At 43.0% G+C, this 71855-nt stretch overlaps 2 protein-coding genes and 2 pseudogenes across 5 annotated transcripts in view; 2 read left to right on the forward strand and 2 right to left on the reverse strand.

Annotated features, from left to right (window-relative positions):
* Positions 1-5268: 5268 nt before the first annotated feature.
* Positions 5269-10333, reverse strand: LOC102964788 (GTPase IMAP family member 1-like). 4 transcript variants are annotated; one of them, XM_042975205.1, is made up of 4 exons: positions 10220-10333; positions 9990-10038; positions 7622-7670; positions 5269-6380 (listed from the first exon to the last, which is right to left on the reverse strand). In XM_042975205.1, the coding sequence occupies exons 2-4, from the start codon at positions 9990-9992 to the stop codon at positions 5509-5511; spliced, it is 924 nt and encodes a 307-aa protein (XP_042831139.1). In that variant the 5' UTR covers positions 9993-10038; positions 10220-10333; the 3' UTR covers positions 5269-5508. The 4 variants fall into 4 exon arrangements, with proteins under 4 accessions (XP_042831139.1, XP_042831147.1, XP_042831142.1 ...); XM_042975213.1 differs by having other exon boundaries at positions 9795-10038; XM_042975208.1 differs by lacking the exon at positions 9990-10038.
* Positions 10334-28819: 18486 nt separating this feature from the next.
* LOC102964978 lies at positions 28820-29822 on the forward strand (annotated as a pseudogene).
* A 17416-nt stretch (positions 29823-47238) lies between these two features.
* Positions 47239-48248, forward strand: LOC102966087 (annotated as a pseudogene).
* A 20025-nt stretch (positions 48249-68273) lies between these two features.
* GIMAP6 (GTPase, IMAP family member 6) overlaps positions 68274-71855 on the reverse strand; it is a 7332-nt gene continuing 3750 nt past the window's right edge. Inside the window, exon 3 of the mRNA XM_042975224.1 lies at positions 68274-70188. Within this exon, the coding sequence (XP_042831158.1) occupies positions 69407-70188 (782 nt within the window). The 3' untranslated portion in view covers positions 68274-69406. The remainder of the gene's footprint in view (positions 70189-71855) is intronic.

Genomic DNA, 71855 nt, shown 5'->3' on the forward strand with positions numbered 1-71855 from the left:
CTCAAGGAAACAGAAACAGGTGGAAAGATATCAATATCTATACCTACCTATCTCTATCTATCTCTCTATCTCTCTATCTCTCTATCTATCTATGGATGTAGACATATATCTATAGATATTGGTATCTTTCCACATTTGCACTTTGTAACTGGCATGTAATCATATCCGACCTTATACTTCAACTAGCTCCCAGGAATATACACACAATAATGTGCAGTATTTATTATTGTGAATAATACCTGTGGAGTATGTATGAGTGTGAAATGTATCTGTTTATGAAATCTTTTTTTTTTTTTAATTCATGAGCATTTACTATTACTTAAAGTTTCCTCTTGGATTTGATGATTCTGTATCACAGTTTTATGGAATTTAACCTACAAAGTGGTTTCATCATATTATTTCATCATACACGAAAGCTATCAAGATGAACATTAATGTGATCATGTCAATAAAGAAATGGAACCCCTTTGGCCGCACCTCTTGGAGCAGGTGCATAAGGATGGCTCTGAGACAGACACAAGTCCGGTGCCACGTGCCACACCCTGCTCTCTCTGCTACTCCTTCTAACACGCCCTCGCGATGTCCCAAGTAGAGCTTTTTACCCGTGGATGTCGAAGCCTTCCTTTGATTCAAGCATACATTTCCGTATGCGAATTTAAAAGCCATAATACTTATATTTATTTTAACGTCCCTTTTCTATATGCAAACAAGACAGAAACAGACAACAATTGGAGGGTTTGTGTGGACACGTGTGCACAAGACAACGTGAAATGAAAGAATGACGGGTTGAAGTCAGCCCCACAGTGCGTGCTCATGCACACGCGGCCCTGGAGGCAGAGCTGAGGACAGCGGCCGTTCCCCCAACCCCAGCCCCCTCCCTTTCGCCCCGCGGGTCCCCGAGTTGCCGGGTTACTGAAGGGATTCCCCCCTCACTCAGAGCCCCCATGTGAGCCCCGCAGGGCTGCTGAGGAGGCTAAAGATGGAGATTAATGGCGGACTTCCGCCCAGCGGCACTTCACCGAGCCCAGCTCACTGCAAGGGCCACTAGAGCCCTCAGACCTCCTGACCCAGCTCACCACAACCCCGAAGTCCAACGTGCCACCTCCACTCTGGCGCCCTAGGAACTAGTGGCATCTAAGCACAGTCGCGCGGTGTCTTCTAATCCACGTGGAACTGGGATGGCCCTAGGGGTCCCCCCAACAACCACCTTCTCCACGTGGAGCTGCCCCCCACTTCCCGCCAACACCACCTTCCTTCCAGCCCCTGAACCCTGGGCCGGGTGAGTAGGTGCCTCCTGTTGCAACCACACCTCCGGACTAGAGCATGGCTGATTTGAAGAGAGGAGCCAACTTCCTTGAAAGTGTTTTGTCACATTCTGACAGAGTAATAAGGAAACCCTATGGGTTGGTTACACAACCTAAGGGTGGCATCTGATTTTCTAATGATGTGGCAATCAAGCACTTTCATGGGCTGGCCTTCCCCCATTGAACTCCATGGGACCACCATAGCAGTGGAATGTCGGGGTCTGAGGCTTTCCACCAGTGCACCTGTGGCTCCCTCTTTCTCCATTGTGTGAGACGACCTCTGGATTTTGTTTTGTTTAGTTTTGTTTGTTTTGTTTTTTTGCATAGTAATCCATTTGAGAAGCACAATGAAGACATTCCCCAAATTTCGACTTCACTTTGGAAAGACATCAGCCATAATAAATGCTAGAAACTTGGGAACTGTGTTATTTTCACTATAGTTATTTCTCTTTTTTGGCAGTAAATTATTGTAAAGGAAATAAACCGATGTTTCAGAAGTAAACATTAATATGTATGACCCTGACATCACTTTCACGGGTGATAATAAAACATCCAAGGGTCACAAAGGGCCAGATCTAGCTGGGTATGAGAGCTAGGACAGTATTAAGGAGGGTCAGTGTCTGCTTTGGTCTGAATGTTTGTGTCCCCCCGCAGGTTTCATATATTGAAAATTTCGTGCCCAAGATGGTTTTAGGAGCTGGGGCCTTAGGAAGGTGAGTCAGTCAAGAGGGTAGATCCCATATGAGTGAGAATTGTGCCCTTCTACAAGAGGCCCCAGAAAGCTGACTCATCCTTTCCACCATGTGAGGACACAGCCAGAAGTCAGCAGTCTGCAACCCAGAGAGGTCTCTCACCAGATCCTGACTGAAATCACATCTCCATCTTGGACCTCCAACCTCTAGAACCATGGGGAAAATTCTTCTGCTATTTACAAGTGGCCCAGTCTGTGCTTTTTTAAATTTTATTTTTTATTTTTTTAATATGAAATTTATTGTCAAATTGGTTTCCATACAACACCCGGTGCTCATCCCAACAGGTGCCCTCCCCAATGCCCATCACCCCCTGCGTCCCTCCCACCCACCATCAACCTTCAGTTTATTCTCAGTTTTTAAGAGTCTCTATTGGTTTGGCTCCCTCCCTCTCTAATGTTTGTTTTTTCCTTCCCCTCCCCCATGGTCATCTCTTAAGTTTCTCAGGGTCCAGATAAGAGTGAAAACATATGGTGTCTGTCTTTCTCTGTATGACTTATTTCACTTAGCATAACACTCTCCAGTGCCATCCGCGTTGCTACAAAAGGCCATATTTCATTCTTTCTCATTGCCAACTAGTGTTCCATTGTGTATATGAGCCACAATTTCTTTATCCATTCATCAGCTGATGGACATTTAGGCGCTTTCCATAATTTGGCTATTGTTGAAAGTGCTGCTATAAACATTGGGGTACAAGTGCCGCTATGCATCAGCACTCCTGTACCCCTTGGGTAAATTCCTAGCAGTGCTATTGCTGGGTCATAGGGTAGTTCTATTTTTAATTGTTTGAGGAACCTCCACAGTTTTCCGGAGCAGCTGCACCAGTTTGTGTTCCCACCAACAGTGCAAGAGGGGTCCCGTTTCTCCACATCCTCTCCAGCATCTATAGCCTCCTGATTTGTTCATTTAGCCATTCTGACTGGCGTGAGGTGGTATCTCAGGGTGGTTTTGATCTGTATTTCCCTGATGAGGAGTGATGTTGAGCATCTTTTCATGTGCCTGTTGGCCATCTGGATGTCTTCTTTAGAGAAGTGTCTGTTCATGTTTCCTGCCCATTTCTTCACTGGATTATTTGTTTTTCAGGTGTGGAGTTTGGTGAGTTCTTTATAGATTTTGGATACTGTCCATTTGTCTCATATGTCATTTGCAAACATTGTTTCCCATTCTGTTGGTTGCCTTTTCGTTTTGTTGCTTGTTTCCTTTGCAGTGCAGAAGCTTTTTATCTTCATGAGGCCCCAAAAGTTCATTTTTGCTTTTAATTCCCTTGCCTTTGGAGATGTGTCATGTAAGAAATTGTTGCGGCTGAGGTCAAAGAGGTTTTTCCTGCTTTCTCCTCTAGGGTTTGATGGTTTCCTGTCTCACATTCAGGTCCTTTATCGATTTTGAGTTTATTTTTGTGAATGGTGTACGAAAGTCGTCTCGTTTCATTCATCTGCATGTTGCTGTCCAGTTCTCCCAGCATCATTTGTTAAAGAGACTTTTTTCCATTGGATATCCTTTCCTGCTTTGTCAAAGATTAGTTGGCCATACTTTTGTGGGTCCAATTCTGGAGTGTCTATTCTATTCCATTGGTCTATGTGTCTATTTTTGTGTCAATACCATGCTGTCTTGATGATTACAGCTTTGTAGTAGAGGCTAAAGTCTGGGATTGTGATGCTTCCTGCTTTGGTCTTCGTCTTCAATATTACTTTGGCTATTCAGTGTCTTTTGTGGATCCATACAAATCTTAGGATTGCTTGTTCTAGCTTCAAGAAGAATGCTGGTGCAATTTTGATTGGGATTGCATTGAATGTGTAGATAACTTTGGGTAGTATTGACATTTTAACAATATTTATTCTTCCAATCCATGAGCATGGAATGTTTTTCCATTTCTTTATGTCTTCTTCAATTTCCTTCATAAGCTTTCTATAGTTTTCAGCATCCAGATCTTTTACATCTTTGGTTAAGTTTATTCCTAGGTATTTTATGCTTCTTGGTGCAATTGTGAATGGGATCAGTTTCTTTATTTGCCTTTCCGTGGCTCCATTATTGGTGTATAAGAACGCAACTGATTTCTGTACATTCATTTTGTATCTTGTGACTTTGCTGAATTCATGTATCAGCTCTAGCAGATTTTTGGTGGAATCTATCGGGTTTTCCATGTATAATATCATGTCATCTGCAAAAAGTGAAAGCTTGACTTCATTTTGCCAATTTTGATGCCTTTGATTTCCTTTTGTTGTCTGATTGCTGATGCTAGAACTTCCAACACCATGGTAAACACAGCGGTGAGTGTGGATATCCCTGTCGTGATACTGATCTCAAACCCTCAGAAACACAAGCAATTCTCAGGGAATACCATGAAAAATTATATGCCAACAAATTGGACAACCTGGAAGAAATGGACAAATTCCTAAGCACCCACACACTTCCAAAACTCAAACCTGGAAGAAATAAAGAGTTTGATCAGTTATCAAAAATCTCCCAACAAATAAGAGCCCTGTACCACATGGTTTCCCTGGGGAATTCTACCAGACATTTAAAGCAGAGATAATACCTATCCTTCTCAAGCTGTTCCAAAAAATAGAAGGGAAGGAAAACTTCTAGACTCATCCTATGAAGCCAGCATTACTTTGATTCCTAAACCAGACAGATACCCAGCAAAAAAAAGAGAACTACAGGCCAATATCCCTGATGAATATGGATGCAAAACTTCTCAGTAAGATACTAGCAAATCCAATTCAACAGAATATAAAAAGAATTATTTACCATGATCAAGTGGGATTCATTCCTGGGCTACAGGGCTGGTGCAACATATGCAAATCAATCAGTGTGACACATTACATTAATAAAAGAAAAGAAAAGAACCATGTGATCCTGTCAATCAATGCAGAAAAACCATTTCACAAAATTCAGCATCCTTTCTTAAAAAAAAAAAAAACCCTGGAGAAAGTTGGGATAGAATAAACATACTTAAACACCATAAAGGCCATTTATGAAAAGCCCACAGCTAATATCATCCTCAATGGGGAAAAACTGAGAGCTTTCCCGTTGTTTTTTTTTAATAGCAACTCAAGCGAACTAAGGCAGTGTCTACGTTTTGATAAATGCTCACACACGCACACAAATGTTTGTTTCCCTTTGCCATGAATCCACTTTCTATATAAAACACTACCAGTCAATGCACTATTTTTTCAAGAAGGAAAAATACATCCAAACTACTAAAATGAATTAAGGACATTTGAAAGTTCACCACATTTATTTGAATAGTGTACATATAATCAAAAGTGACATTTGAATGCTAAAAGTGAACTTGAGCCTTTGCAAAGTCGATACAGTGTCCAAGGCGTCCTGAGTCATTAAGACTCCCAGTCTGAAACTCCAGGTTTCCTTTGAAATTGGGTTTAAGTTCCCCTCAGCGCCTTGACCCAGCCCCTTTACCCTCCAGGCTCCCCGCATTTGGAAGGGCAGCTCCTTCAATCTGGGCCTGGAGCCCCCCGCTGGAGAAGCAGCAGGACAAGTAACAGTGCGCCCCCCAGCAGCAGGAGCGCCAGCGGCCACCCCCGCTTCGCGGCCTCCAGCCAGCGCCGCCCCCGCCCCCACTGCCGCCCCCACCCCCGCCCCAGACCGCGGGCCGCCAGCCCCGCGGCCACCAGGCAGAGCGTGTCCTCGGGACGCGCGTGGCGCCGGGCCCACGCCAGGCCGTACACGTCGTCGGTGAAGGGCGCGCCGTCGTGCTCCAGCGCCAGCCGCTCCACCAGCGCCAGCAGCTCGCCCACCTGCGCATCGCGCTCGGCGCCCGCCGCCCGGTTGTCCAGGGCGCACACGCGGCCGCCGCACTCGGCCACCAGGGCCCGCAGCGCGCGGTTGTCGGTGGCGCGCACGTAGTCGTGCAGCGAGCCCCCCTCCAGGTCCTCCCGGCGCGTGAAGACGAGCACGGCGCGCGCCAGGACGCCGGCGCCGAACAGCTCGCGGACGCCGCGCGCCGCCTCCTCGTCCTGGGCGGTGAAGCGGCCCAGCTGCGTGACCAGCAGCAGCGCGTGCGGCCCGGGCGCCGAGAGCAGGTAGCAGTTGGCCCGCTCGGTGCAGTCCGGGTCCGCGTGCCGGCCTTGGGCGGTGAAGAGGTCGGGGGTGTCGGTGACCTCCACGCGCCACCCGGCCCAGCTCCGGCTCCCCAGGGCGCAGCTTCTGGTCACCGGGGTGGCCGCGAGCCTGGACGGGAAGAGCCTGTGGCCCAGGATGCTGTTGCCCGTGGCGCTCTTGCCCACTCCGGTCCTGCCGGCCAGGATGAGCCTGAGCCTGCGCTCCTGCGCGAGCGGCTGCTGCTGGTCGTCCGGGTCCTGGGAACCTGTGAGGACAGAGTAGGCGTGGGCCGCCGGCCTGAGAGCTCGCGTCCCGCTCCACCGGGGCTCCGGGGTGCCTCCTGAACGGAGGAGGGCACCGACGCCTCCCGCTTCTGCTTGTCCAACAGGCCTTTCCCAGGCGCTCTGGTTAGAGCTTGTGCGGCTCCGGGGGCATCTTTAGCCACCTTTCTTCCATCTTTGGCTCCAGTGCGTGCACCTGCCCCCCAGTCCATGCTCCGGCACCGGGTGCACACTGCTCTGGAGGGTCCCCCTCGATGGTCGCAGGCCATGACTTCAGCTGACATTGCCTCTGGTCGTCCGCACTTTGCAGAGCTGCTCCGTGCTCGACGACTTCCCAGGCCTCTGCCAGACTTCTCCCAGGGGCCATCCCAGCGAGGAGATGCGGGAGGGCACAGAAGGCCTGGGAGTGAAGGGCTGTCTGGAGTCCCAGACACCCCGGGTTGGAATCACAGCCCCGCATGTGCCAGCTGTGGAACCTTGGGCGAGTTTAGACTAAGCGTTCAACGTCTTCTGCATATTGGGAGGGGTGACAGAGAGTTGTTTCTCCCAGGGTTGCTCAGAGCATTAGGTGACAGGATCTCTTTCTTTCTTCCCTTCCTCCACTTCCCCTCCTCCTCCCTCTTCTCTCTAGTAAACCTGCTTCCGGTAAGACACAGTTAACCCTCCATCCTTGTTCACTGACACAGTCTACCTGGTAAACTGTGTTCCCTCCAGTCCATGATCTCAACCCTCCACATCTTCCGTGGGGATCGGAGTAGATGTATTATCCTCAGTGTACCCTTTGGACCCAAGGCACAGTCTGGTCAAGGCACTTAATATCCTACAGTAGGTCAGGAGCAGAGGTCCAGCAAAAATGCAAAGCTGGGACTCTAGCTGTTTCACCCCAGCATGGGGACATGTCTGGGATTTGTCTCTGTTCCGTCTTTTTTTTTTTTTTAATGTTTATTTATTTTTGAGGGAGACAGAGACAGAATGCGAGTGGGTTGGGACAGAGAGAGAGGGAGACGAATCTGAAACAGGCTCCAGGCTCTGAGCTGTCAGCACAGAGCCCAACGTGGGGCTCGAACTCATGAGCTGCGAGATCATGACCTGAGCTGGAGTCAGACGCTCAACCGACTGAGCCACCCAGGTGCCCCTATGTGTCTGTTCAGTCTTGAGTTAGCCCATGGCCTTGTGACCCAGAGCTGACACCTAGGGGCAAGTACACACTGAGATCAGTTCTTACCGTAGGCATTCTCTTCATCTCTGGCCATCTTGCGTCCTCCCATGCCCACCTGAAAGAGTTCCAAACACAACCTGTTAGTTCCTTCATTCCTTCAATCATTCATTTGTTTATCGAATAGGTATAACTACCTAAGGTGGCTCAGGCAAGGTCCAAAGAGCTGGTGACATCCCAATGAAAGGTCATGCTTCCTGCCCTGCGCTGAACATCAATCAGAATTTGGGGAAGAAGCCTGGAAGGACCTGGTTGGTATTGGAACCAAACCGTGAGAACCTTTGGTGAGCCTCATTGGTTGAAAATTGGGAAAGATACCTATCTCCCGTGCTGATCTGAAGAACCTGTGTTCTGCTCTCCAAAGACCAAAGAATTCGGCTTGTGTCATTTGTGTAAATATGACCTGTGTGCTGGAGAGATGGGACACTCCCTTCCGGCTCCTGGTGTTCCTGCCCCGAATCTGAGGCCTCTCAAACTAAGCGATGACCCCAAGTCCGGCAGGATTTACTACAGATAGCCACTCAGTGATGCAGTCTGCTTGATCTCACGAGGACCTGGTCACAAGGGCGCAGCTCTGCTCTGTCTGCTTCGCCAGCCCTGTGTGCCACTCACTCCCCTTCTGGGTCAGCTGCTCCGCAGAGGACAGGTTTCAGGGCCTTTCCAGCCCACCTGTGCGCTCACCCCCATGACCACTCATTCTCTCCCACGTTTCTGTCTGAGTCCTGTCTGTGCTCCGCCATCCATTTCAAATGCTACTTCTTCATGGCAACACCTGGCTAATGCAGGTGACCGTGCTGTGTCCCATGGGCAACACACAAGGACAAGCAAAGGGAAGGGTTGATTGATAACTTGTCTCTGACCAGTTAGATGACAGGTTTGTCTTCTGCGTAGCGCCCCTTTCAGCTCCCCAAAGCCCTTGGTAAAGTTGATCCCACAGGCCTCAGGTGAGTAGTGATCTTGTGTGTAAAAATTAGCAAACTCCCATAACTGACTGCACAGCAGAACTGAAGAAACAGCCAGAAGATTCAGTGCAAAGAACAAGAATTTAGCTAAAGCAAGAAGTCCTTATCGATGAGGGAACTGACCAAGTGTGCTCTAGGAAATCCACTGGACTCCTGGCCCCTATGGGACTTCCCAAAGTTTTGCGATGGTTTGGGATGGGATTTAAAAAATTCTTCCAGAGTTTCTGAGAGCTGACATCTGGGGTTTAGAGGCTTGGAGTCATTGACTGATGTAGAACATGGAGACACCTAGCATGTTAAATGCGATTGGATATCATGTAGTCCCCTGCTTCCTGAACCTGCTGTCTTTGGGAAGTATCTATGGGAGTCTTTAAAATATATACTTGACATTTTGTTTCATAGATCTGCACTTTAATAAGAAAAAAGGGGGTGCCTTTGTGGCTCAGTCTGTTAAGTATCTGACTCTTAATTTGGGTTCAGCTCATGATCTCATGGTTTGTGGGTTTGAGTCCTTCATCAGGCTCTGTGCTGATAGCACAGAGCCTGCTTCGGATTCTCTCTCCTTCTTCTTCATGTGTGCCTCCCCTGCTCACATGTCTGTCTCAAAAACAAACAAACAAACAAATAAATAAATAATAAATAAACGTTAAAAAAACGGTATCTCTCATCCCTCTTCCTGAGGGATTTTTTTTTATAAAAAAATTTATTTTACTGTTTACTTATTTTTTTGAGAGATGGTGAGACAGAGCAAGAGCAGGGGAGGGTCAGAGAGAGAGACGGAGACGAAGAATCCAAAGCATGCTCCAGGCATTGAACTGACAGCACAGAATCCATCCAGCACAGAATCCATCCCAGGGCTCAAAGCTTAATGGACCAAGCCACCGAGGCACCCTCCTCAACCCCCTGAGTGATTCTAATGCATTGGGTCCCTGCTTTGAGTTTCTGAGCCATTCATCCTGTCTAAGCCCTTCCTTTATAGCCAGTGTGTGGGGATGAAGAGGGCTCCAGCGCACAGAGCCCTGGGCAGCTTGGGCGGGGGAAGGGATGTGCAAGGACACACAAGCACGTGTACTGCAGAGGTCTGAAGACCATGTTCATAACTCTTGCTGGCTCCTGCAAGTCACTGGGGGTGCACAGGGCTGAGGAAGTGGAGGGTGTGAGTGGGGTTTGGCTCACAGACACGATTTCCACTCTGCGATGTGTTCTGAGGTTAGACTCACTTGTTTTTCCTCAGAAATGTCTCTCTCCTTGGCTGCACATGCCCTCAGAGGGAGTATCTGCAGCCTTCTCCAGCGTGCTCAGCCCTGGCAGTGCTTCTAGCAAACACCTTTCTGACCCGGCGAGGAGCAGGGCAGGACGAAGTACGTAGTCCCAAGTAAAAGTGTGCGCACTCCACGGCTGGAGAAGATGCTTACCATTTCTTCTTCACTTGCTTGTTCTGAAACTCAGAGCTCCCTGAAAAGCCTGCAAGGGTGAAGTTATTCTTTCTAGATCCCGCTCCCCTTCCTGGGAGGTAGTAGAATGCAGGCGCCCACTCAGTGAGCTGCAACCAGGCCCTGAACTCCTTAGAGCCCCCCTGACCCCCCCCCACTTCATCCACTCCCCCCTGCCCCAGGTGGCTCCCTTCCTTCCCCTGTGTGCTCACCTTCGAGCCGAAGTGGTGACAGGCTCTGCTGTTGGCTGCAGAAACCCGGGACCTGGTGCTGTGCCTTGGGTTGTGAGTACAGAGGCTGTTCCTGCCAGCACAGCACAGGGAGGAAGTCTCAGAGCCCAGGGAGGGAGGTCCCAGTGGTGCCGATTTAAAGGGACAGGACATGGGCCAGGTGGGCCAGCGAGTGGTGCCTTTGCATTGTTTCCACTGAGCAACCCACCCCCTGCTTGGCACTGTGCTGATCCTTTCTGAAGGTCACTGTGGCAGCACATCTTGTTCCCGGGAGGGGTGTAACCTCAGTGAAGGGCAGTTTAGATTTCTGAGGCCTGTTCTCAGTTTTGGCCTCTGCCCAGTACTCTTATGTCCAATTGCCTTTTGCTTTTTGGGTGTTTTCCTAGAAAATGGCCTCTTGAGAGTCTCCTTCCCCAGGAATCAGGGAGGAATCCTTGACTGGACATCAGTGTGGACAAGGCCACCCATGTGGTCCTCTGCCATCTCCTCATTCCTAAAGAAAAAGAGGTCTTTTCAGCTATTAAAGATCAGACAGCAGGAAGAGGATGGAATTCATAGGAGACTTAGTCTAGCCTCAAGTTGGTATCTCTGACCCAAGTGTCTGTTTCTCCTCTCAGGAGGTCATGAGAGAGTAAAATAGCCAGACAATTTGTGGAGAGAAGGCTACAACAGCGTATGGTGCTATGTACCCTGGACCTGGTTTGTTCTGGAATCAACTCTGTGATCTTGCCTAACTCACTTACAGTTTCTGGAGTCACCTCTCCCCGTGTGTAGTGAGGACTTTCACTAAACCTGAACCTAATGCTCTGGGGCCTGATTTTTAGCCAGTCTTGCCAGTTCATTCTCTCTAGTGAAGATACCTAACCCATGGCCCTCCACCTTATCCCCCCACACCCTATCCAGCTTTATGGAGATATAATTGAAGTGTAACACTGTAATTTTAAGGGCGCAATGTGTTGATTTGATACACTTCCATATTGCAAAATAATTGCCAGCACAGTATTATTAGCTAACGCCTGCATCACATCACATATTTACCATTACTCTTTTTTTGCGTGAGAACATTTAAGATCATCTACTCTCTTAGTAACACTTAAGGTATGATACAGTGGTATGACCCATAATCACTGGGCTGTACATTAGATCCCCAGAACGTATTCATCTTATAACTGGAACTTTATACTCTTTGACCAATGTCTCCCCATCCCCCCATCCCCCAGTCCCTGGTCACCACCGTTCTACTCTCCATTTCTATCAGTTTGGCTTTTTAAAATTCCACATAAAAGTGATATCATACAGTATTTTTTTTCTCTGTTCGACCTGTTTCACTTACGATAATGCCCTCAAGTTCGACCCTGTTGTTGCAAATGACAAGATATTCCTCTTTCTTTTCACAGAACAATATATATATACCTACAGATGGACCCTTAGGTTGCTTCGACATCTTGGCTATTGTGAGCAATGCTGCAGGGAGCTTGTGAGTGCAGATCTTTCTTTGAGATCTTGGTTGCATTTCTTTTGGATAAATACCCAGAAGTGGGATTGCCGGATCAAATGTAATTCTACCTATAATTTTTGGAGGACCGTCCATACTGTTTTCCACAGTGGCTGCACCAATTTGCGTCCCATGCACAGAGCACAGGGCTTCCCTTTTCTCCACATCCTCCCTAACGCTTGTAATCTCTTATCTTCTTGATGATAGCCATTCTCACAGGTGTGAGGCGATACCTCATTGTGGTTTTGATTTGCGTTTCCCCTGATGATGGTGATACTGAGCACATCTTCATGCATCTATGTGCCACTTGTATGTCCTTTTTGGGAAAATGGCTGTTTAGTTCCTCTGTCCTTTTTAAATAAATTGCTCAGGTTTTGCTATTAATTTTATGAGTTCTTTATGTATTTTGGGTATTAACCCTTTTTCAAATATATGATTTGCAAATACTTTCTACCATTCATTGGGCTGCCTTTTTGTATTGTTGAAGGTTTCCTTTGCGAGGCAGAAGCGTATTAGTTGGGTGTAATGTCACTTGTTCATTTTATCTGTCGCTGCCTTTGCTTTTGTGGTCAAATCCAAAAAATTATTGCCAAGACTGATGTAAAGGAGCATACCCCCTGTTATACTCTAGGATTTCAAGTCTCTTAGATTTATTGAGGCTCATTTTATGGCCTATTGGTCATATTTAGGAGAACGTTCTCTGTGTACCTGAACAGAATGCATAATCTACTTCGTTGGGTAAAGTGCTGTAATGTTAGGTCTAGTTGGTTTATCTGTGGGTCACATCTTCTGTTTCTGTTTTGACCTTCTGATTAGCTGTGGTACGCGTTGGTCAACGTGGACATTGAAGTCTACAGCTTGTTGTTGAATTGTCTATTTCTCCTTGACACCTGTAATTTTTTGCTTCCTGTGTTTTGGGGCTCAATTGTGAAGTTCATGTGTGTTTATAATTATTACATCTTCAAATTCACTGAATCTTTGTTCTAGCCATTCAAATCTATCGTTGAGCCCCACTAGTAAAATTTTCATTTCACTCATACTTTTCGCTGCAGAATTTCTATTTTGGTGTTTAAAAAAGCAATTTTTGTATTCTTATGGACACACAGACAGCAGCAAATCAAGGCCTAGAAAGGCAGAAAGGGAATCAGTATCCAGATTCACTACACGATGTTACCTAAAATACCCAGTTTTGAACAAGAACTGTAAGATGTACAACGAAACAGAAAGGTGTGACCCATATACTGGAAAAACTCAGGCCACAGGAATTGCCTGGCAGAGGCCCTGGATATTGGATTCAAAGATAGGGCTTCCAAAGAGCAGTTCTAAGCATGTTGAAAGAACTGAAGGAAATCAGTGTGAAAACTCCCACCACTGGTACCATACTTGATGAAAGGCTGAGAGATTTGCCCCTGTGATCAGAGATAAGACAAGGATATCTGCTCTGGTCGCTTCACTGCAACTTTGTGCAGGGGGTTTGCGTGTTTGGCTGGACTTTCCTGGTGAAGTCTGCTTCCCCTGCAGGGTGAAACCTCTGGTGTCTCTCCTCAGGAGGTGCAGCCAGGGCCTGCACAGTCCCGGGAGGTGACAGTTGTCTTAGCCCCACTCTGCGTCTTTCCGTAACCACTCTGCCTGTCCGCACTATACCCGGTGGTTAAACCTACTGACAGCCAGCTGATTCCTCCCAAGGTTCTGCTCTCTTGCTGGAAGACTGAGGGGACAGGGAGCCACACCTTTGGCCGCGCCTCCCAGAATGCAGTTTCCTTCCAGAGGAGCCAAGTGTGAGTTGGAAGTGAGGAAGCAGCTTATGGTCAAGTGTCATAGACTCACTGTTCTTACTACTATTTAGTAGACTTTTTTTTTTTTTTTGAAATAGGTCTGTCTTCGTTTGCTGAATGATCTCAGAACAACATTAAGAGACTTTAATATATTTTTGAAAATATATACGTTGCATCACTTATGGCTGTCCCACCAGTACTAGGTCTGTAGGGTTCCTCCAGGGCATATGGAAGCCTGTCCTAGTTTTGGGTCAAAGTCTGGCCACATTGCCAACTCTCCCCTTCTTCCTTCCTGCTGGCTGCCTGGAGTTTGCCTCGTTTTGCCTTCCCCTTGTGGTGTCTTATTATAGTTAAACGAAACAGCGTCAAAAGGGAGCCAGGCAGCAGTTACCACCGTGCTACCAACAGCCGTCTTTATACGGAGTCCCGCTGTCCTACTAACTGCAGTTATGGTGAACTTGCAGAGGGTGAGAGAGACGCTGGCCTCTCCCTGTATTTCCAAAGAGTCATTTATATTCTTTCACAGCTTGGACATGAGTCATTTCAGTGCAACTTTCACGTTCTATATCTTCCTGATAAATAAATAATAGTCAAAATAATAAGGCTGCTCGGCTGTTTGTTTGCTATTTATGTTTTGAGCGAAAAATTTTTTAAAACTTGGGGGGACCTGGGGGCTCATTTGGTTGAACATCCAACTCATGGTTTCACCTCAGAACAATGATCTCACGGTTCTTGAATCAAGCCTGCGTCAGGCTCTGTGCTGGCATGGAGTGTGCTTGGGATACTCTCTCTCCCTCTTTGTCTCTCCCCTCCTCACTCTCTCGCTCTCTCAAAATTAATAAATAAACTTTAATCAATCAATCAATCAATCATTCAATGAACAAACAAACAGTAGAAAAATTGGTCAAAATTTTGGAAGATAGCAGCATCCGTGTGCACCTGTTCTAATAAAGAGCAGAACTGACTTGTTCAGCCCACGTCAGGGTCAAAAGATCTAGCTGCTGTGCTTGCTTTGAACGGGCCCTGGTTGGAGATTCCCAGGAAGACATCCACCTCATCCTCAGGCCAGCACTAGCCTGGGGAGAGATGGGAAAAGCTACCTGTGCAGAGGCCAGTGAGACCTCCATGGTGGGGTTCCTCCTTCGCCCCGCCTTCCTGCCCCAGTCCCTTTTGAGCACAAGAGCAGCCACAAATGAGAAGACATGAACCTGTGACCTTGCCTCTGTGGCCTGATGAGGAAGACAGACTCGGGAGAAGTGGGGCAGGAAATTGCTGGGGCTGAAGTAAGATGTATGTTTTTCTGTGCATGAGTGAATTTACGAGAAATCACCCTGTTACCCATTTCTTGAAAATGCAAGGGACTGTGGGAAACAATAACAGAAAAAACTGTGCTGTGATATGGTGCCATAAATATAACAGTCTTTCCTTTATCCCTCGTTAAAGATTTACTTACCGTGTTTATCATTTGTAATAAAGCACTCAAGACACTCCACAAAGATGTGAGTGAAGCAGTAAAAGATGTCAAGTTGAAACCAAAAGAAAGAAATGAAGGTAACAGCAGAAACCGTGCCAACTTTGTTGTAAATCCCAGAGAGGGCAGATCACTGAATGCTGTCAGCTGGTCCTGGCAGCCTGTGAGTTCTTTCCCTGACCCCCATTCTCCCAAGCCGCCTCTTCCACCATTGATACCGAGGAATGGCTAAGAATCCAGGGGCCATCCAAGCAAAGGCTGTGGGGTTTGGAGGTGTGGGACTGGAAAGTCTAGGCAGATGAGTGAGGAAGGATGCTGTGTGTGTGGAGAGTAGCAGAGAACTTGGGTTAAAACATGCCTGTGCCTTTGCTTCTTGTGTTCATGGCTGTTGGTGCTGGCTGGTAAATAAGGTGATGTCCATAACCATCTGTAAGTGTCCATTACTCTGATGGCCCAGGGATGCCAAAGCCCTGGGGAAGGAAGGTCCATACTCGTATTCACCCCTGGGTACACCAGCCAGGAGTCTTGGGACTGGGCCCTCCTCAGGGTCTCCCTTTGGGGGCCACAGGCCCCTGTTCGACCTGGAGATTTATACCTACAGCCAACCAACACCTGAGAAGTTGTGTGGGTACATGGGCCCAGGCTCATGAATCATGCCGGTGGGGAGAGTCTTGGGATTCGTCCTCATTGGGAGAGGCCCAGATAGTCTCGCACGATGCTGTACTGTAGGAGGCATTGAATTGAGACAATCTAGGACTTCTTATCCATAAAGATACTGGGGCACATGGGGATTGTAGGTTTTTGGGGTCTGTTTGTGTTTGGGTTTTCTCCAAGCCATAGATCTTGATCGTGGCAGAATCAGGCCCACACACTTTTCCACTGACTGATTTTCATATATTAAGGAGACATTTTTGCTGATTAAGAGAAAATAGTCCTTTTGTATGGTGTTGGTATTCTGTAAGAGTGAGGGATTGATTATTGCTGCTGGGACTGGGGCCTGCTTTTACCTATGACCCCCCAGCTCATGGCACCCTGACAGTCTGCCTGTTTGCCTTAAGAGTTCAGGAAGCCTTAACCACACTTCCAGGCCTTAAATTCGTGTGTGTCTCTTTTAAAGAAACAATTGTTAGTTTTTGTTTTGGTGTTGTATATTTGTTTCCAAAAAGAAAATTCTTCAGAAGACTGAAATCTAAATTCTGAGAAATCCCCAAGCTCTCTCTCATCAGGGAGACCTGGGGTCTATCTGGGCCAGAAATGTGGCGGGAATGAGGAAGAACGTAGTCTAGAAGATTTGCCCACTCACACTGTGCCACAGAAGGGGAGACCTTTGGGTTTCTCAGAGGATGGGACAAGAAAGCAGGTAGGGGCAAGGTGGAGGGGACATACTGGATGCCTAGCACTGCACGACATGTCGTCCAAACTCCAGTTGAAACAGCTGAGACATGGATTGTGTGGTAGCTCCTGGAGTCCAAAGTCAAGATGCCAGCAGAGGCGTGTGCTCTCTGAAGCCTCAAGGGGAGGACCTGCTTGCTTCTTCCTGGGCTCTGCTGGCAGCTGGCCATCTTGGTGCTTCTTGGCTGGCAGATAGGCCACCACTCTCCTTCCTCACGCATTTCATTAGAAGCAGCAAGGAGAAACCAGGCCGCACCTTCCACACTGTTCTCGGAATTCTCCTCAGCTAAATATTCAAGTTCATCACTTACATGGTCTACTCTCCACCCAGCAGCCCACCTCAGTTTAGCCCATCTCCCTGCCGCCTGCCATTTTATAGCAAGTGCCATCGTCCCTCCAATGTCCAGCAGCGTGGTCCCCACCTCTCTCTGGGACCTCACCAGAAAGTGACCTTGATGTTCATCCTACCACCGACATCCTCTAAGGGCAATCTAGGCCTTTTTTTATCATGTACCTCAGAATTCTTCGAGCCCCCATGCATTACTCAATTTCGCAACGACTCCTACATTTTAGGTAATTACCAGAGCAGGACCCTACTTCTTGGCCTTAAAAGATATTAGTTCCCCCAGGAGCTGCTGTAACAAATGACCACAAACTGTTGCTTAAAGAGCAGAAACTTACTGTCTCATTGTTATGGCTACTGTCTCACTGGCACAGGCTACAAGTGCCAAACCAAGACGTTCCCAGGGCCATACTCTCCATGAAGTCTCTGGGGAAGGATTCTTCTTCTTACTGCATCTTAGCTTCTGGTGCTGGCTGTCCTGCTTTGTTCTTTGCCTTCTAGGTGCTTCACTCCAATCTCTGCCTCTTTTGTCACTTGGTGTTCTCTGTGTGTATCTGTGTGTAAACTTCCCTCACTCTGAATGAAATGATTCCAGGCATTGGAGTAGGGCTCAACCTTAACTTCATGACATGACATCACAGAGACCGTGCTCCAAAGAAGGTCACATTCTCAGGTACCAGGGGTTATCCCTTCTTTAGAAGGACACAATTCAACCTACAATATGGGAAGAGAGGGACAGTGTGTGCAGTGTGAGGGTACAGTACCCCTGATCTCTTCCTCTCCAGTCCTCGTTGCAGTTACGAGGTTAAGCCCATTGGGATAGTTTTCTTAGGTCTCTGCTTCTTGGAAATCTTCTACTGCCTAGGGCTTAGAATCCACATTCCTTGGCCTGGTATTCAACAGTCATTATAATCAGTCTCAACTCCTCTTCCAAGATTGAGATTCTTCTAGATATCATTGTTCCTGTTAATATCCGTTTTACACTTTTGTAAGGAACGAAGGTGATAATGATATAGAGGTCAGTGCCTGGGACACAGTAGGCCCTCAGTAAAGGCTGGTAATGATTCCTGCACTCCAAATTGTTAGCTGTTCTCTGCCTGTGTCCAGTGTTATTTCCACCTCCAAGGCTTGGATCATGCTATTTCTCCCTCTCTTTCTTATCTGAGTGCAGTTTTCAAAAAAAGCAAACTCATGACTCCTGGGCAAGTATAAACCTATCAAAGATTTTGCTCAACTCATGGCTTAACTAGAGCACCAGTATGATTCTATAATTGGTTCAAAGTTCCTTTGAGTGGCTTAATCATTTAAGCGTCTGACTCTTGATCTCAGCTCAGGTCTTGACCTTAGGGTCTTCAGTTTGGGCTCCATGCTGGGTGTGAAACCTAGTTAAAAACACAGAAAGAAGCAAAGAATAAAACAAAAAACTCAAACAAACAGAAACACAAAGTTCATTTGAAATCAAGGGTTGATATGTTCAAGAGAGTACTAAAATGTAATTTTTGAGTTCTATATTTCACCAGACAGAAAATTCGCTGAGTATCTCCAAGGCAGAGATGTGCAAAAATTCTCTCTGTCCTTAAAGTGTTTTAAAATATCACAGCGGATCATCAAGCACAGCACCACACAGAATAGAACACTCCAGTAATCTCTCTTGCCTATTTCTAAAATTTGGATCATTTTCATAGCGTTCTCTACTTTGTGATCATAAACAGCCTCCAACAAGTATTGTTGATCCTAGAAGGTTGTTTTTACTATGCATGGCCTGATTATTTATACAGATGCAGCAAGAATCTTAATTAACTGGAAAAGCCTCCTTGAGTTTGCTCAGGAAATCTAGAGCCTCATCATATTAAGCAACTATCAATTCCAAAGGATAAGCTTCCTTTGGAAATTTTCAAAATGAATTTTGAATCAGACTTTTCAAATCCCCGCCATTCTTCCATCCTAGGAGTGGGAAACCAAGACCCAAACACTTTCTCTAGTAAACTTTGCATGCTGTACCCATAAATCTCAGGGATTTTCCCTCTTCCTGAGGTCTCCAAAATTTGCCTGGGTTTCTGGACTACCTGGGAGTGGACTTCCTTACTCCCAGAGATTGGGATCCTGGAAGCCAGACATCATATTAGTTTTCTTATGAAGGTTTTGGAGACATTAGTTCCACATGTAACAACAACAATTGCTCCTTAGCAGTGGTCTGGTGGTCTTTGATTAAACAACAATCACTCTCAGATATCACACTGTACATATGGCCTTGCTGCAGAATCAATTTTTCCAATGGTATCTTTGGAAACAAGAGGACAGATTTTTATTAAACCTATGCAAATGTTTCTATCAACATGAAAGTGAATGAAACTCAGTAGAAGCATTTGTTTCTCAATTTTGAGGGTAGGTGAAGATGAGGTAATGTTTAAAAATGGTTGTTGTGGGTTTACAAATACACAGTCTACTAATTCGTTTAAGGAGAAAGAAATAAGGTTTCCTCAAATAGCCATACAAGTAGAACATCAAACAGAATGCCATCAATATTCCAAACAAATAACCACAACTGGACATCTTGAATCCCTTCATTCAGTCCTATGTCATTACTTCTCACTCTGCTGGATCTTGAGTCAGTCGTCTGATTTCGTGAGGTACATATGCTTCCAGCCTGAGAGTCCCAGTAGTCCTGGCTTTGCTCACTGGCACAGTCTGATCATTGAGTCAGTACTGCCATCTTGGAAACCTGCTCTGAAGAGTCTCTTTGAGGCAACAGTAGTTCAGAGCACGTCCTACAGTTTTTCCCCTGAAGCTCCAAGACTGTGACCCTGTGGTGAAGACACAAATTCTGAGTGGTCACTTTTGGCAGATCTTCGGAGAAGCCTTAGGAGGAAGCAGAGACCTATTTGAGAACAGGACTTAATGGTTGTGGTTCATAACCAAATATAACATCGTGGAAGACGGTAAAAGGCTCTTTGGGGGGCATGGTCTTTATTTCATGAGGGTTTGGTCAATGTTTCCTTTGAGGGATTCAGCCCCAAGTGCACTGTCACACCTAACACCTATATCTCTTTTGTGACAAGGCAGCCATTAGCCTGCAAGAGGCAGCTCTTCTTGCACATCCGTGGAGCCAGAAGACAATTTCATTGAAGACATGTGAGTGCAGGGGTATAGATAATCCAGATCCCTTATCCTGGTAGACAGGCTGTGGAGGTGCTGAGTCATCCTTTTCATGAGTGCCCTTTGGGGGTGGAGTGAGTGGGGAGAAACCAGGAAACCTTGAGTGATATCCAACAATTCACTTAAAGGATATTGTTACAAAGTAGAAGCGACTAGTTTTTTTGGGGCAACAAAAGAGAAGGCTCCAGAATCCCTAACCCCCAACATGATGGTATTTGGGGATAAGGTAAGTGGGTTTCCATGAGTTCATGAATCTGGGGCCCTCTTGACGGGATTAGTGCCCTTGTAAGAAGAGATAGCAGAGAGTTGCTTCCTCGCTCCATCATGTATGGACACAGTGAGACTGTGTCATCCGCAAATCAGGAAGTGAGCCCTCCCCAGAGAAACAAGTTGGCTGGCACATTGGGATTGGGCTGCCCAGTATCCAGAACTGTGAGAGATTAATTCCTGTTGTTCCTGCTCCCAGGCTGTGGTATTATGGCGGTCCACCCTGACTAAGACAGCATCTATGATGTGTAGATGAGCCTCAGGATGGTAATATGAGACTAGCATTGAGGGTTGTATTATTACTACTAACTACTACCTGTTGATCACTATGATCTGAGAACCACTTCATGTGTACGACTTTGTCTGGTTGCACAGTGACCTTCTGAAGTAAGTACTCCATTTTAATGATTAGGAAAGTGAGTTGCAGAGAGGTTAACTTACCCAAATGTGGCAGGTTGAATGGTGGCCCCAGAAAGATGTCCACACCCTAATCCCCAGAGCCTGTGAATGTTACCTTATTCCATAAGGATTTTGCAGATGTTATTAAGTTAATGATTTTGAGACGAGATAATTCTGAATTATCTGAGTGGGCCCAAGATGTAATCAGAAATGTCCCTCTAAGGAGGAGGTACAAAGGCATTGTGATGAAGGCAGCAGAGATTGGTGTGATGTGGCCACAAGCCCAGGAGTGCAGGCAGATTCTGGAAGATGAAAGAGGCAAGCAATGGATGTCTCCTAGAGCCTCCAGAAAGAACCAGCTTTTCAGAGACTTTGATTTTATGTCCATAAGACTAATTTCATATTCTTGTCTTCCAGTATTGTTGGAGATTAATTTTATATTGTTTTAGGCTACTAAAGTTTTGATAGCTTGTTATGGCAACAATAGAAAACTGATTCACCAGGTTATAGAGATGATATGTAGAAGAACCAGGACAATGTAGGGAACCATTCTTTTTCATCTCCTGTTATTATCTCTGCAATGTTTTAATAAGTTGAGCTTTGAGGCCATCTAGATCTAAGCAGCAGAAAATTCCCTGATTCCCACAAGAAGACTCCTGTAGAATTTAAAGAATGTCTTTTAATGACCCCACAACTTTTGCAAATTCATTATATCCACATTGCTTTGTGTGTGTGAGATTGAAATAATAAAAGGAAAACATAAAAAAAGGAAGTGGAAGGAAGCCCTCAATGATGAGGAGCGTGGCTAAGTGAGCAATACAGATATGGGGCAAGACTACTTTTATCAAATATCTTCTAGAAGGAGATCACTCGTAACTTAGGGCTCAGCATGGGACTGATAAGAGCCACATGCTCCTCTTTAACCAATGATCGCAAGGCTGTTACCATTTGAGACCCACATCTGATTTCCTGTGGCATCCATGAATTCTGTGTCAACTACTCTCCCGTTCCCACTAGGGAACTTACCAGCATACCTGAGGATAATACCTGGAGAAGCAATTAGCTGATCAGGAAAGCATCCAAGGTGGCTCTGGCTGGACACGTTTCACTCAAGGAATATATAGATTGAAATGAAACTAGGCAGAGGTAGAGATATTTTGAGTAGGACATAGTGTTCTGGCTCCCCTCTAGACTTCTATGTATGGAGCTTCATCAAGACCAGCTTCATGGGTATGTAAAGGACCCTATGCCCAGAAAGGTTTAACGCTCTATTGATGTCATCTTGAAATTCTTAAATTGTGTGTGTGTGTGTGTGTGTGTGTGTGTGTGTGTTTGTTTGATTCTCTTTGACAAAGGGCCTGGCATTTTTATTTTGTGCCAGACCTTGAAAATTATATAGCTGGTCCTGGTCTGTGTCTTTATTGCAAGTTGGAAAACAGTTACCTGGGGCCCTCCAAGTCATTAACACCAACAAGTGGTCCAATGATATTGACAAATAATATACTCATTAACACAGTAATTTCAAAATGTAGCTACTTCCTTACATTGGTTGCCACCCCATTATACATTACTTCCTGCCACATTTAGTCTTCTTTTTTTTTTCATTTTAATCCTTTTCTTTTTTATTTTTTAATATATGAAATTTACTGTCAAATTGGTTTCCATACAACACCCAGTGCTCATCCCAAAAGGTGCCCTCCTCAATACCCATCACCCACCCTGCCCTCCTTCCCACCCCCCATCAACCCTCAGTTTGTTCTCAGTTTTTAACAGTCTCTTATGTTTTGGCTCTCTCCAACTTTAACCTCTTTTTTTTTTCCTTCCCCTCCCCCATGGGTTTCTGTTACGTTTCTCAGGATCCACATAAGAGTGAAACCATATGGTATCTGTCTTTCTCTGTATGGCTTATTTCACTTAGCATCACACTCTCCAGTTCCATCCATGTTGCTACAAAAGGTCATATTTCATTCTTTCTCATTGCCACGTAGTATTCCATTGTGTATATAAACCACAATTTCTTTATCCATTCATCAGTTGATGGACATTTAGGCTCTTTCCATAATTTGGCTATTGTTGAGAGTGCCGCTATAAGCATTGGGGTACAAGTGCCCCTATGCATCAGTACTCCTGTATCCCTCGGATAAATTCCCAGCAGTGCTATTGCTGGGTCATAGGGTAGGTCTATTTTGAATTTTCTGAGGAACCTCCACACTGCTTTCCAGAGCGGCTGCACCAATTTGCATTCCCACCAACAGTGCAAGAGGGTTCCTGTTTCTCCACATCCTCTCCAGCATCTATAGTCTCCTGATTTCTTCATTTTGGCCACTCTGACTGGCGTGAGGTGATATCTGAGTGTGGTTTTGATTTGTATTTCCCTGATAAGGAGCGACGTTGAACATCTTTTCATGTGCCTGTTGGCCATCCGGATGTCTTCTTTAGACAAGTGTCTATTCATGTTTTCTGCCCATTTCTTCACTGGGTTATTTGTTTTTCGGGTGTGGAGTTTGATGAGCTCTTTATAGATTTTGGATACTAGCCCTTTGTCCGATATGTCATTTGCAAATATCTTTTCCCATTCCGTTCGTTGCCTTTTAGTTTTGTTGGTTGTTTCCTTTGCTGTGCAGAAGCTTTTTATCTTCATAAGGTCCCAGTAATTCACTTTTGCTTTTAATTCCCTTGCCTTTGGGGATGTGCCGAGTAAGAGATTGCTACGGCTGAGGTCAGAGAGGTCTTTTCCTGCTTTCTCCTCTAAGGTTTTGATGGTTTCCTGTCTCACATTCAGGTCCTTTATCCATTTTGAGTTTATTTTTGTGAATGGTGTGAGAAAGTGGTCTAGTTTCAACCTTCTGCATGTTGCCGTCCAGTTCTCCCAGCACCATTTGTTAAAGAGACTGTCTTTTTTCCATTGGATGTTCTTTCCTGCTTTGTCAAAGATTAGTTGGCCATACGTTTGTGGGTCTAGTTCTAGGGTTTCTATTCTATCCCATTGGTCTATGTGTCTGTTTTTATGCCAATACCATGCTGTCTTGATGATTATAGCTTTGTAGTAGAGGCTAAAGTCTGGGATTGTGATGCCTCCTGCTTTGGTCTTCTTCTTCAAAATTACTTTGGCTATTCAGGGCCTTTTGTGGCTTCATATGAATTTTAGGATTGCTTGTTCTAGTTTCGAGAAGAATGCTGGTGCAATTTTGATTGGGATTGCATTGAATGTGTAGATAGCTTTGGGTAGTATTGACATTTTGACAATATTTATTCTTCCAATTCATGAGCAGGGAATGTCTTTCCATTTCTTTATATCTTCTTCAATTACCTGCATAAGCTTTCTATAGTTTTCAGCATACAGATCTTTTACATCTTTGGTTAGATTTATTCCTAGGTATTTTATGCTTCTTGGTGCAATTGTGAATGGGATCAGTTTCTTTATTTGTCTTTCTGTTGCTTCATTGTTAGTGTATAAGAATGCAACTGATTTCTGTACATTGATTTTGTATCCTGCAACTTTGCTGAATTCATGTATCAGTTCTAGCAGACCTTTGGTGGAGTCTATCGGATTTTCCATGTATAATATCATGTCATCTGCAAAAAGCGAAAGCTTGACTTCATCTTTGCCAATTTTGATGCCTTTGATTTCCTTTTGTTGTCTGATTGCTGATGCTAGAACTTCCAGCACTATGTTAAACAACAGCTGTGAGAGTGGGCATCCCTGTCGTGTTCCTGATCTCAGGGGAAAAGCTCTCAGTTTTTCCCCGTTGAGGATGATGTTAGCTGTGGGCTTTTCATAAATGGCTTTTATGATCTTTAAGTATGTTCCTTCTATCCCGACTTTCTCAAGGGTTTTTATTAAGAAAGGTGCTGGATTTTGTCAAAGGCCTTTTCTGCATCAATTGACAGGATCATATGGTTCTTCTCTTTTTTTTTGTTAATGTGATGTATCACGTTGATCGATTTGCGAATGTTGAACCAGCCCTGCATCCCAGGAATGAATCCCACTTGATCATGGTGGATAATTCTTTTTATATGCTGTTGAATTCTATTTGCTAGTATCTTATTGAGAATTTTTGCATCCATATTCATGAGAGATATTGGCCTGTAGTTCTCTTTTTTTACTGGGTCTCTGTCTGGTTTAGGAATCAAAGTAATACTGGCTTCATAGAATGAGTCTGGAAGTTTTCCTTCCCTTTCTATTTCTTGGAATAACTTGAGAAGGATAGGTATTATCTCTGCTTTAAACGTCTGGTAGAACTCCCCTGGGAAGCCATCTGGTCCTGGACTTTTATTTGTTGGGAGATTTTTGATAACCGATTCAATTTCTTCGCTGGTTATGGGTCTGTTCAAGCTTTCTATTTCCTCCTGATTGAGTTTTGGAAGAGTGTGGGTGTTTAGGAATTTGTCCATTTCTTCCAGGTTGTACAATTTGTTGGCATATAATTTTTCATAGTATTCCCTGATAATTGTATGTATCTCTGAGGGATTGGTTGTAATAATCCATTTTCATTCATGATTTTATCTATTTGGGTCATCTCCCTTTTCTTTTTGAGAAGCCTGGCTAGAGGTTTATCAATTTTGTTTATGTTTTCAAAAAACCAACTCTTGGTTTCGTTGATCTGCTCTACAGTTTTTTTAGATTCTATATTGTTTATTTCTGCTCTGATCTTTATTATTTCTCTTCTTCTGCTGGGTTTAGGCTGCCTTTTGTGCTCTGCTTCTATTTCCTTTAGGTGTGCTGTTAGATTTTGTATTTGGGATTTTTCTTATTTCTTGAGATAGGCCTGGATTGCAATGTATTTTCCTCTCAGGACTGCCTTCGCTGCGTCCCAAAGCGTTTGGATTGTTGTATTTTCATTTTCGTTTGTTTCCATATATTTTTTAATTTCTTCTCTAATTGCCTGGTTGACCCATTCATTCGTTAGTAGGGTGTTCTTTAACCTCCACGCTTTTGGAGGTTTTCCAGACTTTTTCCTGTGGTTGATTTCAAGCTTCATAGCATTGTGGTCTGAAAGTATGCATGGTATAATTTCAATTCTTGTAAACTTATGAAGGGCTGTTTTGTGACCCAGTATATGATCTATTTGGAGAATGTTCCATGTGCACTCGAGAAGAAAGTATATTCTGTTGCTTTGGGATGCAGAGTTCTAAATATATCTGTCAAGTCCATCTGATCCAATGTATCATTCAGGGCCCTTGTTTCTTTATTGACTGTGTGTCTAGATGATCTATCCATTTCTGTAAGTGGGGTGTTAAAGTCCCCTGCAATGACCACATTCTTATCAATAAGGTTGCTTATGTTTATGAGTAATTGTTTTATATATCTGGGGGCTCCGGTATTTGGCACATAGACATTTATAATTGTTAGCTCTTCCTGATGGATAGACCCTGTAATTATTATATAATGCCTTCTTCATCTCTTGTTACAACCTTTAATTTAAAGTCTAGTTTGTCTGATATAAGTATGGCTACTCCAGCTTTCTTTTGGCTTCCAGTAGCATGATAAATAGTTCTCCATCCCCTCACTCTCAATCTAAAGGTGTCCTCAGATCTAAAATGAGTCTCTTGTAGACAGCAAATAGATGGGTCTTGTTTTTTTATCCATTCTGATACCCTATGTCTTTTGGTTGGCGCATTTAACCCATTTACATTCAGTGTTATTATAGAAAGATACGGGTTTAGAGTCATTGTGATGTCTGTATGTTTTATACTTGTAGTGATGTCTCTGGTACTTCGTCTCACAGGATCCCCCTTAGGATCTCTTGTAGGGCTGGTTTAGTGGTGACAAATTCCTTCAGTTTTTGTTTGTTTGGGAAGACCTTTATCTCTCCTATTCTAAATGACAGACTTGCTGGATAAAGGATTCTCGGCTGCATATTTTTTCTGTTTAGCACACTGTAGATATCGTGCCAAGCCTTTCTGGCCTGCCAAGTTTCAAAGGAGAGATCAGTCACAAGTCTTATAGGTCTCCCTTTCTATGTGAGGGCACGTTTATCCCTTGCTGCTTTCAGAATTTTCTCTTTATCCTTGTATTTTGCCAGTTTCACTATGATATGTCGTGCAGAAGATCGATTCAAGTTACATCTGAAGGGAGTTCTCTGTGCCTCTTGGATTTCAATGCCTTTTTCCTTCCCCAGTTCAGGGAAGTTCTCAGCTATAATTTCTTCAAGTACCCCTTCAGCACCTTTCCCTCTCTCTTCCTCCTCTGGGATACCAATTATGCGTATATTATTTCTTTTTACTGTATCACTTAGTTCTCTAATTTTCCCCTCATACTCCTGGATTTTTTTATCTCTCTTTCTCTCAGCTTCCTCTTTTTCCATAACTTTATCTTCTAGTTCACCTATTCTCTTCTCTGCCTCTTCAATCCGAGCTGTCGTCGTTTCCATTTTGTTTTGCATTTTGTTTAAAGCGCTTTTCAGCTCCTCGTGACTGTTCCTTAGTCCCTTGATCTCTGTGGCAAGAGATTCTCTGCTGTCCTGTATACTGTTTTCAAGCCCAGCGATTAATTTTATGACTATTATTCTAAATTCACTTTCTGTTATATTATTTAAATCCTTTTTAATCAGTTCATTAGCTGTTGTTATTTCCTGGAGATTCTTCTGAGGGGAATTCTTCCGTTTGATCATTTTGGAGAATCCCTGGAGTGGTGGGGACCTGCAGGGCGCTTCCCCTGTGCTGTGGTGTATAACTGGAGTTGGTGGGCGGGCCGCAGTCCGACCTGATGTCTGCCCCCAGCCCACCGCTGGGGCCACAGTCAAACTGGTGTGTGCCTTCTCTTCCCCTCTCCTAGGGGCGGGATTCACTGTGGGGTGGTGTGGCCGTCTGGGCTACTTGCACACTGCCAGGCTTGTGGTGCTGGGGATCTGGCGTATTAGCTGGGGTGGGTAGGCAAGGTGCACGGGGGCAGGAGGGGCAGGCTTAGCTCGCTTTTCCTTAGGTGATCCACTTCAGGAGGGGCCCTGTGGCAGTGGGAGGGAGTCAGATCCACTGCCGGAGGTTTGGCTCCACAGAAGCACAGAGTTGGGTGTTTGCGCGGAGCGAGCAAGAGTCCCTGGCAGGAACTGGTTCTCTTTGGGATTTTGGCTGGGGGATGGGTGAGGGAGATGGCGCTGGCGAGCGCCTTTGTTCCCTGCCAAGCTGAGCTCTGCCGTCTGGGGGCTCAGCAGCTCTCCCTCCCTTTGTCCTCCAGCTTTCCCACTTTCTGAGCAGAGCTGTTAACTTATGACCTCCCAGACGCTAAGTCGTGCTTGCTGTCGGAACACAGTCCGTCCGGCCCCTCTGCTTTTGCCAGCCAGACTCGGGGGCTCTGCTTGGCCGGAGAGCCGCCCCTCCGCCCCGGCTCCCTCCCGCCAGTCCGTGGAGCGCACACCGCCTCGCCGCCCTTCCTACCCTCTTCCGTGGGCCTCTCGTCTATGCTTGGCTCTGGAGACTCCATTCTGCTAATCCTCTGGCGGTTTTCTGGGTTCTTTAGGCAGGTGTAGGTGGAATCTAAGTGATCAGCAGGACGCGCAGTGAGCCCAGCGTCCTCCTACACCGCCATCTTCCCTCTCTCCCTCCCAATTTGGTCTATTTCTGAATTGTCCGTTTTTGTTTTCTGATCTGTCTCTGATCACACACACTTCATACTGCCTTAATTATTGGGGCTAAAATATTTTACTATGTTAGAGCTGGTCCTCCCTCATTGTTCTTCTCTTTTTTGACTCTACAGGCTAATTTTCTTTCTTCATTTATCCAAATGAACTTAATAGTCAACTATTTTAGCTGCAGAGAAAAAAAGGGTGACAAATTTTTTAGAATTTATATTTCTATATAAACATGTTAAAGAAGTATCTATTAAAACAGTGTGGAATTTGGGGAAATGTCTGTTCTGCATCAAGGTATTTTTCTTCTTAAATCTACTAACGAGGATATGTTGTTACAATCCATTTTCTCATATTGAACTACCCTAGTATTTCTGAAATAAATCACACGTAATTGTGGGGTATTACATTTTAGTGTCTGACAATTTATTTGGGATTTTGGCATTAGTTTTCACAAATGAGACATGTCTGTAGTTTTATTTATTGGTGAATTCTTTGTTAACATTTGGGATCAATATCACACTTGTGTCATAGAAAGAATTGGAAAGGTTTCCTTCTGTTTTAAGCCATCAGGAATAGTTTAAGAAAGGTTAAGTGAGATCCCCATGAATCCATCTGGACCTGGTACTCTTTTGTAGGGGAACTCTTTACTTTGTTTTTCCATGGTGATTGAATTGTCTCATCTTTCTGTCTTTATGGGACCAACAAGGATAGTAGACTACTGCAGGATTTCAGGGAGGAACACATAGGTCATAAGAGCGAGGTGATGGTTTCCATTTACCTTCTTTGACTCTTTTTCTTCTCCTTCCTTTGCTTTACACCACAGAGACTCCTGGTAGTGAAATGGCAGACCCTCAGGACAACACTCTGAGGATTGTACTAGTGGGGAAAACTGGAAGTGGGAAGAGGGCAACGGCCTACACCATCCTGGGGAGTAGAGACTTTGAGTCTAGAGTTGCTCCCCATGCTGTCATCTCCAGGTGTCAAAAAGCATCCAAGGAATAGAAGGGGAGGAAACTTCTTGTTGTTGACACCTCAGGGCTCTTTGACACCAAGGAGACCCTGAATACCACTTGCAGGGAAATCAGCCAGTGTGTCCTCTACTCTTGTCCTGGGCCCCACGCCATCATCTTGGTCCTCCCAGTGGGCCGCTACACATTTGAAGAGCAGAAGACCATGGCATTGATCAAGTATGTCTTTGGGGAGCCAGCCTTGAGGCACTTGATCATGTTGTTCACTCGCAAAGATAACTTGGAGGAGCAGAGCCTGAGTGACTTCTTAGCAGATGCAGATGTGAAACTAAGAAACATCATCAGCGAGTGTGGGAACCGCTACTGTGCCTTCAACAACAGAGCCTCAGAGGCCGAGAAGGAAGCTCAAGTGCAGGAGCTGGTGGAGCTGATAGAGGAGATGGTGCAGAGCAACGGAGGGGCTTACTTTACCGATGCCATTTACGAGGACACAGAGAAGAGGCTGAAGCAACGGGAAGAAGACCTGAAGAAGATCTACACCGATCAATTAAATAATGAAATTAAACTAGTAGAAAAGGAATATGCTCATAAATCACAGGAAGAACGGGAGGAAAAAATAAAACGGCTAAAGATGAAGTATGCTGAACAAATAAAAAATATCAGGGTAGAAGCTGAGATGGGATTATTTAGAGATGGTTCAAATGGGATTATAAGGATGCTTTCACAAATATGGCATATGTTTTGGTAGTAAAGACCATTTCATTTTTTCTTTTGAATTTACTATGATTTGCCATAGTGGTAGATTGTAGTTTCCATAGATAGCTGTGACAGTAGCTTCTACTTATTCTTCCTATAACCTGACCCTGTTACTCCTGCCACTGACTTGCAGGGCCTGTGTCCTCTACCTTGAACTGAGCAGATGTGGGACTGTTTCAATTAATAGCAGATGGTTGAAGCAACACCTTGTGACTCTAAGGTTACATATGGGCAATGTTTCCTTGCCCTGTTGGGGTTCTTGCCCTTGGAACTTGACTGTCATGTTGTGAGGAAGCCCAGGCTGCCTCTTGAGAGGCCCCCATGCAGAGGGCCTGAAGTCACTGGCCCACTTCCCAGCTCGCCTTTCATTTATGACTCAGACCAACTTGCCTGCCATGCAAGTGAGGCAACACAGAAGCGGGCCCTCCGGCTGCCCCGGCATCTCAGACGAAGTTGCAGAAAGCAAAGATGATCCATTCCCGCTGAGTCCTGCCCAAATTGCAGCTTTATGAGAACAAATAAATGATGGTTTTTGTTTTTAACCACTGAGCTTCAGAATGGTTTGTTATGCAGCGAGAACTAACCAGAATGAAAGGGCTTCCCAGCTCTCAGTCCCCACCGCCCCCCCTTGCCACCTGTCCCTCTTCACACAAAGTTGGCATAATCAGGCAATGGCATATAGAGTTCAAAGACTCAGGAAAATTCAAATCAGAAATCCTGCACATGTTAAATGTCTGAACCACTGGTCACATGCGTCGTTGCACCGCATGGCCACAAGTACTATGTTAGGGAGGTATCGGGTTTCTCTGGAAAGATTGTTCTGTGGTTCATGGAGATCTGAAAGTCACAGGATTCTCTTATTGTGTTTCTCTCACTTCTTTTTTAGGGACCATCCTAACTTAAAATGTCTCCACTTGTATCTGAAAAATCCCATCTGGGCCACATAGTCTTCATTTGCCTCTGCAGAATCACACTTCACCCTAGCTCTTTGCCCCCTGAGGCTGATCTAGTTGCACTACATCGGTGGGATCTCTTGCTCTCTGACTTCTGCCTGGCTGGCCAAAGGGAAGTCCAAGTCAGAGGCCCTGTGGAAGTAGAAAAGCAAGCCTGGGGTGTCCATTCCCCCACCTCTCTCTCTGCAGGGCCATCTCTGAGTAACTGCAACCCTACGCCAAAGCTCACAGCTCCTCCCTTGGTGGCCTTTCTACCCAACTCTTCTTCTGCATTCCAGTCTTTCTTCACCCCTTCAGGTGGGACTCAATTTTCTTATCGATACTATCAACGTCACTGTGGTTTCCAAATTCCCTGTGTCCACAGTGTGTAAGAGGCCCCTTCTCTAAACTTTCTCCAAGTACCTAATGAGAGCAGACTATCTTTTTCCTGTGAGAATCTGATTGAAAAATCTTATGGTACCTAGTTCTCTTTCAGAGCATCTTTATTGTTGTTGATGGTTTTTCATTCCCTCTAGTGCTTATTTCCTGACACCAGAAAAATCTCTCCTTACCCTTCCATGCTGTGACATTTGCAGTAAGTAGATGAAAGGTTCTGTCTTGCTAAAATAATAGAGAAACTTCAAAGTTAGATGGGTGACTCTCAGTTACTCACAAGGATTGCAGACATCCCAAATCCAAATTATTAGAATTTTTATTTGTCCTTTGTTTTGTCTGTGAACATGACTGAGAGTATTTACCATATCAGTGACTTTTCGGGAGACGGATTAGAGATTAAGTCTGGAAAACTTAAGATTCTAAATACCCGCTCATTGTAAGATTCATCATAAGTATTCAGAATGCAGTAAAAACACGGAAGAAAAAATCCTCTCATGAGAAAACATGTGTCAAATGACAAAGTGAGACCAAAGTACTCTGTGCCTTCATGCACTTCTTATGTTCAAAACTACTTCCTTGTAAGTGACTCTAGTATGTCTAGAGAGCAAAGTATTCGTGCCCTGTCCTTTTTCATTTCAGAACCGTTTAAAAGATATTTTCCACCAGAGATATGCAGAAGCATTCTTAATACAATTAACTTGTGTTCAGGCCATTTGAATGTGCAGCTTATGTAAGCTGATTTCTTTTCTCCCAACCTTAGATTCCATTTCGGAAGGTAAGAGATAACCAGAAAAAAAACGAGTAAATCAAATAAATCATTATCTCTTCATTTGACAATCGAAATATTGCTCACTCACTTCTCTTACTATATTTTATATTCCAGTTTTCTCTGAATGTGGTTCTATTTCAGTGCTGAAGGCTGTGGAATTTCCAGGGTTTAATGTGTGCATGATCCCTGTTGTTGAAATATGTGATCGTCATGACTCATGATGGGGAATTTACACTAGGATTTATAGAGGAAGAACTGAGGAAAGATTTAGGGTATGAAGTCTACTGTGAAGGATGTGTAGGATGTGTCCATGTGGGTGATGGGTACAATGGTCATGCTTATATTTAGAAACAGGAAAGTTCAGGGTGACAGGTAAGATTTTCAGGGGAAGGATCGATTCAGGGGCAACAGCGTTGAGTTAGGTTTGTGACAAGTTCAATATCAAATGTCAAAGTTAGGGTCCAATGGAAATGACCTGTATTAACTTGAAATCTGGGTCAGAAGGCTATATGAAAGGTTCGGGGTAACATAAATATCTCCCTTAATATCAGTTGAATCTTCACTAATTGCCAATAGCCCGCAGTCCAAAACTATATGCTAGAAGATCCATATAGGATGTCCAAAGGAAGAAGCAAGAACCAGTTTTGTGAGGTTTATTCCTTCAACTAATTTGATAGATATTTGAAGGAGTCAAGAGGAAAGGACCTTTTCTGTTAGGTTTTAGCATTTAAGTAATCTCTACACCCAACATGGGGCTCCAACTCATGACTATGAGATCAAGGGTCGCATGTTCTTCCAAATGATCCAGCCAGGCATCCCAAGAGGAAAGGACTTTTTAAACGAGAACATTTAATTTATAGGGACAATGACAAATTAGTATTGGTCAATTCTTGGAGTTCATCTGTGGCAGAATCGTCTCCCCAGGGCAGAAGGTGGCCCAGGTGTAACCGTGTGACTATGTAAGGGAGGCCCCACAGGGAGTCGTCTCTGCGTGCCATGTCCAGAGAGATGGAGGTTCTCTCTCTCCTGAAACCTAGTGAGGCGGCCTCTGGAGTTTGATACTGCCAGACGGGTGTGGGCGGTGTACATTAAGAGACTTGTTGTGTGTCCTTCGGAGTTTGGCTCTGCTGCCTGGTGGTCATGGGATACATGAAGGCTGTTGCTTTGCTCTGTGGAGGGAGCAGCGTACACATGGTGGTGGAGGTCTTGGACGCAGTCAGAACTTTCACTAACAGGGGGGCAAAAGTATGTGTTCTTCATATATAAAATGGGGCCACATGGGAGGGAGGCACCCAAAGCCAGTTTGAAGGGGACTTGCCCAGGGGCCCAGCAGGGATCCCAGCAGCTTGTATGTGCATCAGAGTTCTGGAAGTCCGGCACTAGGAACAGACGTTGAAGCAAGCGATGGGAGAGGAGAGAGTGGCCTTCTGTTGGGCTTATGATTTCAGATTCCCAGAGGAGACGCTGAAAGGCTATTAACAGTGTTCCATGGGGAAAAGAGCCACTAAGAATGCTGCCACTGTCCCCCCACCAGGGCCAGACTACACTTGACTCATCTTCAGTGTTTCTGCCTCTTCTCCTCCAGCCCATGAAGAATCAGAGCCAAGGCAAGGACAGGAGGAGAATGGCAGCATGGGGAGAGCTCTAAGCAGCCCTGTCTACACTGCAGGTTCTTCTCTGGGAGCAGGCACATGCCAGGGATGCCAGGGACAGTAGAAGATTTACCCTTCAGTAATATTTTTTAAAAGTTTTTGTAAATATATATATATGTATATACATATATATATAGCTAACTTGACAATTTATTGTCAATAAATTGTCAAGTTAGCTAACATACAGTGTATACAGTGTCCTCTTGGTTTTGGGGGCAGATTCCTATGATTTGTCACTTACATACAGCATCCAGTCCTCATCCCAACAAGTGCCCTCCTCAAACCCATCACGCATTTTCCCCAACCCCCCACCCCCCCATCAACCCTCAGTTCGTTCTCTGTATTTAAGAGTCTCTTATGGTTTGCCTCCCTCTCTGGTTGAAATTATTTCTTCCCTTCCCTTCCCCCATGGTCTTTTGTTAAGTTTCCTAAGCTCCACATATGAGAGAAAACATATGGCATCTTTCTTTCTCTGACTGACTTATTTCACTTAGCATAATACCCTCCAGTTCCATCCATGTTGTTGCAAAAGGCAGGATTTCATTCTTTCTCATTGCCAAGTAGTATTCCATTGTATATATAAATCACATCTTTACCCATTCTTCTGTTGATGGACATTTGGGCTCTTTCCATAATTTGGCTATTGTTGAAAGTGCTACTATAAATATTGGGGTACATGTTCCCCTGTGAATCAGCCCTCCTGTATCCTTTGGATAAATTCTTAGTAGTTCTATTGCTGGGTTGTAGGGATGTTCCATTTTAATTTTTGGGGAACCTCCATAATGTTTTCCAGAGCAGCTGCACCAGTTTGCATTCCCACCAACAGTCAAGAGAGTTACCGTTTCTCCACATCCTCGCCAACATCTTTTGTTTCCTGAGTTGTTAATTTTAGCCACTCTGGCCGGTGTAAGGTGGCATCTCCATGTGGTTTTGATTTGTATTTCCCTGATGATGAGTGTCGTTGAACATCTTTTCATGTGTCTGTTGGCCATTTGGATGTCTTTTTTGGAAAAGTGTCTATTCATGTTGTCTGCCCATTTCTTCACTGGGTTATTTGTTTTTTGGGTGTTGAGGTTGGTAAGTTCTTTATAGATTTTGGATACTAACCCTTTATTTGATATGTCACTTTTAAATATCTTCTCCCATTGCATTGGTTGCCTTTTTGTTTTGTTGATTGTTTCCTTTGCAGTGCAGAAGGTTTTTATCTTGATGAGGTCCCAAGAGTTCATTTTTTCTTTTATTTCCCTTGCCTTTGGAGACGGGTCGAGCAAGAAATTGCTGGGGCTCAGGTCAAAGAGGTTATGGCCTGTTTTCTCCTCTAGGGTTTTAATGGTTTTCTCTCTAAGATGTAGGTCTTTCATCAATTTGAGTTTAATTTTGTGTATGGTGTAAGAAAGTAGTCTGTTGCTTCATTATTGGTATATAGGAAGGCAACTGATTTCTGTACATTGGTTTTGTATCCTGTGACTATGCTGAATTCATGTATCAGTTCTAGCAGATTTTTGGTGGAGTCTTTCAGGTTTTCCATGTAAAGTATCATGTCATCTGCGGAAAGTGAAAGTTTGACTTCTTGGCCAATTTGGATGCCTTTTATTTCATTTTGTTTTCTGCTTGCTGAGGCTAAGACTTCCGACATGATGTTAAACAACAGCCATGAGAGTGGACATCCTTGCCATGTTCCTGATGTTGGGGGAAAGCTCTTACTTTGTTTCCACGAGGATGGTATTAGCTGTGGGCTTTTAATATATGGCTCTTATGAAGTTAAGGTAGGCTCCTTCTATCCCAACTTTCTTGAGGGCTTTTATTAAGAAAGGATGCTATATTTTGTCAAATGCTTTTTCTGCATCTATTGACAGGATCATATGGTTCTTATCCTTTCTTCTATCACATTAATTGATTTGAGAATATTGAACCAGCCATGCAGCCCAGAAATGAATCGCACTTAAACGTGGTGAATAATTCTTTCGAGATGCTGTGGAATTTGATCTGCTAATATTTTGTTGGGAATTTTTGCATTTATGTTAATCAGGGATATTGGTCTGTAATTCTCTTTTTTAGTGGGGTCTCGGTCTAGTTTGGGAATCAAGGTAATGGTGGCTTCACAGAATGAGTCCGGAAGCTTTCTTCCATGTCTATTTTTTGGAACAGCTTGAGAAGGATAAGTATTAACTCTGTTTTAAATGTCTGGTAGAATTCCCCTAGGAAGCCATGTGGCCCAGGACTCTTATCTGTTGTTAGATTTTTGATAACTGATTCAATTTCTTCACTGGTTATGGGTGTGTTCAAATTTTCTTTCTTCCTGTTTGAGTTTTGGTAGCATGTGGGTGTCTAGAAATTTGTCCATTTCCTCCAGGTTGTCCAGTTTGTTGGCATGTAATTTTTCATAGTATTCCCTGAAAATTGTATTTCTGTGATGTTGGTTGTGATCTGTCCACTTTTATTTGTGATTTTTATCTATTTGGGTCCTCTCTCTTTTCTTTTTGAGAAGCCCTACTAGGGGTTTATCAATCTTGTTTGTTTTTTCCAGAAAAGAAAAAACTAGCTATTAGATTCATTGATCTGTTCTACTGTATTTTTTTTGGCGGGGGGGGGGTTCTATATTTTTTATTTCTGCTCTAATCTTTATTATTTCTCTTCTTCTGCTGTTCTGCTGGGTTTGGGGTTTCTTTGCTGTTCTGCTTCTACTTCCTTTAGGTGTGCTATTAGATTTTGTATTTGGGATTTTTCTTATTTCTTGAGATAGGCCTAGATTGCAATGTATTTTCCTCCTAGAACTGCCTTTGATGCATCCCAAAGGATTCAGACTGTCATGTTTTCATTTTCACTTGCTTCCATATACGTTTTAATTTCTTCTTTAATTGCCTGGTTGACCCATTCATTCATTAGTAGGATGTTCTTTAACCTCCATGCATTTGGAGGCTTTCCAAATTTTTTCTTGTGGTTGACTTCAAGTTTCATAACATTGTTGTCTGAAAATATGCACGGAATTATCTCGGTTCCTTTATTTTTGTTGAAGGCTGTTTTGTGACCTAGGATGTGATCTATTTTGGAGAATGTTCCATGTGCACTCGAAAAGAATTCTGCTGCTTTTGGATGAAAAGTTCTGGATATATCTGTCAAGTCCATCTGGTCCACTGTATCATAAAAAGCCATTATTTCTTCATTGATTTTTTTTGCCCAGACGATCTGTCCATTGTTGTAAGTGGAGAATTAAAGTTTCCTCCAATTACAGTATTTCTATCGATAAGATCACTTATGTTTGTGATGAACTGATTTATGTATTTGGGTGCAATCAAGTTGGGAGCATAAACATTTACAATTGTTAGCTCTTCTTGATGTATAGACTCTGTAATTATGATATATTGCCCTTCTTCAGGTCTTGTTACAGCATTTAGATTAAAATCTAGTTCGTGTGACAGAAGTATGGCTACCCCAGCTTTCTTTTGACTTCCAGTAGTATGATAGATGGTTCTCCATCCCTTCACTTTCAATCTGAATGTGTCCTCAGGTCTAAAATGGACCTCTTGTAGACAGCATATAGATGGATCTTGTTTTTTTTTTTTTTTTATCCATTCTGATATGTTATGTGTTTGATTGGGGCATTTAGTCCATTTACCTTTAGAGTGATTATTGAAAGATATGGATTTAGTGTCATTGTGTTACCTGTAGGTTTCATGCTTGTGGTGATGTCTCTGGTCCTTTGTAGTCTTTTCAGCATTCCACTCACAGAGTCCCCCTAAGGATCTCTTGCAGAACTTGTTTAGTGTTCATGAATTCCTTCAGGTTTTGTTTGTCTGAGAAAGCCTTTATCTTTCCTTCTATCCTGAATGAGAGCTTTGCTGGATAAAGGATTCTTGGCTGCATATTTTTCCTATTCAGCACATTGAATATTTCCTGCCACTCCCTTCTTGCCTGCCAAGTTTCAGTGGATAAGTCTGCTACTACCCTTATGTGTCTACTCTTGTAGGTTAAGGCCTGTTTGTCCCTGGATGCTATCAGAATTTTCTCCTTATGTTTGTATTTTGCCAGTTTCACTATGATATTCTGTGGAGAAGATCTATTCTTGTTAAATCTGAAAGGAGTTCTCTTTGTCTCCTGGATTTGGATGTCCATTTCCTTCCCCAGATAAGGGAAGTTCACAGCAATAATTTGTTCAAGTAAACCTTCTTCCCTTTTTCTCTCTCTTTTCTTCTTCTTCTTCTGGAACTCTTATGATATGGATATTATTACGTTTCATTGAATCTCCTCGTTCTCTATTTCTCCCCTCAGGGTCTAGTATGTTCTTATCTCTCTTTTTCCTGGCTTCATCATTTTCCATAATTTTGTCTTCTATTTCACTTAATCTACCCTTTCCCTCATTCATCCTAGCTGTCACTGCATCTAGTTTATTTTGCACCTCATTTACAGCATTTCTTAATTCGTTGTGACTATTTCTTAGTTCCTTGATCTCTGTGGCAGTAGATTCTCTTCTGTCTTCTATGCTTCTTTCAAGCCCAGTAATATGACCATTATTCTAAATTCTTGCTCAGTTATGTTGCTTATATCTGTTTTGAGCAATTCTCTAGCTGTCATTTCCTCCTGGAATTTCTTTTGAGGAGAATTCTTCCTTTTCATCATTTTGCCTAGTTTTCTGTCCCTTATGTGTTTTAATAGCTTCTTATGGGTCTTGCTCCTGTGAGGACGATTATATTAAAACAGGGGGTCATAATGTTGTCCAGGGCCTGGCCCTTCAAGAGGTATTTCTGGAGTGTGTTTTGTGCTCTTTGCTGTTGAGACTCTGATTACTTTATCTCCGTATTCCTAGTGGTGGTTTGGACCTTCCACCAGGAGTGCTTTGATTTGTTTGTTGAAGTATCCCTGGAAAAAAATTTTTTAATGGGGGTGGTGGTGGTGGAAGAGCCTTATCCCAAACAAAGAGAGAAATGACAGGGGAAGGGAAAAGGAAAAGAAAAAAAAAAACTGACCAGAGATCAGAGAAACTTTATGGCTTAGTCTATAGAGAGAGAGAGAGAGAGAGAGAGAGAGGAAAATAAAGGAGATACAGAAGAGGCATAAAGAGAATAGATTAAAAATGTCTGCTTAAACAAACCAACTACCAGAATAACTAGCGTAGAGAAGGGAAGAAATAAGAGGAAGAAGAAGAAGAAGAAAGATGAAAGAAGAAGAAGAAGAAGAAGAAGCAGAAATATATATGTATATATATACATAAAATAAAAATTGACCAAGAATCAAATCAGAGAATGCAAAACTACTGGACCAATATCTGATGGTGCCTTGTAACCAGTGCCTGTGCTGGTCTGGAGGAGGGACTGTCTGGTTCAGTCAGTGTTGAGTCTTGCTCTGTTAGACACACAGTTACCAGGTGCAGAGGGGCATGCTTTGGTGTGAGCAGGTCCTCCTCCACTGTGGATCCATTGTCCGTTCCCTGAAGCCCCACCTTGTTGGTGATGGGGAGTAAAATGGTGACACCCCAGTCTCTCCTCCCCAGACAGGCATCCTAGACCACTCTGTTCAGGTCGTCCTCACAGTGCCAAAGGAGCACGAGTGGGCAGTCTGAAATCATGCATCTATGGCCCATCACATTGTCCCCATGCGCCCCTGGAGATGTTTCTGTCACTCTGTAGCCTGGATTCCTGGAATTTCAAGCCTTCTCGCCTCAATACTTCTGTGTTTGAGGGACGAGGGAACTTCAGATTCCCTTACTTCTCTGCCATGTTAACTCCTTCTGAAAATTTTTTCAAGTGTTTATTTATTTGCGTGAGAGAGAGAGCATGAGCAGAGTCGGGGCAGAGATAGAGGGAGACACAGAATCTGAAGCAGTCTCCAGGCTCCAAACCGTCAGCACACCGCCCAACGTGGGGCTCAAACCCATGGACCTCGAGATCATGACTTGAGCTGAAGTCAGACGCTCAGCTGACTGAGTCACCCAGGCGCCCCACCCCTCAGTGAAATTGAGAGTGTGATTATTACACTAGATGATTTGAGTACATGAATGTGACCAATAGTGATTGGAAAGGTTTTTTGTTTAAGGCAGAACCTGTGTAAGGTTTCCTTCAGGTGGCACGGATGGAGCCATTTTAAAGGGCCGATGGGAGGAAAGAATAAGTGTCTTCTCTCCCTGTCCTTGTGACATCCTTCTTATTTAATCACATAGTTGCACACAGGAGGACCTTGATGGAGAGGAGATTCCAGTAGAGAAGAACCCCAAGATCTTGCTGATCCTAATTCCTGTAACTGAGGTGTGTGTTTCCTATGAGTGTAGCACTGGGAATCCAGGTGACAGGCACTTTGCTCGTGCAGAGAACTGACAGGAAGTTCCCACATCCCACCATGGAGGGACATTTATGTGAAATCATAGAGAATCTGGAGATTCAGAGAGGTGGAGAAGGGCTTCCAATATCTCAGGTGGGTCAGGGTCCCTCTGGGCCCTGGGCCTTACTTATTCAAGGTCAATCAGACCCAAGACTTGGCCAGCTAAAAATCTGTGCCAAGGAGTGTCCACATCCTTGTGTCCGAGGAGAGGACAGGCGGTCAAGAGCACAGCAGCGAATGCACATGATCTTTACATCTGTGTGGGTGACTTTGCCAGCAAGCTTGTGGTGTGGCTGGGGCTAAATTTCTGAGTACACTTAGAGACCACAACTTGGCCTTTTGAGAGTGAATTTCATTTTTGAAAGTCTCAATCTGGTAAATAGGGTGAGTGACCAAAGCATGCTAGTGTTTGGAAGCAAAAAGAAGCTACACATTAGAGACTTGTCTTCCATTGTCGCCTTTAACTCTGAAGATGACTCTGCTGAGGGAGTTTCAGAGACGTTGCGAGTGATGAGCCCTGAAGATGCATGTTCCAGAGGCAGCGATCATTTGCCAAAGTGCTGTGCACATAGTCCATGAACAACAACCCAGAGTGCATTTGTAATCATTTGTGAATGTGGATGTAAGGTTGCATAATTTCTGGTATGTTTTTAAAACAGTGGTCTATCTATGTTTCTTTTATTTTATTTATTTACTTTTAGCCTCGTCTATGTTTATGGACAAAAATACAAAATGGTATATCTGAGGCAATTGTTTTGAAGTACTTTCTTCCTGTTAAGAAGTATCCTGATTATCTGAAATTCTTCCTAAGTTGGACTGCATTCTCTGGGGTTTGGGGTCAACAATTACCATGTTGCAGAAGGTGGCATTGATGGTAAGAAAACCTTCTTCTTAAGGACTCAAATGTTCACATGAGGAACAGTTTGCTGTGCATATTGTGCAGAGCACATAAATGGTGCCTAAGGGACAGGGGCAGGTGAGCGGTGCATGAAGAACTTTTTTGGCTGACGGGTACATTCGCTATCTTGCTTGTTATGATGGTTTCACTGGTGTATACATACTTTAATTATGTTGAAAATGTTTGTATTTTCTATTTTAAATTGGACTGTCTTTGTATTAATGAATTTTCAGAGTTCTTGACACATTCTATTCTTTGCCAGATGTGTATCAAGTATATACACAAGTTCTTTCTTTATCTGATATGTGACTCGCAAACATTTTCTCCCAGTTTGGTGATTGCTCTCTCTGCCCCTTCCTGCTAATGCTCTCTATCTGTCCCTCTCTCTCTCTCAAAATAAATGATTAACTTTGAAAAATCATGTAAATCTACTACAACTGATCACGCTAATTGCATCCAATTGTACCAAAATGCTGCAGGCTTCCACTGCAGGGCTGGGTAGGGGGCATGGACCTGCACCTCATCCTTGTGTGCTGTGAGGTGCTCACAACGCTATGTCACCGGAAGACAAAAACAGAAGGAGATGCAGCAGGAAATGTTTGTGGTGAAGACAAGAAAGAAGTGTGGCTGTGCACCGGTAAATTGACAACAACTGTGCTTGTTCTTGTGAGAAGGTTCTGGGAACTGGGCCAACAAACCAACAACCAGAATAACCAACCTAGAGAAGGGAAGAAATAAGAGGAAGAAGAAGAAGAAGAAGAACGATGAAAGATGAAAGAAGAAGAGAAGAAGAAGAAGAAGAAGAAGAAGAAGAAGAAATATATATGTGTGTGTATATATATATATATATATATATATATACATAAAATAAAAATCGACCAAGAATCAAATCAGAGAATGCAAAACTACTGGACCAATACCTGATGGTGCCTTGTAACCAGTGCCTGTGCTGGTCTGGAGGAGGGACTGTCTGGTTCAGTCAGTGTTGAGTCTTGCTCTGTTAGACACACAGTTACCAGGTGCAGAGGGGCATGCTTTGGTGTGAGCAGGTCCACCTCCACTGTGGATCCATTGTCCGTTCCCTGAAGCCCCACCTTGTTGGTGATGGGGAGTAAAATGGTGGCACCCCAGTCTCTCCTCCCCAGACCAGGCATCCTAGACCACTCTGTTCAGGTCGTCCTCACAGTGCCAAAGGAGCACGAGTGGGCAGTCTGTTCTGCTTCAGGATCCTGGGTCTCCCAGGCAGTCGGCTGGGATTCAAACCCCAATGTCTTAAAGGATCCTGCTCCACGTGCCCCAGTTCTGGCGTACTGTCACTCCAGGGTATGGTCACAAAGGGCCTCTGGGTGGCGGGGGGTCCTGCAGTGTCCTTTGTCCTTGGAATGGCTATTTGCCTTCTTCCCACAGCACTCAGGGAGGGGATTGCTCTCTCCAACTGTGCCTGGGAGCGGGCTACAGAGCTCGGGCCGGCTCCCTCCTCCCCAGGTACACAAAGAGGCCGGAGAAAGCCCTGCAGTTAAAAATTGGTTCTTTCTCCACTTTTTTCTGTTCCCCAACCCAAGTTTTTTCTCTTGTCCAAATACAACCTTCCACTTCTGCAACGTCTCTTTCGCTTTCTTTTGTCTTTCTGCAGAAGGGGATCCCTCCCCTCCGTTCCTACGCTGCCTTTTTTATCTCTCCCAGTTTGAAATCATGCATCTGTGGCCCATCACATTGTCCCCATGGGCCCCTGAAGATGTTTCTGTCACTCTGTAGCCTGGATTCCTGGAATTTCAAGCCTTCTTGCCTCAATACTTCTGTGTTTGAGGGACGAGGGAACTTCAGATTCCCTTACTTCTCTGCCATGTTAACTCCTTCTGAAATTTTTTCAAGTGTTTATTTATTTGCGTGAGAGAGAGAGCATGAGCAGAGTCGGGGCAGAGAGAGAGGGAGACACAGAATCTGAAGCAGTCTCCAGGCTCCAAACTGTCAGCATACAGCCCAACGTGGGGCTCAAACCCATGGACCTCGAGATCATGACCTGAGCTGAAGTCATATGCTCAGCTGAGTGAGTCACCCAGGCGCCCCACCCCTCAGTGAAATTGAGAGTGTGATTATTACACTAGATGATTTGAGTACATGAATGTGACCAATAGTGATTGGAGAGGTTTTTTGCTTAAGGCAGAACCTGTGTAAGTTTTCCTTCAGGTGGCACGGATGGAGCCATTTTGAAGGGCCGATGGGAGGAAAGAATAAGTGTCTTCTCTCCCTGTCCTTGTGACATCCCTCTTATTTAATCACATAGTTGCACACAGGAGGACTTTGATGGAGAGGAGATTCCAGTAGAGAAGAACCCCAAGATCTTGCCGATCCTAATTCCTGTAACTGAGGTGTGTGTTTCCTATGAGTGTAGCACTGGGAATCCAGGTGACAGGCACTTTGCTCATGCAGAGAACTGACAGGAAGTTCCCACATCCCACCAGGGAGGGACATTTATGTGTAAATCACAGAGAATCTAGAGATTCAGAGAGGTGGAGTAGGGCCTCCAATATCTCAGGTGGGTCAGGGTCCCTCTGGGCCCTGGGCCTTACTTATTCAAGGTCAATCAGACCCAAGACTTGACCAGCTAAAAATCTGTGCCAAGGAGTGTCCACATCCTTGTGTCCGAGGAGAGGACAGGTGGTCAAGAGCACAGCAGCGAATGGACATGATCTTTACATCTGTGTGGGTGATTTTGCTGGCAAGCTTGTGGCGTGGCTGGGGCTAAATTTCTGAGTACACTTAGAGACCACAACTTGGCCTTTTGAGAATGAATTTCATTTTTGAAAGACTGAATCTGTCTTTCAAGATTGGGGTTGAGTGACCAAAGCATGCTAGTGTTTGGAAGCAAAAAGAATCTACACTTTAGAGACTTGTCTTCCATTGTCGCCTTTAACTCTGAAGAGGACTCTGCTGAGGGAGGTTTAGAGACGTTGCGAGTGATGAGCCCTGAAGATGCATGTTCCAGAGGCAGCGATCATTTGCCAAAGTGCTGTGCACATAGTCCATGAACAACAACCCAGAGTGCATTTGTAATCATTTGTGAATGTGGATGTAAGGTTGCATAATTTCTGGTATGTTTTTAAAACAGTGGTCTATCTATGTTTATTTTATTTTATTTATTTATTTTCGGCCTCGTCTATGTTTATGAACAAAAATACAAAATGGAATATCTGAGGCAATTGTTCTGAAGTTCTTTCTTCCTGTTAAGAAGTATCTTGATTATCTGAAATTCTTCCTAAGGTGGACTGCATTCTCTGGGGTTTGGGATCAACAATTACCATGTTGCAGAAGGTGGCATTGATGGTAAGAAAACCTTCTTCTTAAGGACCTGAAGCTCTGAATCTAGGTCGGGCCACTCAAATGTTCACATGAGGAACAGTTTGCTGTGCATATTGTGCAGAGCACATAAATGGTGCCTAAGGGACAGGGGCAGGTGAGCGGTGCATGAAGAACTTTTGTGGCTGACGGGTACATTCGCTATCTTGCTTGTTATGATGGTTTCACTGGTGTATACATACTTTAATTATGTTGAAAATGTTTGTATTTTCTATTTTAAATTGGACTGTCTTTGTATTAATGAATTTTCAGAGTTCTTGACACATTCTATTCTTTGCCAGATGTGTATCAAGTATATACACAAGTTCTTTCTTTATCTGATATGTGACTCACAAAAATTTTCTCCCAGTTTGTAGATTGCTCTCTCTGCCTCTTCCTGCTCACGGTATCTCTCCCTCTTTCTCTCTCTCAAAATAAATGATTAACTTTGAAAAATCATGTAAATCTACCACAACTGATTATCCTCATTGCATCCAATTGTACCAAAATGCTGCAGGCTTCCACTGCAGTGCTGGGTAGGGGGCATGGACCTTGCACCTCAGCCTTGTGTGCTGTGAGGTGCTCACAACCCTTTGTCACCGGAAGACAAAAACAGAAGGAGATGGAGCAGGAAATGATTGTGGTGAAGACAAGAAAGAAGTGTGGCTGTGCACCGGTAAACTGACAACAACCGTGCTTGTTCTTGTGAGAAAGTTCTGGGATCTGGGCCAATGTTGTTTGTAGACTACAGACTTTCTGGGAACTGAGCTGTGAGGTGCATAGGAATCATCCTTTCTTCTCTTTACTATGTCATTTCTAATAAAGTGTTACAGATATTTTTAAATTCATGAGAGGGAGGACATGGGTTGAAAAAAAGTGTCAAATTATAAAACAGAGACAAGAAATGCATAAAGAAGCAGACATTGTCAAAAGGCAAACTGCAAAACCTTTGAGGCTTTGAGCTCCAAAAGATGCAGAAATAGACTCCATCTGTGGATGAGAAAAGATACAAATTCATATCGTAACGGGGCACGGACACAGGTAGGATGACAGCTTGTAGCCAGTTTTAGATGATTGTAAATCATGTTGGGGCGCCCGGTGGCTCAGTGCGTTAGATGTCTTGATTTTAAATTTAAACTCTTGATTTTGGCCCAGGTGATGATCTGATGGGTTGTGAGTTCAAGCCCTGTGTTGGGCTCTGCACCCTACAACCTGGAGACTGTTTGAGATTCTTTCTCTCCCTCTCTCTGCCCCTTCCTGCTCATGCTCTCTTTCTCTCTCTCTGAAGATAAATGAATAAACTTAAAAAAAATCATGTAAATCTACCATGACGGATTATCCTAAATGCATCCAATTGTACTAAAGTGCTGCAATTTTTCAGCTTTATTGAATTTTAATTTACATAAAATAAAATTCATCTCCTTTCAGTAGATTTAATCATCAATTGAAAAATATATCCAATAAGTCTTGATATTTCCCACTAGCCTATATATGTGTATGTTGTCATAACATATATTCATTTTATTTTATCTTTTATCTTTTGATCCCTTCCCAGGTTTCACCAATCCCCTCAACCTGGGAACCATCAACCTGTTCTCTGTAACTATGAGCTTGTCTTGTTTTTTTCTTTTTTACATTCCATATATAAGGGAGATGGTGGAGTACTTGTTTTTCTCTGTCTGACTTATTTCACTGAGCATAATTCCCTTGACATCCATCCATGCTGTTGCAAATGGCAAGATTTGGGTTTTTTTTAATGGATGACTAATATCCAATTGTGTATATATGCCATGATTTCTCGGTCCATTTATCCATCACTGGACACTTAGATTGTTTCCATATCCTGGCTATTGTAGATAATGCTGCAATAAATATGGGAATGCAGATAACTTTTCCAGTGAGTGTTTTTTCCTTGGGATAAATACCCAGAAGTGGCATTACTGAATCATATGATCATTTTTTTAAAAAAGTTTTTAATAAAATTCTTAATACTTATTTACTTTTGAGTCAGAGAGAGACAGAGCTAGAGCAGGGGTTTGGTAGAGAAAGAGAGAGACACAGAATCCCAAGCAGGCTCCAGGCTCTGAGATGTCAGCACAGAACCTGATTTGGTGCTTGAACTCATGAACTGTGAGATCCTGACCTGAGGTGAAGTTGGATGCTCAACTGACGGAGCCACGCAGGAGCCCCTCATTTTTTTTTTAGAGAGAGATAGAAAGGGAGAGGGACAGAGGGAGAGAGATTAAGAGAGAGAGGGAGAGAGAGAGAATCTTAAGCAGACTCCATGCTCAGCGTGTAGCCTATGTGGGATTCAATCCCACGACTCTGGGATCATGACCAGAGCGAATATCAAGAGTCCAACACTCAATCAATTGAGCCACCCGGGTGCTCTTTTTCTTTCATTTTTTTTAGTATCAAGGGATTTTATAATAACTTTGGAGAAATGTCAGTAATTTATGACTATAATTCTGTAATGTCTTATTTTAGAATATAAAAACTTCACTGGATTCTAAGCTAAGCTTTTAAACTTTAAAGTTAAATTATATTGTTCTCAATCATGTCTTAACCCCTGACAGGATGGTTGCACACAGGAAATAGAAAAAGACACTTGGTCTTTCCACACAGATCGCTTTTGTACCCTTTTGTACCCTTTTGTACCCTACAAGGATGAGTTGCTTGTGTAACCTGCCTAGCTGGCTTCTTAATGGGAGAAGAAAAGTTCCATTCTGAATATAAATGGGGGAGGGGAATCTCCTACTGAGATGCCCCAAAGACAGATTTTGTGTTACTTGCTGCATTGCTCTTATGAAGAATAGCTCAGAATTCTCTTTGTAAACTACAATATTTTGTTTACCCTTCTGTAGGCTACTTAGCTACAAAAAGTAATAGTAAGAAGCTCCAGGAAATCCTGGAAAGTACTTGGGCATTTCCCAAGTATTGCAACAGAACTTCAGGCTTTCTATAGACTTCAAATAGGCTTCTCCAAAAGGGTCTTCTATAGAGTTCCTGGGAGTGCATCAGTCACTTATGGGAGGGGACCATGGGGCAACAGAGGAGGGGTGTGTGTGAGGGGAAATGGGGGGCCCTATAGGGAAGCAGCTGGATTACCTCCTAATGCTGTGGATTTTGTTTCCTGATGTCCCAGGGCTTAGAAACCAAGATGGCAGAGATTCACAGTTGAGACTTATCTTAGTGGGTAAGATTGGAGCAGGGAAAAGTGCCATGGGCAACAGCACCCTTGGAGAGAAAGTGTTTCCTTCTAGCACTGCCACAACATCTGCCACCAAGACCTGTAAGAAAGGGAGCAGCAGGTGGCAGGTAAGAGAAATTTTGTCATGGATACACCAGGCATTTTTGACACCGAGGCACAGGATGCTGACACCTGAAAGAGTTTACTCGCTACATCTTCCTGACCTCCCCAGGACCTCACACCCTGCCCCTGATGGGACAGCTGGTCCCGTACATGCAGGAAGAGCACAAGGCCATGGAAAAGATCCAGTAAATATTTGGACTCAGAGCTAGGAGATACATGATTCTCTTTTTCACCCGGAAAGATGACTTGGATGGCATCAATTTCCATGATTACTTAGAGGAAGCACCCGAAGGCATCCGAGGGCTGGAGGGCTAGTTCCGTGATCACTACTGCGTGTACAAGAATGGTGCGACAGGAGCTGAGCAGGAGGCCCAGAGAAGCCAGCTGCTGGCCCTGGTCTAGCGCGTTGTGGCCTAGAATGAAGGACGATGCTACACTAAGAAGATGTACCAAAAGGCCAAAGAGGAGATTCAGAAACAAATCCAAGAGATGCAAGAATTTTATGGAGCACAGCTAGAGAGACAGAGAGTGCAGGTAAGAGAGGAGTTTGGAGAAAAAATCAGGAAGCTGGAGGATAAACTGGAGCGGCAGAAATGAAAGGAACAAATGGAGAGAATTGGCAGGGAAAGAGGCTTTCTATGCCCTAAAGCAGCAGAACGCCAGATATGAAGGTGAGACTCATTGCAGGAACCTTGAATTGATCATGGAAGCACTGCAGATAGTTTTTCCTGTTTTCTCTCACCTGTTTATGTAAGATTTACCTGAATGAAAAGATCTCCCTATTTCCTGCATATTTCCCGCTGGCCCTGCCCACTGTCTGCCACCCCCACCCCCACCCCAGCCCCCGCACCCCTGAACTCATTCGCCAACCTTGGAGCACTCTCGCTTCTGTCTCTCAGACTCTCAGGACTAAGGGGTATAATCAGATTCAGTGTTGGAGATTGGTAGATGTTTGATTGACTTAACAGGGGAGGGACGAATTCTCAATTTGTGGAACTCCAGAGTAGAAGGTATAAAGGTGGCCCCAAACTTTGTCTATTTATCCCGAGAAAAATCTGGTTTCTTTCTAGATTGGTGGATCTTCTCCCTCTGTTGCTTCTACTCACTTATTTTTCCTTTAGGACACAGTGATCACCTTCCCCCTATGATTTGTTAGAAAGATTTGTTCTTCGTGTTGGGTAATCTATCGGTGGAGATGTTTATAGAATTCTTTCCAGATGAATGGACATTTATGTAGTAAGAGTTTTACAGAAGCATTCAAATTGTTCCTTATCAGCTGCCTACTGAAGGACAAAGAGTTTTTTGGAAAATAGACCTCTAAGAACTCAACTAAGTGAAATGCCAGAAAGAGCAGTTGAAAGACGGAGATTCAACACAGAAGAGAACAACTGTTTGCTGTATTCAGATGTATGATAGCAACTCTTTGACTGACCTCAATGCAATATATTTGTGAATAACCAGTTCTCTTCTTTTCATGTGAAACTAACTGTTGCCACTTCACCTCCATCACCTCAGACCTTCATTACTTACACCGCCTCCCAGTTGAATTGTTTGCTTGTTATTAAAATAAAAATCTTCTCTTCTCTCATATTTCTATAAGATTGGAGTCCACTTTTTCTTGGAAAATAACTTTCCTATTTTTATTACTTAATTTAAAATTAGTTAATTATTTACTTTGAGAGCAAGAGAGAGAGAGAGAGCATGAACAGGGGAGAGGCAGAGAGAGAAAGAATCCCAAGCAGACTCCACACATCAGTGCAGAACCCGATGCAGGGCTCAAACCTATGAGCTGTGAGATCATGACCTGAGCCGAAACCAAGAGTCAGATGCTCAATGGACTGAGCCACTCAGGTGACCCCCTTTGTTATTTCTTCTAAGAACACTGAATTTTACTTTGGTAAAAGTTCAAGATGATTTTGGAGCTAGTTTTGGTTTACCCTCAGCACATCTCTCCTCCTTTTGCTTGGAAATTTCCAGCCACATTCTCAACCCCTCTGCCAGTCAAACACTACCTTTTCCTTGGATTGATTAATTATTCACTGATAGATGTTATGTGTAACCAAGGCTTCAGAGACCTTTCTGGTTTTCCTGGAACAAAAATTGTCTTTAATATATGTATAACAATAAGAGGTGTCTCTACCCCTTTTCTACTTTTCTCCTGGGTACTTCTCACATTATCCATTCTAAGGTTTCCCAAAGCACATTTCCATGTTCTATCAATAAGTCCCGGTGTAGACTGAACTTTTAATTAATCTCAAGCATTAGAGAAGCACAACACAAAGAAGCTCACAATCCTTTTAGAAATAGTCACTTAGGAGAAGGGGCCAAGATGGCAGAGTTTTGGAAGTTTTCTGCTTCTGTCATCCCTGAATTTCAGCTAGGTCAGCACCAAAGCATTTTTAACACCTAAAAAATGTATCTGAGGATTAACACAACAATCTTCATAACTTGAGCCACAGAACTTCACAGGTATGCAGCATGGAGAGGTGAACTGGTGGAGAGAGAAGGCTCAGATGTTAGGGAACTATTTTTGCTTGTGGAAAGAGGATTGAGACAGGGGGGAGAGTACAGGAAAAATTCTTCCTGGAAGCAGCTGGAGAGAAAGGGAAAGAGTGGAAACACACATAAGGGACTGAACAAGAAAGAGAGAAAGGAGAAAGAAGAAAGTTCAATGCCACTCTATAAACAGGGGAGCACAGAGTTGGAAGTTATACAGCTCAATGCCTGGTGGTGTTCTGGTGGGAAGGGCAAATCCCCAGGAATAGACAGCAAGGTCCAAGGGTGAGGGGTCTCTGGCCACATGGGGAGAGGTGGTTCCCCAGTTAAGAGGACATTTGGTAGAGGCTATGCAGCTTCTGCACAGGCAAAGACCTCAGCAGACCCTAGAGAACAGCCGTTTGCTGGTGTTGAGCAAGGGTGTTAGGAAGCAGTGAAACCTGATGCCAGATGTGTGGTGTGATTTACCATAATCTCTTACATGCTGCTGCTACAAGAATGAGTGAATTTTTTCTGGGAATGTTGGCACCTGGCCATAGTCTCTGGGCTTCAGCAGCAACATGGTCATGCAAATTTTCCTGGGGGCAAGGGCAGCCAGCACCCAAGCAAGTCTTGGCAAGACACTCCCTGAGGGGGTCAGAGTGTGTCCAAGCCACAGGGCCCTCAGAAATGAGGGGTTTGGAATCACAGCCTCATCTGACATAAAATTCAGAAGGGAGGTACCACCTGGCAGGCTGATGACTTGGTTCTGGATAGTGTAGAGGCAGGGAGTGGACAGAAGCCAGGGACAAAGGAGGGGTGCATGATTGCCAGTCAGTGAGAGCACAGAGTTCTGATTCTAGAGACTGGGTAGGTAGGTGATACCATTTACACCTCTCCCACCCATGTGCATTCATGGATACAGGCGCCACAATGATCTACCCCAGTAATCTAAGCAGTGCCGTCTAGTGTAAACGGAGCCGTCACACCAAGCCCTATCCAACTGTGCCAACCAAACTCTAGAGGAACATGAGTCTCTCCGCCACCTTAGTTTACAGACTATAGATTTCTCCATAGTTTGACTTCTAGTGGAAACTGGATATAATTTCATTCATATTTCATTCTGTTCGCTAGTCCATCCATTCATTCTTTTTTCTTCTCCTTTTCTTATACTTGAATACAGAAAGAGAAAAAATTTATTTTTATTTTCTGAGTTTATAAAAAATATTTTTCTTTAAATTATATCTACTGTATTTTTTTACTTTCTTGTAAAATTTTTTATTCCATTTTACTTTCAGCATTTCACTCTATTCTATTTTATTGTATTCGTTTTTGTAATTATCAAACATTTTCTTTTTATTCTCTTTTCCCCCATTTCTTTCCCTTTTTTCTCTATTCTATCGAGTTTCTTTCAACAACCAGACCAGAACACACCTAGGATCTAGCATCTTTTATTTGATTTTTTTTGTGTTCTTTTAAATTTTTAACTTTTAATCTTTATTTTTTTATTATTTCTTTTTCATCCAAAATGAAGAAATGAAGGAATTCACTCCAAAAGAAAGAACAGGAGGAAATGCTTCAGACAAATAAGCAAAATATTTCAACCAGAATTTAGAGTCTGGATAATATAAATATTACCTGGTATTGAAAAAGCATACAATCCCTTTCCATGGAGATTAAAAAAAAAAAAAGTAAAATTTGTCAGCACAAAATTAAAAATGCTAGAACTGAGATGCAATCTCAAATGGATGCCAAGGTGGCAAGGATGGATGAAGCAGAGCAGCGAATTAATGATGCAGAGAACAAACCTATGGAGAATAATGATTCAGGAACAAAAGAGGGAAACTAATGCAAAAGAGCATGATATAAGATTTAGAGAACTCAGTGACTCATTAAAAAGGAATCGCATCTGAATAATAGGGGTCCCAGAAAATGAAGAGAGATAAAACAGAGAAGAAGTTTTATGTGAGGAAATCATAGCAGAAAACTTTTTTACCCTGAGGAAAGACACAGACATCAAAATCCAGCAAACACAGAGAACTCCCATTAGATTCAACAAAAAACAACTATCAACAAGTCGCTTCATAGTCTAATTCACAAAATAAACAGACAAGAAAAGAATTATGAAAGCAGTAAGGGAAAAAGTCCTTAACCTACAATGGAAGCCAGATCAGGTTCTCAGCAGATCTATTAGAAATTGGCAGGCCAGAAAGGAGTGGCAGGATATACTCAAAGTGCTGAATTGGAAAAATATGCAGCTGAAAATTCGTTATCCAGCAAGGTTGTCATTCAAATTAGAAGGAGAGATAAAGAGTTTCCCAGACAAAGGAAAACTAAAGAAGTTTGTGACCAATAATAGCCTAGAAAAAAATTTTGAGGACTCTCTCAGGGAAGAAAAGATGAACCAAGATAAAAAAAGACCAAAAGCAATAAAGACTAGAAAGGACCATAGAAATCCACCAGAGACTCAAACTCTACAGGCAACACAATGGTAATAAATTCATATCTTTCAGTACTCACTCTAAATGTCGATGGACTAAGTGCTGCAATCAAAAGACATTGGGTAACAGAATCTGTAAGAAAAGAAGATCCATCTATAGGCTGTTTACAAGAGACCCATTTTAGACTGAAAGACACTTTCAGATTGAAAGTAAAGGGATGGAGAAATCATGCTAATGGTCGCCAAAAGAAAGTCAGAGTAGCCATACTTAGACAATTTAGATTTTAAAATAAAGACTATAACAAGAGATAAGGAGAGGCATTATATTTTAATTAAGGGGTCTATCTACCAAGAAGACCTAACGATTGTAAACGTTTATGACCCAACATGTAAGAACCTAAATATATAAATCAATAAATCACAAACATAAACTCATTGACAATAATACCATAATAGTAGGGGACTTCAACACCCCACTTACAACAATGGACAGATCATTTAAGTAGAAAATTAACAAGGAAACAATGGCTTTGGATGACACATTGGACCAGATACACTTAACAAATATATTCAGAACATTTCATCATAAAGCAGCATTCTTCTCAAGTGCACATGGAACAATCTCCAGAATAAATTACATAGTGGGACACAGCAAGTACAAAAATATCAAGATCATATCACATATGATCACATATTTTCAGACCACAGCACTATGAAACTCAAAATCAACCACAAGGAAAAATTTGGAAAGATAACACATAGTTGGAGAGTAAATAACATCCTACTAAAGAATGAATGGGATAACTGAGAAGTTAAAGAGAAAAATTAAAAAGTACATGGAAGCCAATGAAAATGATAACACTACAGCCCAGATCCTCTGGGATGCAACAAAGGCGATCATAAGGGGAGAATATAGCAATCCAGGCCTTCTTAATGGAGGAAGAAAGGTCTCAGATACACAACCTAAACTTACACCATAAAATACCCAGGAATAAACCTAACCAAAGAGGTAAAAATCTATACACAGAAAGCTTATAAAAGACATTGAAGAAGACACACAAAAAAAGAAAAATATTGCATGCTCATGGATTGGAAGAACAAATATTATTAAAATGTCGATACTACCCAAAGCAATCTACATATCCAATGCAATCTCTATCAAAATAACACCAGAATTCTTCACAGAGCTTATAATATTATATATAACATTAAACAGAGCTAGAACAAACAATCCTAAAATTTTATGGAACCAGAAAAGACCTCGAGTAGCCAAAAAAAAATCCTGAAAAAGAAAACCAAAGCTGGAGACATCACTACTGCAGCCTTCAAGATGTATTGCAAAGCACTGATCACCATGACAGTATGGTACTGGCACAGAAACAGACCCTTATATCAGTGGAACAGAATAGAGGACCCAGAAATGGACCCATAAACATATGGCCAACTAATCTTTGACAAAGCAGAAAAGAATATCCAATGGAATAAAGATAGTCTCTTCAGCAAATGGTGTTCGGAAAACTGGACATGCAGAAGAATGAATCTGGACCTCTTTATTTCTTTCTTTCTTTTTAAAAATTTTTTATGTTTATTTATTTTTGACAGAGAGAGAGAGAGAGAGAGAGAGCATGAGCAGGGGAGGGACAGAGAGAGAGGGAGACACAGAATCTGAAACAGGCTCCAGGCTCTGAGCTGTCAGCACAGAGCCCGACGCGGGACTCGAACTCACAGACCGCGAGATCATGACCTGAGCCGAAGTAGGACACTCAACCGACTGAGCCACCCAGTTGCCCCTCATCTGGACCACTTTCTTATACCATACACAAAATAAACTCAAACTGGATGAAAGACCTAAACATAAGACAGGAAGCCATCAAAATCCTAGAGGAGAAAGCAGGAAAAACCTCTTTGGTCCTGGTCACAGGAACTTCCTACTCAACATGTCTCAGCAAAACTAAAAGGCAATTGATGGAATGGGAGAAGATATTTGCAAATGACATCTCAAATAAAGGGTTAGATTCCAAAATCTATAAAGAACTTATCAAACTCAACACCCCAAAAAAACAATCCAGTGAAGAAATGGGCAAAAGACATGACTAGACGCTTTTCAAAAAACACGTCCAGATAGCTAACAGACACATGAAAAAATGCTGAACATCACTCATCATCAGGGAAATACAAATCAAAACCACAATGAGAACCCAAGAAGGAAGAAAATATTGAAAAAAAACCCCAAATGAATGTAGCGCTCATGTCAATGGACTAACAATAACTACTCTCATATATTCAGTTTGAACCCAAGAATAGAAGAATGAAAACTTGAGTGCATAATGACCACAAATAAAAAAAAAACTGATGAAAAACCTTAACTTTGAAATCCAAAAATCATGATCAACCTTAAGGAGGAAATGCAAAGAGAGAGAACTCAGGCACTTTATAGTAAAACTACTGAAACACCAAAGAAAACAAAAAATTTTTAATCAACCAGAGGAGGGGAAAAGACATTATATATAGGGGACCGATATAAGAATGACAGCTGCTTTCTTATCAGAAAGAATGTGAGCCAGAAAACATTGGAATATGTTTGAAATGCTGAAGAGAAAGAAAAGATCAGCCTAGAATTCTTTATTCAGCAAAACTCTCTCTCAAGCATAAAGATTAAAAAAATACATTTGAAGACAATGAAAACCAGAATTTGTCCCACTAGGGCTTGCATAAACAAAATGTTAAATAAATTCTTCAGGCCAAAACAGAATGATGCTAGAAAAAACTTGGATCAACAGGAAAGAACAAAGTTTCCTGGAAATTTAAAATATGAAGAAAATATGAAAAGACTACTATTTTGATGATTGCTTAGTTTCTTAAAAATGAAATGGACTAAGGATGCCTGGGTGGCTCATTTGGTTAAGCATCCAACTCTTGGTTTTGGCTCAGGCCATGATCTCACAGTTCGTGAGTTCGAGCCATGAGTTGGCCTCTGTGCTGACAGCTTGGAGCTTGGAGCTTGCTTCAGATTCTGTGTCTCCCTCTCTGCCCCTCCCCCACTCACGTTCTCTCTCTCTCTCTCTCTCTCTCTCTCTCTCTCTCTCCAAAAATAAAATAAACATTAAAAAAATGAAATACCCTGAGAACAGCATTGCCCATTTGTCTCCCAGGGCAGAAGGCAGGCAGAGTCCTTGATAAATACTACATATGGTGGTTCATAGAATAGGAGAATGATACATGCAACACATTCCCTTCTCTCGAGTTTTAAGAGTTCATATCTATTCATCAATTCATTAACATTCATTGATTGTTTTACTTCAGGGTAGATTTTATACCATAATACTACAATGAGAGTCTAGGGACGCCTGGGTGGCTCAGTCAATTGAGCGACTGACTTTTGATTTTGGCTCAGGTCATGATCACACCATTGGTGGGCTGGAGACCCACATCGGGCTCTACGCTGACAGCTTGGAGCCTACTTGGGATTCTCTCTCTCCCTTTCTTTCTGCCCCTCCCCTGTTTGTGCTCACTCTCCCTTTCCTCCGTTTCAAAGTAAAGAAATAAACAAAACAACAACAAAAGAGTACGCTGAGAATTTAGAGATAAGTAAAACAAAGTCCCTTTGGAGACTGGCTTCACTCAGCATAAAAACTTTGAGAATCATCCATGTGGTGTGTGTCCATAGCTTGTCTTCTTTAATTGCTGACTAGGATTCCATCTTATGGATGCACCACAGTTTATCACTTCTTTTTTATTTAGTCTTATGCCCATAATTGATTGCTCTTATCTCATTGCATTGGCTAAAACGTCTATCACGATGTTGAATAGTAAAGGATGGACATGGCTTGCTTTGTTCCTAAATATATCTTCAGTGATTCCCGGTTAAGTAAGGGAGATACTGGATTACAGTAGTATACAATTTGTATTTGTGTGTGTATAAATATTTTAAACAAGTATTCTCCACTTTTTATAAAAGTTTTTTAAATTTATTTTGAGAAAGAGAGAGAGAGAGGGAGAGCGAGCATGTGTGAGCAGGGGAGTGGCAGAGAGAGGAAGAGAGAATCCCAAGCAGGCTCCACACTGTCCCAAAGAGTCAGATGCGCTGCTCAATCCCAAGAACTGTGAGATCATGACCTAAGCCGAAATTGAGTCAGACGTTTAGACCAACTGACCCACCCAGGTGCCCCTGTCTACTCTTTTCTTGAGTGAATAGCTATTATATTATTTATCATGAATAGCTATTAAATTTTGTCAAAGGCTTTCACAAATCATCTATGGAAATAACCTTATGATTATTTTTCCTTAAGTCTATTGATAAGGTGAATGACATTAATAGATTTTCCAATAACGAATCAATTTTTCATTTATGTTTAAGAATGTGGTGTTGGAGTCTATTTGCTAGTATTTTATTTGGTTTTTTTGTTTTGATACTCATGAGAGATATTGGTTTATAGTTTCATCTTTTTGTATGGTCTTTATCAAGCTTAGGTATCAATGCTATATTTCTTTTGAAAGAGCAGTTAGGGAAATTTCCGTTCATTTCCAATGTTCTGCAACAATTTAAAGAGCACTGGGACATCTGGATGTTGAAGGTTCAGAAGAATTCCCATGCAAAACCATCTGGCCCTGGTGTTAACTTTGTGGTATGGTTCCTGGATGGCTTTCCCTATCTCTTCCATGTAAATTGGTCTATGATTTCACCTTCATCACTCTAGTGGACAGTATTGGTAATCTGTATTTCCCTAGGAAATTATCCATTTCATCTAGGTCTTCATATTTATTTGTACAGAAGTCTTAAATTTTAAAAATTTCTTCTAAGGGATACAGGAGTGCTGATGCATAGGGGCACTTGTACCCCAATATTTATAGCAGCACTCTCAACAATAGCCAAATTATGGAAAGAGCCTAAATGTCCATCAACTGATGAATGGATAAAGAAATTGTGGTTTATATATACAATGGAATACTACCTGGCAATGAGAAAGAATGAAATATGGCCTTTTGTAGCAACGTGTATGGAACTGGAGAGTGTGATGCTAAGTGAAATAAGCCATACAGAGAAAGACAGATACCATATGGTTTCACTCTTATGTGGATCCTGAGAAACTTAACAGAAACCCATGGGGGAGGGGAAGGAAAAAAAAGAGGTTAGAGTGGGAGAGAGTCAAAGCATAAGAGACTCTTCAAAACTGAGAACAAACTGAGGGTTGATGGGGCTGGGAGGGGGGGAGGGTGGGTGATGGGTATTGAGGAGGGCACCTTTTGGGATGAGCACTGGGTGTTGTATGGAAACCAACTTGACAATAAATTTCATATTAAATAAAAAAAATTTCTTCTAATTCAATGGCCATAACCTCTTATCATATTGAAAATTTTATTTGTGGTCCTTTCCCCTTTTCTTCTCAAAAAAAATAATTAGTAGTTTAATTTTTTTTGACAAGCCTGAATTTTAATTTGTTAATTAGGCCTAGTGTGTTTTCCTCCCTACTACATTAATTTTTGTTTTTATCTTTATTATTTCCATACTTTCCTTTGGTTTACTTCCTTTTAGTTTTCACAGGTATTTTTGGAGGTGGGAATTGAATTTATTATTTTTCATTCTTTTATTCTTATTGGAGAAGTCTTGGGTGCAATGAATTTTCTCCCCTCATTTCTTTATTTTCAAAAATGTTTATTTATTTATTCATTTATTTTAAAGTTTACTTATTTATATTGAGAGAGATAGAGACAGTATGAACAGGGGAGGGGCAGAGAGAGAGGGAGAATCCCAAGTAGGCTCCACTGTCAGATCGGAGCTGGTTCCAAAACTGTGACATCATCACCTAAGCTGAAACCAAGAGTACGACACTGAACCAACGGAGCCACCTAGGTGCCCCAATGCTTGTTTATTTTTGAGAGAGATAGAGACAGTGTAAGTGGGGGAGGTACAGAGAGAGGAGGGATCAAAACCGGGCTCTGCGCTGACAGAAGAGAGCCCTATGCGGGCCTTGAACAGTGAGATCATGACCTGAGCCAAAGTCGGACCCTCAACTAACTGAGTCACCCACGCGCCCCTCCCCTCATTTCTTTAAATGAATCCTATAGCTGTTTGCTATTTAGTGTTTTCATGATCATCATCTTTAAGAAATTCTAAAGTGTCAGTTTATAATTTTTTTCCACAAAACTTTTTTCCTAAAAGTTAATTTCCAGATTACCTTTCAAAAGTGATTTCTGGTTTTATTGCACTGTTGTTTGCAATACTTCTACTTTATGGAACTCACTGAGGTTTGGTAATGATCAAGTTTTGTGAATGTTCTATGAGTGCCTGCAAAAAGAGTGTGTTCTCTGCTATTATAGAGAAGAGAGTAAATTCTCAATATATCCATGAGATCTAATTTCTTCATTATGTTGTTTACTCTTCTAGCTCTTATTATTTTTTTTTCTTTTTTGGCTACTCAGCTTGTTTTTTGTTTGTTTGTTTTTTGTTTTTATTTTTTTAGTACTTATTCATTTTTGAGAGAGAGAGAGACCAAATGTGAGCAGGAGAGGGGCAGAGAGAGAGGGAGACGCAGAATCTGAAACGGACTCCAGGCTCTGAGCTGTCAGCACATAGCCCAATAAAGGGCTCAAACTCACAAGCTGTGAGACCATGACCTGAGCCAAAGTCAGATGCTTAACCAACTGAGCCACCCAGGCTCCCCTACTTGGTTTGTTTTGTACTGAGAATGGTGTATTAAAATCTATTATTAGGGCATTTTAAGTCCTATATGCTCATATTTTCTGTAACTTTTTCGTCAATAAAAATAGTTCCTGTGCTCCGTGGTGTGCACATTTTCTTAAGCATTATATCTCTGATAGACATTTGTGAGAAAGGACACTGAGATAGGGAAATTTTAATTCTATTTTTAATTCCTTTTGATATAATAGTTGCTTTGTAGGAAAAATACTTTGAGCAAGCTTATGGAAATTAGTCCCCTAAGACCTTAAGTCAATTGATTCTTGTGGAGCAGTGTGGAGTACATGGGAACAGCCTACATAGCAAAATTAAACATAGACTACATTTAATATAGAGAGAAAATGTAAAAACCTTAATTTTTCTAGTCTTTCCTCGGTCTTACCCATTACTTCCAGAGAAAAACCATAACGAAATGTTTCATGTTGTTTAAAGAAGTCCAATGTGATCTGTCAAAGAGAACCTTTAGACAGAGTTCAGTCTATTTAAGTGACTTTGAGAGTCATGCCCCCCACCACCCTGCCATCACATTCCTTCAGTGGGAGTGCCTACGTAACATGGGGGTTTGTTGAGAAGGATGGGATCCCATCCTCTACCTGTTGAATGGCGTCCCCTGTTTCTCAGTGTGGCTGATCTGGCAGTGATTCTCATTCAGTCCTGGAATACCAGCTGGAGTATGTTGGGCTGCACGTAAGGGAAACATCACTAAAGTGGCTTAACAAACAAAAGGTTAAAATTTTATACAAAAGTTGGTGATGAAACTCTCCAAAGAACTTGATAACTTGATTTTTGTCTCCTTACCTTCTCCGCCATTTTTTGCAAGTGACTTTTGTCTCAAAGAAGCAAGATGACTGCTTCACCTCTGCCTTACAGATGGAAAGAAGATAGAAACAATAAGGAAGGCAGGGACTCCTGGGTGGTTCAGTCAGTTAAGTGCCCAACTCTTGATTTTGGCTTAGGTCATGATCTCATGGTTCCTGAGATCAAGCCCAGATTTGGGCTCTGGGCTGACTGTGCAAAGCCTGCTTGAGGTTTTCTCTCTCCCTCTTTCTCTCCCCCTCCTCTGCTCTCTCTCTCTCTGTCTCAAAATAAACTTAAAAGAAAGAAACAAAAAGGAAAACAGAATGTCACTTGTATTACAAAAGCAAAGCAAGCCCAGAAATCCCCAGGACTTTGGCTTCTATCTCTTGATCATGTGGTTACCACAGCTGCAAGAAACACTGTGTGATTTAGTATTTCACATGATACACCACTTTTATCAACACAGCTGTAGTTTTGTTAGTAAGGAACAAAGGCCAGGTGGATAACACGCAGATGACAAGCAACATGTGCTATGTGTCCCTTGGGTGAATTTTCTCTACACCTTGCTGCACAGCTACGTCATTCTCACCCTCAAGGTGAATTCCCTTGACAATCTCCCAACCAAATTTTCATACAATTCTTAATGCTTCTTCATTTCACACATTCTCTATATTTTCTGAAGCATTAGCATGCATCAGAGCCAGTGGGAAGGCTTGTTAAAGTACAGAGTTTCTGATTCAGTAAGCTCTCAGTGGAGCCTGAGAATCTGCATTCTCAGCAAACTCACAGGTGTTGTGGATGCTGCTTGTCTGGGACTATCCCTTCAGAGTGACTGCCCAGGAGCAAATAATCCTGTGATTGAAAGGGAAAATGTTACCAGCTGGATTCAGAGTACTGAAGACTCCTTTCCAAGATTCTCAAGTGTACATGCAAAGAACTAAATCAAATAAGGCAAAATACCAGAATTCTATCAAAAGTCTATGACTCCCTAGTAAAGAGGAAGTAGAGACCAGAGCAGGAACTGGAGTCCAAAGTTAGAAGACTTTATTCTTCTCCCTGAATGGAACAGAGCTAGTCGTACATCCTGGGACTATCTGACAACCAGATTTACTGTCTGAGAAGGTGACTCAGTTGGGACCTGCCAGAAATAATTTCTTTGGTGTGCATACAGAATGGAATAAGTATCCAAAAGTGTGGGTCACGTCTGGTCCCAGCAAGCTAAAAGGGAGAAAGTACCATCTGCTTCCTGTTTTTGAAAAATAAAATATAATAGGAAAAAGTGGTCTACTGGACGTCAGACTGTCCTAACATTCTCACATTCTGAAACAGATCAATCACTCTGCCTTTCATGAGGAGATCATTTATGAAGGACTCACAGCAGAGTTTCTACTTCCTGGGTGGTGGAGTTGGAGGGATTGGCATTTCCTCCTCTGAGCCAGAGAGAGGAGAGTCAGCTCTTGGTGCAGTAATGTTGTTGCTGCTTGTGGGACCCCTCCCTGTGACTTTCATAAAAATGCTAATGGGGAACCTCTGTGGCTCAGTTGGTTAAGCATCTGACTCCTGGGTTCATTTGGCTTAGGTGATGATCAAGGTTTTGTGATCCTGCTTGGAATTCTGTCTCTCCCTCTCTCTCTGCCCCTCTCTCACTCTCTCTCTCAAAATAAGTACGTAAACTTAAAAAAATGGTTAATATATGTTGTTATTGTGGAAACCAGTTAAAGAGCTGAAGAACTACATCAAATGGGGTGAAATGGGACAATGCATATGATTGAGAAAGTAGAGGAAAGCCTAAAGAAGTGAGCTCAGAAAATTCCCAGAAAGAGCGTGAAGGCTTTTGGCCTCTCTAGGCTATGGAAATGTATCTTGAGCCAAGTTTCACTAAATCTCCAAGGAGTAGGGTGAAGAAACATTTACAGATGCCTCATGTATGCCAGGAATTTGGTGCACAACATTGAACAGGGAAGAGTTTTCTGCCACCCACTACTGTGGTAGTAACTGTCAACATCCTAAGACACAAGTGACTAAAATACGAGATAATAAATTAGTACTTTGTCCCAGGCACACCCAGCATTAAATAGGTACTAGTCTTATTTGATTTCTTGGATGAGATAGGGAATGTTTCCATAAGAACAGATATAAGGTGAATCCTTACCTATGAATTATTCAGCTGTGCCAAATCCCCTGTTGTCACCGTGACAACACTCACTGTCCCTCAAGGTCCCTTCTCGGCATCACGGGGAAGGAACCTAGAATGACATTCCATATCATCCCTTCTCCTGTAGGTCCAGGTTAAAGTTCACTAATGCAAGACGCTCCCTCGTGATTTGGAACATGTACGGGATGGAGTACCATTCTCTGGAAACTTTTGCAAACACACAGGTTTTATGCTTCATCACTGATGGCCATGAGAACTGCTGGTTTCAGAGCCCCAGTTAGCTTCTCAAACCCCTGCATTCCCAGCCTTCCCATGCTTGGGCAACTCTCTCATTTCCTAGATTAAAAGTCCTTCCTTCCTTCCTTCCTTCCTTCCTTCCTTCCTTCCTTCTTCCCTCCCTCCCTCCCTCCATCCCTTTCTTTCTTTCTTTCTTTCTTTCTTTCTTTCTTTCTTTCTTTCTTTCTTTCAAGCAGGCTTCACGCCCAGTGCAGAACCTAACATGGGGCTTGAACTCACAATCGTAAGATCAAGCTCTGAGCTGAGATCAAGAGTCAGATGCTTAACTGACTGAGCCATCCAGGTGTCCCTACATTTTACTTTTGGTACCTAGATTATGTTTTCCTAATCAAATACTCTGTTTAAGTGGTGGGAGCTGATATGTTTCTGGAAACAATCAAAGCAAAATAAAGTCAGGATCCAGCACTGGGAAAGAGCATGATTCAGTAACTCTGGGGCATACAGTATGAGATTGAAGCTGGAGCCTTACGCAGGGATCTCCATTGTGAAAGATTGGTGCCAAATATCTGTTAAAATTCTCATCGGACAGGCTCAAATGATTTTGAAATCCCCATACCTCTAATTTAATTGTGTGCCTTGAATTTACAACATCTCTTCATAGATTTGGGAATATTTTAAGACATACTAAAAATGTTATTTGGCCGGTGTCTTATATCATACTTCCCGTATGGTTCTAAAGAAAAATACTTGAAAGTTTTCAAATTTTATATCAATTAATCTTTGATATTATTAAAAAGATCTTGTCTTTTTTTCTTTTTAAGCTTTTATTTAAATTCTAGTTATTTAACATATATGGTAAAATTGGCTTCAGGTATCAAATTTAGTGATTCATCACTTACATATAACACCCAGTGCTCATCATAAGTGCCCTCCTTATTACCCATTACCACCTAGCCCATCCCCCACCCACCTCCTTCCATCAACCCTCAGTTTATTCTTTACAGTTTAGAGTCTTTATGGTTTGCTTCCTCGTATCTTTTTTCCTTCTCATATGTTCATCTGTTTTGTTTCTTAAATCCCACATGTGAGTGAAATCACATGGTATTTGTCTTTCTTTGATTGACTTATTTTGCTTAGCATAATACACTCTAACTCCACCCATGTCGTTGCAAATGGCAAAATGTCATTCATTTTGATCGCTGAGTATTATTCCCTTGTACATATATACACCACATCTTCTTTATCCATTCATCAGTCGGTGGACATTTGGGCTCTTTCCATAGTTGGCTATTGTTGATAGTGCTGCTATAAACATCAGGGTGCATGTGCCCCTTCAAATCTGTATTTTTGTATCCTTGGTTAATACCTGGTAGTGCAATTGCTGGATCATACAGTAGTTCTACTTTTAATGTTTGTTTGTTTAAATTTACATCCAAGTTAGTTAGCATATAGTGCAATAATAATAATAATGAATCCAGTGATTCATTCCCTACATATAACACCCAGCGCTCATCCCAACAAGTGTCCTCCTTAATGCCCGTTACCCATTTAGCCCATCTTCCCACTCATAACCCTCCAGCAACCCTCAGTTTGTTCTCTATATTTAAGAGTCTCTTATATTTGGTCTCCATCCCTGTTTTTACATTATTTTTGCTTCCCTTCCGTTATGTTCATCTGTTTTGTATCTTAAATTCCACATAGGAGTGAAGTCATATGATATTTGTCTTTCTCTGATTGACTAATTTTGTTTAGCATAATACACTCTAGTTCCATCCATGTTGTTTCAAATGGCAAAATTTCATTCTTTTTGATTCCAAGCAATATTCCATTTTATATATACAATGGGGAATAAGTTTAAGAATTCTCTGAGCAGAAAGCCGCCACAGGGCGAAAGCACTCAGCGTAGAATGAAGCATAGAGTAGAAGCTGCTTCCACAGGATGAAAGCGTCCAAGAACAGCTAGAGGTGGAAAGCTGCCACAGCAGGGCAAAAGCCTCAGGATTTATCATTAGGTAAACAAAATGTAAAGCGGAAAGCCTTTACAGGACAAAAGCTCCCAGAGCTAATCAGCGAGAAAAATGTGTTGTTAACCCTGAGGTAGCATGCTCTATCTGACTTAGCCACTAGAAAGGTTAAGATAAACAGACACGGTGTCTGGTGCCTGCAGTAAACAGCCCTATGCTTGACACTGGGATTTTGTTTTATATTGACCCAAACCCCTAACACTGCATACTTTCGAAACCCCCTTTCTCTCACACACATGAATTAATGATCACTATTTTATTGTCTCTTTCTGCATGTCCATAACGTTTGTAAGCCTTCTGATCCTAATAAATACAGAGCAAGGACCCTTACTCAGGTCTCTTGTCTCATCCTGGACATTAGCCTCTCTCATATTCAATTCTGCATCAGCTCTCTCGCTGGACAAGAGAGAACTCCAGACTCAAAGTCTGTGACAATATACCACATCTTCTTTATCCATTCATCTATTGATGGGCATTTGGGCTCTTTTCATACTTTAGCTATTATCAATAGCACTACTATAAACATTAGGGTGCTTGTGCCCCTTTGAAACAGCACACCTGTATCCTTTGGATAAATACCTAGTAGTGCAATTGCTGGGCCATAGGGTAGTTTTATTTTTAATTTTTTTAGGAACTTCCATACTGTTTTCCAGAGTGGCTGCACCAGTTTTCATTCCCACCAGTAGTGTCAAAGGGTTCCTTTTGCTCTGCATCTTTGCCAACATCTGTCATTGCCTGCGTTGTTAATTTTCCATGGTGACTGGTGTGAGGTGGTATCTCATTGTGGTTTTGATTTGTATTTCCTGATGATGAATGCTGTTGAGCATTTTTTTTTCATATGTCTGTTAGCCATCTGGATGTCTTCTTTTAAAAAGTGTCTATTCATGTCTTTTGCCCATTTCTTCACTGGATTATTTGATTTTTGGGGTGTTGAGTTTGATAAGTTCTTTATAGATTTTGGATATTAACCCTTTATCTGAGATGTCATTTGCAAATATCTTCTCCCATTCCATTGGTTGCCTTTTAGTTTTGCTGATTGTTTCTTTTGCTGTGCAGACAGTTTATCTTGATGAGGTCCCAATAGTTCATTTATGCTTTTGTTTTCCTTGCTTCTGGAGACATGTTGAGTAAGAAGTTGCTGCCACCAAGGTCAAAGAGGTTTTTGCCTTATTTTTAATGTTTAAAGATAAAGATAAGATAAAAATAACATTTTAAGATAAAGAAATAGAAGATATGAACAGACATTTTTCCAAAGAAGAAATACAGATGGATAACAGACACTTGAAAAGATGCTCAGCATCACTCATCATCATATGGGAAATACAAATCAAAACCACCATGAGATACCACCTCATACCTGTGAGAACGACTAAAATTAACAAGTCAGAAAGCAACAGATATTTGTAAGGGTGTGGAGAAAGGGGAACTCTCTTGCACCGTTGGTGGGAATGCAAACTGGTGCAGCCACTCTGGAAAACAATTATAGAGGTTCCTCAAAAAGGTCTTCTCTTCCATGGGCAATTGTTTGGTGCCTTAATGGAAGGTCTTTCATATTTTGGTAATTTAAAAATCTTAGGCTTTTCCTAAAATTTTCCAACAAAACTTACCGTAGCCAAAGTAGTAATTTCTTTAACCATCTCTCAAACTAAAGCATTTTTCTTTTTTGTGCAATAATCAAAGCTGCTTTAAAGTGGCCCAAGTTAAAAGCTCAGATCCTGTTAAAAATTATTTAGAATTGTTTTGTTGGGCATTTGATTCTGGCTCAGTTACTAGTTTTGTCCATTTTGTTTTTGATTGTTGAGAGGAAATGTTTCATCAAAATTCCTATGTGTATCCTGAAAACGTCTCTAACCACTTTGTTTCTGGCTTTGTTGTACTACAACAAAGTGCAATTGCTGCTCATCATGAATTTTGTAACATATGTTGGTCTGGTCTCTTTCTCTTTCTCTGTTCTTGTCATGGAGTTCACCTGGTGATCTCCATTCATTCTGTATCAGTATTATGCATTCATTTCAAAGTTAAAAATTTGTCCATATTGATTTTTAAACCAAAAATTAATTTAATTATATTACGAATAAAATAATCAGTATTTAAATTTAATTACCACCTATAATGTAGATAGGCATTACTGTGATTCGTACTGTCTACATCCAGTATTCAAACACAAGTATTGCCTCAGTGAAAGAAGATTACTCAAACAGAATCAATCTATTGACAGGACTATAGCTCGGTGACAGGTTTATGGCTGACACTAGAAACAATGCATACGTCCCACATTTGCATTGCAAAACAGCAATAATATGTAATACAATATTCAAGAGAAATTTATTTCCACCTAAACAACAAAGCTGTGTTTCATGGTAAAATATTTTACACTGCTTCAGCTTTTAAATTTAAATTAAAACTAATTATAACTAAATTAAAATTCAAACTTCCTTTTCTCAGGTACTCCAGCTACATTTCAAGTGCTCAATAGCCACACATGACTAATGCTTACCATACTGAACACTGAAATTTCTAGAAAATACTCAAATATTTGGAACTCAAACACATACGTCTAAATAACCCATGAGTGAGAAAAAACATCACAAAGAATATAGAAAATATTTTAAACTGATAGTGAAAACGGAATATACACAAATTTGTGAGATGTAGATACACATGTGTAGAGGGAAATTTTATAACTTCCTATCCTTATGTTAGAAAACAAGAATTTTTAATAATTTATAAGATATTGTAGATAATACATTGTAGAGACTCAAGATATTACTATCTCCTGAAGAATATTGACTTTGTCGTAGCAGGCACTTAAATTACTGGTGGATCGGGGCGCCTGGGTGGCTCAGTTGGTTGAGCATCTGGCTTCGGGTCAGGTCATGATCTCACAGTTTGTGAGTTTGAGCCCCGCGTCGGGCTCTGTGCTGACATCTTGGAGCCTGGAGCCTGTTTCGGATTCTGTGTCTCCCTCTCTCTCTGCTCCTCCCCTGCTTGTGCTCTGTCTCTGTCTCTCAAAATAAATAAATAAACATTTTTAAAAAATTACTGGTGGATCACTTTGGCTTTGAGAAGGCTTGGTTTTACACATTCCTAGGAAGGGACTACTTTGAGCTTGGTCTTCTTTTATTTTATTTTATTTTTATTTTTATTTTTTTAATATGAAATTTATTGTCAAATTGGTTTCCATACAACACCCAGTGCTCATCCCAAAAGTTGCCCTCCTCAATGCCCATGAGCTTGGTCTTCTTTTAGAGCAAATCTCTTTGCCCTGGTGTGGTTTTTACTCCAGGAACATGACCCTTTCAGTATCGCCATGGAATGCTTGGTGAACTGGAACCTCAGGTTCCATCTTTGCTGCCATCAGTACTGTGACCAATTCTTTCAGGCTTCCAGACAAAAAATTTCTTCTAGACAGTTTGGGGATTACAGTTCCCTGTAGTGTCTGCCTGCATTTGGTCACTCCCCAGTGCCTTCAAGCAACTGTTGTATGATTATTATTATTTTGTATTTTCTACATAGTTTTTCAGTGTTATTACAGGAGTGTTGGGAGCTGGAAACAACCCCTGATACTTTTAACAGATGCTTGGACCCAGCGGGGGAGGAAACAACCCAGTGTGCACTGAGCTCTTCTAGTTGTCCACATCCCCATTTTTCATGCTTTGTTCAGTGTAGAGATGTTTTTAGAAAGGCACAAATTCTGAAGCTGGTGATTTCACAGACTCGGCCAAGACAACACTCTGTCTTCAGCCCACCCCCACCTCCACCCACATCACTTTTTTTCTTACTGGTTCACAGACTGTGGAGTTTCCAGAACATATCCACACACGTCTTCCCCCATTGTCTGAGGCTGAGGGAGCGATAGTGCCCCATCTATCCCTTCTCCTGAAATCTTGTGGGACTTATCACCGCTGATTTTTAATCATAAAGGAGAAAAAACCCACTGTATTTGATGTAATTAAAACCAATTTCTTTAGGATTTTTATTTATTTTATTATTTTATTTTTCTTTTTTCAAGGATTTTTACTGGATAACGTGTTTTGAGTAACTTGCCATTTAGACTCAGTGAATGAGGCTGTCATTTGGTCAATGTATTTTCTGTTATGAAATTAACAAAGCTGACAGTTAAAACAAGATCACTTAAAGAAATTAATCTTCTAATGGAAATGCAAATGATCTTAGCTTTCACCCTGAAGAATGGATGCCTGAGAATAACAAAGGAAATATAAAAATGTAGACTGACATATTATACGCAAAGCCTCTGAAATGAAATCAATATTTTATTCATAAGAAAGGAAGAACGGTAGGAGACAAGAACAGAATTGAAAATCCTGACATAGATCTTACAGAATATGAAAACGTATCATATGATCAACGTGCTTCAGTTCAGTGGGAAATTGATGGCATATCTAATAAATGGTTCTGGCACAAAGACTTAAGTATGCACCCCCAAATAAGTCTTGTTGGGCCCTGAGACACTTTTCTGAATATTCTGGCAAAAGAAACGCTCAAACTTTCTTAGAGGTCCATTAGGTCTGGGTTAGAGAGGTGTCCCGGCCTCCACACTGCAAGATGTAGTCCGCGGGCATCTGGTTGTAGAGACTTAACCATTGGACTAAACCAAACAGACCTGACGCTGTGTCCTCTGATCTCTGACCGCCCTCCAGCACTTCCCACCCCTCCCAGATGAAGGTAACTGGAGACCCTCTGTCACACAGATTGAAGGAAGGAAAAGAGACTAGGGGCGGGTATGTTGCTCCAGTCTGCTCCAATTCTGCTTCCATCAGTTGGTCAGACTCTCCAGAAGCATCTAGAACCTCAAAGAAGCTGAGGTGCACCCGAGGCATACCTATCTCCTTATGCAGCTAGATGGCCAGAGCCAGACCCCATTCTGCTCTCTTCTCCATGCGCAGCAACAGCACTCCAGAAAGACGCCCGCGCACTGCAGAGTTCTCCGCTCCACCTGGCATGCTGCTCCCTACAGCGTAGAAGCCATTCAACCGCCCCGGAAGGTGTGATGAAGGCCCCCGGGGGGTTCGAGCTGGGCACTCCGGACCGCACCCGCGGATCAGGAGACTGGGATGGCCAAGGACCCACGGGCACGGAGAGGCCGACAGCTGGCCACGGAGGCTGAGGCCCGGCCGAGGCTCAAATGGGCTCCCTCTTCAGCAGACGTCTGTAAACTTCCTCCGATTCCTTCTGGATCTGGCACAGACCCTCTCGCCAGGGCTCCGCGCCGGGCGCCTCCTCTGAGCCGCTCCCCCCGGGCACCTGCTTCTCCTGGCCGTCTCCGCGCAGACCATTCCGCTGGCAGTAGCGGTAGGCGCGGTTGCTGAAGTGCCGGTGGTTGTTCTCCCACAGGATGCAGTTGATCTGCGCCAGGAGCTCCCGCAGCTGCGCCTCCTGCTCCGCGCCGCCCGTCGCGTTGTTGAAGGCGCAGTGGCGCCGTGAGCACTGCCGGTCCAGCCGGGCCAGGGGCTCGTTGTCGGTCTCCCGCACGTACTGCTCCAAGGAGCCCCCGTCCAGGTCCTCCTTGCGCGTGAACACCAGCACCGTGTGGGCCAGCACGCCCACCCCGAAGGTCTCCTGGAGGCGCCGCACCGCCTGCCGGTCCTCCTCCGTGTAGCGGCCCAGCTGCGTCACCAGCAGCACCGCGTGCGGCCCGGGGGCGGAAAAGACGACCGCCTCGCACACGGCCTCCAGCGGGGCACACGGGGACAGGATGTCGGGGGTGTCGATCACCTCGAGCTCCAGGCCGGCCCAGTCGCGGCTGGCCCTCTGCAGGGCCCGGGTCACCGGTTGAGCGCTGAGTTTAGACTGGAACTCTTTCCTGCCCAGGATGCTGTTTCCCGTCGCGCTCTTCCCGCTGCCGGCTTTCCCCACTAGGAGGAGCCTCAGTCTCTGGGGGCTCGGTGGGGCCTTCCCCAGACCTGGAAGCGCCGAAACAAAGCAGAGGGAGCTGGGGTTAGAGCCGCGTGGCTGGGAGCTCCCCGGGGCAGGACGTCGGCGGGGGTGGGGGTGGGGGTGGGGGTGGGGGGTGGGGGGGGGAGGTGCGGAAGACCCGCCTCTGCACCGGAGACCTGCGGGGGGAGGGGGGCGGGGAGGCTCACGTTCTTTCTAGCCTTTTTAAAACCTTTTTTAACAAGTGTGGTAAAAAGACAATGTAAAAAATTATAGAATATAACAAAATTCATCATTGTACCCAGTTTGAGGTGAGGCGCTCAGTGCATTCACATCATGTGCAATCATCACTGTGCACCTCAAGAATTTTTTTTATCATCCCAGACTGTCCTGATGAAACCACAACTCCCCATTACTCCCTCCGCACTAATTCCTGGTGACCTCTAGTGTTCTTTCTGCGTCTAGGAGTCTGACCATTCTAGGTAGAACATGCTAGTGGAATATTGCAGGATTTGCTTTTTTGTGTCTGGCTTCTTTCATTCAGCATAACGCCCTCAGATTCACCCATGTTGTAGCACGTGTCCGGACTGCCCTCCTTTTTAAGGCTGGATCATACCCCATTGTAGGCTTGTATCATATTTTGTTTATTCATAAACATATATGAACATTTGGGTTGTTTCCACCCTTTACTATTGTGAATAATGCTGCTGTGAACATCAGCGTACAAATGTCTGAGTCCCTGGCTCTCAGTTCTTTTGGGTATCCACCCAGAAGGGGAATTGCTGGATGGTGTGTTAGAATACCACATTTTTATGGTTCGGTTTTGACATTTCTTATCAGGGTCACCTGTTCTCACCCAGATGGGAATTAGCCCACTATGACTATGGAACCCTGGGCTTCCCTAAGTCTCCCTGATTGGAGATCCTTCTCAGTAAGAGCAGGAAGAAAAAGAAACACGTGACCTCTTGCGTCTGACCACATCACCTTCTTCAGCTTTTGCGACAGAGAATGTTGGGAGTGTGGGACGATCTCAACCCACCCCCAGGCTCCAAGTGCAGAAACACCCTGTAGCCACATTCCTATTCAGCAGCCTTGAAGTCTGGGTTGGACATTCTCGCCCAGCAGAATGCCAGAACCATGAGCTGAGAGAGACTTGGAGATGCCAGTTTAATATCGAGAAACCTAGTGTCAAGGTTCTTGGATTCTTGGGGCTGAGCACCAGGAAGGGAATTAATTCCCTTCTGAACTGTCAGATCTGAGACCCAGAGCACACAGAGAAATGCCAGCTAATAAATGGTTTCCAAGTCTGTTCCCCCATTGAAGATAGTGATGTGTCTCAACAGCAGAGCCCTGAGCCTCCTGAGGGGAGGATGGGCACTGACTTCCGCAGAATCTCTTCAGCAATGACATGTTTTTTCTGCTGCCTGCCACCCAGGCCAGGCTGACCCAGCAGCCAATTCCAACTGAATGGCTTTGACTCCCTCCAGCTTCCCCCAGCTGACTTGAAAGGAATTTGAGTGAATGGATGAGGGTTTCAAGGAAGCATGGAACATTCACCTCTGCCCTCCCAGCCAATGAAAAGCTGGGCAAAGATAGCAAACCCTGTCTCTGCACACGACTGGGACCAGAGCACACCACTGGAATTTAAATATACCACTTGAGCGCTGGAGAGGATTTTTCAAGTAATATTTAACCT

The sequence above is a fragment of the Panthera tigris genome, chromosome A2 (genome assembly GCF_018350195.1).
Source record: "Panthera tigris isolate Pti1 chromosome A2, P.tigris_Pti1_mat1.1, whole genome shotgun sequence".
Taxonomy (NCBI): domain Eukaryota; kingdom Metazoa; phylum Chordata; class Mammalia; order Carnivora; family Felidae; genus Panthera; species Panthera tigris.

Bases quoted from the DNA above. Each gene is read 5' to 3' on its own strand.
- LOC102964788 (XM_042975205.1), bottom strand. The intron at 6,381-7,621 runs GTAAGAACTGAT...CTGTCCTCACAG, and splicing joins AGATGAAGAGAATGCCTACG to GTTCCCAGGACCCGGACGAC.